The following is a 70,823-nucleotide window of genomic DNA, read 5'->3' as shown; positions in this document are numbered from 1 at the left end:
GGCTGTCATCTCCAGGAAAGAGCGAACCCCACTCCATATTGTGCAAGGAAGGGTCATTAGACAGTAGTAACGGATCATCATACAAACGCCCTTTGTTGGGTTGCATGGTTGTGTACACCGTTCCACAAAGGAATATCAGCAATGAGACGATGTAACTTCCGTACTTAAACATAGATTTAAGATTGCTTTGTGCAGCGGGCCCCTGGACAACAAAACCAATGCCCACGATGCACGAACCATGTGACCAACTCAACAATGTGGCCTCCTACAGGACACCGTGACTGCTCATCGTGAGGAACATATCTCCCGTGTGACCAACTCAACAATGATGGCCTCCTGCAGGACACCGTGACTGCTCATAGTGAGGAACATATCTCCCGTGTGACCAACTCAACAATGTGGCCTCCTCCAGGACACCGTGAGTGCTCATAGTGAGGAACATATCTCCCGTGTGACCAACTCAACAATGATGGCCTCCTGCAGGACACCGTGACTGCTCAAAGTGAGGAACATATCTCCCGTGTGACCAACTCCACAATGATGGCCTCCTACAGGACCCCGTGACTGCTCATAGTGAGGAACATATCTCCCGTGTGACCAACTCAACAATGTGGCCTCCTGCAGGACACCGTGACTGCTCATAGTGAGGAACATATCTCCCGTGTGACCAACTCAACAATGATGGCCTCCTGCAGGACACCGTGACTGCTCATAGTGAGGAACATATCTCCCGTGAGACCAACTCAACAATGATGGCCTCCTGCAGGACACCATGACTGCTCATAGTGACGAACATATCTCCCGTGTGACCACCTCAGCAATGATGGCCTCCTGCAGGACACCATGACTGCTCATAGTGAGGAACATATCTCCCGTGTGACCAACTCAACAATGATGGCCTCCTAAAGGACACCGTGACTATTCATAGTGAGGAACATATCTCCCGTGTGACCAACTCAACAATGATGGCCTCCTACAGGACACCGTGACTGCTCATAGTGAGGAACATATCCCCCGTGCGACACACTCAACAATGATGACCCACAACAGGACACCGTGACTGCTCATAGTGAGGAACATATCTCCCGTGTGACCAACTCAACAATGATGACCTCCTACAGGACACCGTGACTTCTCATAGTGAGGAACATATCTCCCGTGTGACCAACTCAACAATGATGGCCTCCTGCAGGACACCGTGACTGCTCATAGTGAGGAACATATCTCCCGTGTGACCAACTCAACAATGATTACCTCCTACAGGACACCGTGACTGCTCATAGTGAGGAACATATCTCCCGTGTGACCAACTCAACAATGATGACCTCCTACAGGACACCGTGACTGCTCATAGTGAGGAACATATCTCTTGTGTGACCAGCTCAACAATGATGATCTCCTGCAGGACACCGTGACTGCTCATAGTGAGGAACATATCTCCCGTGTGACCAAGTCAACAATGATGGCCTATTACAGGACACCATGACTGCTCATAGTGAGGAACATATCTCTCGTGTGACCAACTCAACAATGATGGCCTCCTGCAGGACACCGTGACTGCTCATAGTGAGGAACATATCTCCCGTGTGACCAACTCAACAATGATGAACCCCAGCAGGACACCGTGACTGCTCATAGTGAGGAACATATCTCCCGTGTGACCAGCTCAACAATGATGGCCTCCTACAGGACACCATGACTGCTCATAGTGAGGAACATATCTCCCGTGTGACCAACACAACAATGATGACCTCCTACAGGACACCATGACTGCTTATAGTGAGGAACATATCTCCCGTGTGACCAACTCAACAATGATGGCCTCCTACAGGACACCATGACTGCTCATAGTGAGGAACATATCTCCCGTGTGACCAACTCAACAATGATGGCCTCCAGCAGGACACCATGACTGCTCATAGTGAGGAACATATCTCCCATGTGACCAACTCAACAATGATGACCTCCTGCAGGACACCGTGACTGCTCATAGTGAGGAACATATATCCCGTGTGACCAGCTCAACAATGATGAACCCCAGCAGGACACTGTGACTGCTCATAGTGAGGAACATATCTCCCGTGTGGCCAACTCAACAATGATGACCCTTAGCAGGACACCGTGACTGCTCACAGTGAGGAACATATCTCCCGTGTGACCAACTCAACAAAGATGGCCTCCTACAGGACACCGTGTCTGCTCATAGTGAGGAACATATCTCCCGTGTGACCACCTCAACAATGATGGCCTCCTACAGGACACCATGACTGCTCATAGTGAGGAACATATCTCCCGTGTGACCAACTCAACAATGATGGCCTCCAGCAGGACACCATGACTGCTCATAGTGAGGAACATATCTCCCATGTGACCAACTCAACAATGATGACCTCCTGCAGGACACTGTGACTGCTCATAGTGAGGAACATATATCCCGTGTGACCAGCTCAACAATGATGAACCCCAGCAGGACACTGTGACTGCTCATAGTGAGGAACATATCTCCCGTGTGGCCAACTCAACAATGATGACCCTTAGCAGGACACCGTGACTGCTCACAGTGAGGAACATATCTCCCGTGTGACCAACTCAACAAAGATGGCCTCCTACAGGACACCGTGTCTGCTCATAGTGAGGAACATATCTCCCGTGTGACCACCTCAACAATGATGGCCTTCTACAGGACACCGTGACTGCTCATAGTGAGGAACATATCTCCCGTGTGACCAACTCAACAATGATGGCCTTCTATAGGACACCGTGACTGCTCATAGTGAGGAACATATCTCCCGTGTGACCAACTCAACAATGATGGCCTTCTACAGGACACCGTGACTGCTCATAGTGAGGAACATATCTCCCGTGTGACCACCTCAACAATGATGGCCTTCTACAGGACACCGTGACTGCTCATAGTGAGGAACATATCTCCCGTGTGACCACCTCAACAATGATGGCCTTCTACAGGACACCGTGACTGCTCATAGTGAGGAACATATCTCCCGTGTGACCAACTCAACAATGATGGCCTTCTACAGGACACCGTGACTGCTCATAGTGAGGAACATAACTCCCGTGTGACCACCTCAACAATGATGGCCTTCTACAGGACACCGTGACTGCTCATAGTGAGGAACATATCTCCCGTGTGACCACCTCAAAAATGATGGCCTTCTACAGGACACCGTGACTGCTCATAGTGAGGAACATATCTCCCGTGTGACCACCTCAACAAAGATGACCTCCTGCAGGACACCGTGACTGCTCATAGTGAGGAACGTATCTCCCGTGTGACCAACTCAACAATGATGGCCTCCTGCAGAACACCGTGACTGCTCATAGTGAGGAACATATCTCCCGTGTGACCACCTCAACAATGATGAACCCCAGCAGGACACCGTGACTGCTCATAGTGAGGAACATATCTCCCGTGTGACCAACTCAACAATGATGAACCCCAGCAGGACACCATGACTGCTCATAGTGAGGAACATATCTCCCGTGTGACCACCTCAACAATGATGGCCTTCTACAGGACACCGTGACTGCTCATAGTGAGGAACATATCTCCCGTGTGACCAACTCAACAATGATGGCCTTCTATAGGACACCGTGACTGCTCATGGTGAGGAACATATCTCCCGTGTGACCAACTCAACAATGATGGCCTTCTACAGGACACCGTGACTGCTCATAGTGACGAACATATCTCCCGTGTGACCACCTCAGCAATGATGGCCTTCTACAGGACACCGTGATGCTCATAGTGAGGAACATATCTCCCGTGTGACCACCTCAACAATGATGGCCTTCTACAGGACACCGTGACTGCTCATAGTGAGGAACATATCTCCCGTGTGACCAATTCAACAATGATGGCCTTCTACAGGACACCGTGACTGCTCATAGTGAGGAACATATCTCCCGTGTGACCAACTCAACAATGACGGCCTTCTACAGGACACCGTGACTGCTCATAGTGAGGAACATATCTCCCGTGTGACCACCTCAACAATGATGACCTCCTGCAGGACACCGTGACTGCTCATAGTGAGGAACATATCCCCCGTGTGACCAACTCAACAATGATGAACCCCAGCAGGACACCGTGACTGCTCATAGTGAGGAACGTATCCCCCGTGTGACCAACTCAACAATGATGAACCCCAGCAGGACACCGTGACTGCTCATAGTGAGGAACATATCCCCCGTGTGACCAACTCAACAATGATGGCCTCCTGCAGGACACAATGACTGCTCATCGTGAGGAACATATCTCCCGTGTGACCAACTCAACAATGATGGCCTCCTGCAGGACACAATGACTGCTCATAGTGAGGAACATATCTCCCGTGTGACCAACTCAACAATGATGACCTCCTGCAGGACACAATGACTGCTCATAGTGAGGAACATATCTCCCGTGTGACCAACTCAACAATGATGGCCTCCTGCAGGACACCGTCACTGCTCATAGTGAGGAACATATCTCCCGTGTGACCACCTCAACAATGATGGCCTCCTGCAGGACACCGTGACTGCTCATAGTGAGGAACGTATCCCCCGTGTGACCAACTCAACAATGATGACCTCCTGCAGGACACCGTGACTGCTCATAGTGAGGAACGTATCTCCCGTGTGACCAACTCAACAATGATGGCCTCCTGCAGAACACCGTGACTGCTCATAGTGAGGAACATATCTTCCGTGTGACCAACTCAACAATGATGAACCCCAGCAGGACACCGTGACTGCTCATAGTGAGGAACATATCTCCCGTGTGACCAACTCAACAATGATGAACCCCAGCAGGACACAATGACTGCTCATAGTGAGGAACATATCTCCCGTGTGACCAACTCAACAATGATGGCCTCCTGCAGGACATAATGACTGCTCATAGTGAGGAACATATCTCCCGTGTGACCACCTCAACAATGATGGCCTCTTACAGGACACCGTGACTGCTCATAGTGAGGAACATATCTCCCGTGTGACCAACTCAACAATGATGGCCTCCTACAGGATACCGTGACTGCTCATAGTGAGGAACATATCTCCCGTGTGACCAACTCAACAATGATGACCTCCTGCAGGACACCGTGACTGCTCATAGTGAGGAACATATCCCCCGTGTGACCACCTCAACAATGATGGCCTCCTACAGGACACCGTGACTGCTCATAGTGAGGAACATATCCCCCGTGTGACCACCTCAACAATGATGGCCTCCTACAGGACACCGTGACTGCTCATCGTGAGGAACATATCTCCCGTGTGACCAACTCAACAATGATGGCCTCCTGCAGGACACCGTGACTGCTCATCGTGAGGAACATATCTCCCGTGTGACCACCTCAACAATGATGGCCTCCTGCAGGACACCATGACTGCTCATAGTGAGGAACGTATCTCCCGTGTGACCAACTCAACAATGATGGCCTCCTACAGGACACCGTGACTGCTCATAGTGAGGAACATATCCCCCGTGTGACCAACTCAACAATGATGGCCTCCTGCAGGACACCGTGATGCTCATAGTGAGGAACATATCCCCCGTGTGACCAACTCAACAATGATGGCCTCCTGCAGGACACCGTGACTGCTCATAGTGAGGAACATATCTCCCCTGTGACCAACTCAACAATGATGACCTCCTGCAGGACACCGTGACTGCTCATAGTGAGGAACATATCTCCCGTGTGACCAACTCAACAATGATGACCTCCTGCAGGACACCGTGACTGCTCATAGTGAGGAACATATCTCCCGTGTGACCACCTCAACAATGATGGCCTCCTACAGGACACCGTGACTGCTCATAGTGAGGAACATATCTCCCGTGTGACCAACTCAACAATGATGGCCTCCTACAGGACACCGTGACTGCTCATAGTGAGGAACATATCTCCCGTGTGACCACCTCAACAATGATGGCCTCCTACAGGACACCGTGACTGCTCATAGTGAGGAACATATCTCCCGTGTGACCAACTCAACAATGATGACCTCCTACAGGACACCGTGACTGCTCATACACAGTGCAGTAGCGTCAAGGTTCTCACAGTCACAGACACCAATACAAAATAGCTGTACACGGAAGTAACACCTACGAAGTTGGAAAGCATTTGGAAAATGTTCATCTACATATTCCGAATCCTGCCATTATTTCGTGAAGGAGAGCAATCTCATTAAAATCAGATCTTAGTTCTCGCTGCCGCTAAACAAAGATCTGAGGACATCCTATTACGGGTCACGTCGGACCGACCTTTCGCAAACTCTGACGGCAGCTTTCTCGTGCTTTACGGCACTAATTTCAAATTGGCGACTACGTTTCGAAACATATTTGATAAATTCTCGATTAAATATTTGAAACCTGAGCAAAAGAACGTTCTAGAATGGTTAATATATGGTCTAGATTGTATAGAATCAGCCCGTAATATCGTTCGGAATACCCCGTTTTAACGTTTTCGAGACTGCGTGATTAGAAATCACATTCCGACTGTCACTTTCAGTATCTGGTAAGCGACGCTCTGATTGGTCGGATGAAAGGTCGTTCTGACGTGACCCCTAATGGGATGTCCTCAGATCTTTGTTTAGCGGTAGCAAGAACTAAGATCTGATTTTAATGAGATTGTGAAGGGGAGTTTATAAACAGAGCACAGAAAGTGGTATTGAGTAGTACCAATCCAAGATAACGTTCACATAACTGAGGCGACTACACCATCAGTCTTCTATATCACCATACAAAGTGTTATGAATGTGTGTGAAATATTTATTTGTAAAGCACTAGTGAATCATATTGCCTACCGTTTACCTATATAATCTGGCAGTTAAATATTCTCGCTTGGTGTTTCAGAGTTAAACATTGAACGAACCTCTCTACAGTGTCATTAATGTTGATGTAAAGGTATTAGGGGATCATTTTGAGAGAAACATCATGACACTTTAATCAAATATACATGGGTTTCCTATCTGTAAAATAGAATAGGGAAAGAATCTGTTAGAAAAGGACGTACTTCTGACGTAGGCGACTATACGCCAACTCCTCCATATCATTTGTACAGCACTGTTAACCACACTTTCTAACGGAAGCGTAGTGGGGCTACGGTGATTTCTTTTTGTCTAAGTATCTTAGTAGGACCTGAGATAGTAAGTCCTACGTGGGAGATAGTAAGTCCTACGTAGGAGATAGTAAGTCCTACGTAGGAGATAGTAAATCCTACGTAGGAGATAGTAAGTCCTACGTAGGAGATACTGAGACAAAAAAACATCCCCCGTAGCCCTACGACGCTTCCGTACTTTCTACCGCTTGCTTTTATCTCGCATTTAAAAATTCACGTTTGGTGCTTAAACTTTAATGAACTGTGGGCGTTAAGTACCACCAGCGAGGTATATGCGAGAACATATCGTGCTGAATAGGATTCTGCAAATGAAAATGTACAGATAAGCTTGTAGTTTATTAAGTATGTTCGATATTAAATACACGTTATAGCTTCAACAATCATTTATATTTTACATTACCCAAGAAGTAGTTTCATGACAAAACCTAAATGAATATTGACAACTTTTCTAAATTTGGAAAATTGGATAGGGACATAATCTGTTGACAAAGGACGAGTATGCTGAAACCTCAAGGAATGGTCACTGCGTTGAACACTAACAGCATTGAAGTGATATCACGTTGCCCAGGGAATTCCTAATATACAAACGTGGCTTCTGCTGGTAATATAGTGTTGTTGGAAAAATAGATGAGTGTTTGTCAAAACTGCGGAAAGGTATGAAGGCTCTTATGTCGTAGGTGTGGTATTGTTCCCGGGGCTGTCGCAGCAAATATTACATATATCTATTAAAATCGAATATGTGTACCTTCTCCCAAGGAAGTGTACGTCTGTATGTGTTTGTTTGTGTTTGTTTGTGTTTGTTTGTGTGCGTGCGTGCGTGCGTGCGTGCGTGCGTGTGTGCGTGTGTGCATATGTGTGTGTGTGTACGTCTGTGTGTGTGTACGTCTGTGTGTGTTTGTTTGCGTGCGTGCGTGCGTGCGTGCGTGCGTGCGTGCGTGCGTGCGTGCGTGCGTGCGTGTGTGTGTGTGTCTGCGTGTGTTTGTTTCTTTTTGTATCTTTGAATGCGCGCGAGCGTTCGTGTATGTTATTGAAGGTCGCACTAGTTCAGCTATATGTCGGCGCTTATAGAATACAGGTCGATAAGAAAACAATGGTAGTAAATTCTAACTGTCTTTATCGGTTACAACCTCTCGCACCTGCCTTCATTCTTCAGTGTGGCTGTGACCACTGTCTCCTTGAAGATTCATCTGGAGAATGTTTGTATGATTTGTTTGTCTGTTTGTTTTATATAGCCAAACCCAGCAATATTGAAACTATGTGACTGCGGTGTGAAATAATCGATTCTGGACCAGACAATCTAGTGATTGACCGCATCAGCGCCCATCCACACAATTAGTACCTCGTATGCTATGCAATCAAGCATGTCACCGAGCCTGTCCCGTTAAATGTAAGCTCTGAAGTCGCTGGTCACAGGTCGCGTCATCCATCGTATCATCACAAGGTTGACAACTGGCTTCTTTAACTGATAACTGACTGTTGATCTAATTATGTATGTGGCATATATCGCTTATCTTTTAAATTTCAAGTGGCAGGCGCGGTTGGATGGCAAGGGTTGTAATGAACATGCAGTTATTCATATGAACGTATCTGATATCTTTCATGACAAGTTCAAAATAAAACCGGGGCGGTCGGGTAGCCTAGTGGTTAAAGCGTTCGCTCGTCACGCCGAAGACACGGGTTCGATTCCCGACATGGGTACAATGTGTGAAGCCCATTTCTGGTGTCCCCCGCCGTGATATTACTGGAATATTGCTAAAAGTGGCGTAAAACCATACTCACTCACTCACTAAATAAAACCTGCAGTTGATAGTATAGTTCATAGTTGATTTGTTCAACCAATGTCTGCTTTTGGCAGAGATGATTAATGTGGAGAGGGACTTTGAACTTTGTAACTTTTGTAACTCAAACTCAAATGCCTGGCACAGATTTGCTGCGTTGGAATAACACTCTCTTGAAAAATCAAATGGAAACAACAAAACATATTCGCCCGCTTGTTCGATATGTTATTAATATTGATATTATTCACTCCGTTTCCATCGACAGGCAACAACTGCATTCAAATAATGAATAAAGAGTGGGTGAGTGAGTGAGGTTTTACGCCGCTTTTAGCAATATCCCAGCAATAGCAGGGCTGGGGACACCAGAATGGGCTTCACACATAATGCGCATGTGGGGAATCGAACCCATGTCTTCATCGTGACGAGCGAACGCTTCAACCAGTAGGCTACCCCACTGCCCCTCTTAATGAAGAACAAACAGACACGAATTCAACAAGGTTGACAGACTACATTTATTCCAGGTGTTATGAACATCAATAGCAAACAAATGTACGGATACGTTCTGGCAGTCAGACATAATCATGCTGTCATGCTTCGACTTTGTCATACAACTAGCACTGGATTGTTATTTGTTTCTTGGTTAACGCCACACATTCCAGCGGCCTGTAGATAATCGAGTCTTGATCCGACTATGCATTGACTACTAGTTTGCGTATTGATCCAAGCCGGGGACTCTGACACGCAATCTACCCAAAAAAACCAACATAGGGTAATGGGGATCAACTTAGACCTTGGCCTTCACAACTACATTGACATTGACATTTACGACATTGACCTGCAAAACAACCTTCACATTGACCTCCAAACAACCTTGACATTGACCTGCACAACAACCTCGACATTGACCTGCACGACAACCTTGACATTGACCTGCACAACAACCTTGACATTGACATCCACGACAACCTTGACACTGACATGCACGACAACCTTGACATTGACCTACACAACAACCTTGACATTGACCTGCACAACAACCTCGACATTAACCTCCAAACAATCGAGATTAACCTCCAAACAAACTTGACATAGACCTGCACGACAACCTTGACATTGATTTAAACAACATGTTGATAATAATTATTCCAAACAAGTATCACACTGTTTGTTAGTACAGACATGTACACATTATATTATGAACAACGACGTCAGGGTGCTGGGACATGTAAGGTCTGAGCCTGTTCAACCGATTCATAAGGTCACTCTTGCGACGTTAAGGGTTGCCGAGGGCTAGTCTTACCCGGGACCCCACGAGGTCATTCATTACAGTATCAGAAGGATAGAAGCTTCTTCAAATAGTCAAAGTTGTGTATAGCCAAAGCATATTCGGAAAGTAATTTATGCGATAGGATTTTATTTTTCGTCCATTCAATGAATAGAAGAAAAGCTCGGCATGCCCTCCATTCTGGCAATAAACAACAATATCATCACCTACTGTAATAGATGTAGAATAGCTTACAGTTTGGTGAGGACACTGAGCAAATGAATTTAAAACACCTGTCTCGTCTACTATGTCTACCACACCCTTAGTGGATTTAAGCACTTCGATTTGGTTTACACCTATTAAGCATGTGTCTATTATAGCATTCTGCCTGAAGTTTATATTAAGGTTTTTTTCAGTTCTGTTGGTGAAGAGAAATGTACCGTTATCGATCCTTATGGTGAACGATAGCAACTTGTACCGTTGAACGAAGAGTGAACTATGTTTAACAAACCACAGAAGCTTGTTTCCAAAACATGAAAAACTCACGGTCTCAGAGTTGTGCGCATATACATCTTTCACATGAAGTCCCGTCGTCGTCAATACCTTAATATGACTTCTCTGTTCGGGTGAAATCGTCATGCTAATGAAAACAAGATGTCTTTTCTCATCATGTTGAAAGATGCGAAAGTGGCCATGCAGAATAGTTATCTCCCCTGTACCATCAAAACAGGAGGAGGATAAGATACTGTTCACTGCTGATGTGAATGTCATATTGAGTAATCTACACCTGGAATGACTAAACTCTATTGTAGTATTGGATGCCACGCGGAAACCGGTGTCGAAACGTGTCTTGCGTGTCAGGTCAAACCCATATATTGTCTCTATTTCCGAATTTGCAAAATAAATGACATAGTTATTGTTTGTGATGTAGCCAGTCGGCAGTACACACCTACATGTTAAATTTCGATCATCTGCTGCGAACGGGATCCGCACAGCGGGAGTAGCTGTAGTGTGGTCACTCTGCCTACCTCCTGCCACATCATGAGAGGCTAACATAGTCACATGATACTCTTCCCTGATGGCTGCTGCACTGTCTTCTCTGATGGCTGCTGCACTGTCTTCTCTGGCCGTTGATGACATGACATAGGGCATAGGATCAAGATTTCCATTTGTAAGACCAGGATGTACTGCCAAGTTATCTCTGAGCATGCTGTGTATTAATATCATGGTCTTGGCATTTTTGCGGACAGTCATCACACTTTCTTGCTTTGTTGTGCCATCTGAGCATGCCATCTTCCTTATCACAGACACAAAACATTGAACTTTGTCTCGACCTTGTTCTCCTTGACAGGTATCACTCAACAAGCATGTCACATTGCATTTTAAACCCTGGCTTCCATCTTCCGTTGTCATGTGGACTGGGGGCTGTGGGCAGCACAGGTCGCCTAGCGCTGCGACAAAAAGGAGTAGGCTGGTTTTACCCATGAACATCGTTCAGAAAGTAGATAAGGACTTTTCCGCCGCTGATATGAGACTTGTTGATGAGGAGAGCTCTATACTGTCTGCAGTTTACGAGTATCCACCCATATGAATACATTGATGATACTCATTGCGGGTATAGAGGTAATCGATAGAGTGTACTCGTTCTCGATTCCACCACATTACTAAATTATATATACCGCATTAATTCAAAATTGATTGGAACTAAAGTTCAAAATAGATTCGAATAAAATGGATTTTGAGAACTAATTATAATGTACTTCCAGCATAATTATTCAAACGGAAATATTGATTTATTCAGAATATGGTGTTAAGAAACATGTAACGTGTTGGAATAGAACGTGTAAGATGATGGTAAAGGCGTGGAGGTTTCTAACGCTAAACTCCATATTTCTGAAATATAATTATTCCACCTCGACACAACCCTGACAACCTGATCTGTTAAGTCGCCTCCTACTACAAACCCAGTAAAGTTAGGATGTGTTCTGAGTCGCCTCCTACTACAAACCCAGTAAAGTTAGGGTGTGTTCTGAGTCGCCTCCTACTACAAACCCAGTAAAGTTAGGATGTGTTCTGAGTCGCCTCCTACAACAAACCCCGTAAAGTTAGGATGTGTTCTGAGTCGCCTCCTACTACAAACCCAGTAAAGTAAGGATGTGTTCTGAGTCGCCTCCTACTACAAACCCAGTAAAGTTAGGATGTGTTCTGAGTCGCCTCCTACTACAAACCCAGTAAAGTTAGGATGTGTTCTGAGTCGCCTCCTACTACAAACCCATTAAAGTTAGGAAGTGTTCTGAGTCGCCTCCTACTACAAACCCAGTAAAGTTAGGATGTGTTCTGAGTGCCTCCTACTACAAACCCAGTAAAGTTAGGATGTGTTCTGAGTCGCCTCCTACTACAAACCCTGTAGAGTTAGGATGTGTTCTGAGACGCCTCCTACAACAAACCCAGTAAAGTTAGGAAGTGGTCTGAGTCGCATCCTACTACAAACCCAGTAAAGTTAGGAAGTGTTCTGAGTCGCCTCCTACTACAAACCCAGTAAAGTTAGGATGTGTTCTGAGTCGCCTCCTACTACAAACCCTGTAAAGTTAGGAAGTGTTCTGAGTCGCCTCCTACTACAAACCCAATAAATGTTAGGAAGTGTTCTGAGTCGCCTCCTACTACAAACCCAGTAAAGTTAGGAAGTGTTCTGAGTCGCCTCCTACTACAAACCCAGTAAAGTTAGGATGTGTTCTGAGTCGCCTCCTACTACAAACCCAGTAAAGTTAGGATGCGTTCTGATCCGGGTTTCCTGTAGATTTCCTGGCGTATAACAACAAATTAAATAGGAGGATTTCTAATCATGATGAAAGTTTGAGCCTCTGTATCATTCTTTCTGGCGGTGTGGAGTTTAGGGCTGAACATTGAAGAATGTTCTGCTTTCACCCTGGTTCTTAGCAATATTCCAATAATCTGTTAGAAATTGATTTCTACTTTTATGATGGTGAATGCCAGATTGAGAACTCGTGCGAACCGATCGTTTAATATTTCTGATGGGGAGTGGGTGGGGGTAGAAAATGTACGAAAGGGTTAAAAGATGCTGTTGACAATGCTATTCTATTATTTCAAGTATAAAATATATCTGAAGAAGTGCATTTAAAACAACGTATCATTTCCACAATGTTTCTAAATTTACAAGAATGAATTCCTGAACAAACAGCAGCTGAATTTAGTTTCAAACTCCCAGGCTTGTATACCTTCTGAGAAGACATTTACTAAACTAATTATAACGACAAACCGACAAAGCCAATGTAAGAGGAAAGGAGCCAGAAATGCAATAGATGGGAGGAACATATATTGAGCAGAAATGGCCGGCCATCAATTACTTTTCCAATATAAAAGCGATGTAACTCTCTCCGTAATCATACGAAATATTTATTGAAATGTAAGTGTATATGATAAGCATGCGTTTATGGCACCCTATCAAATAATCACTTATCACCAGGTGTTCGGTAAAAAGGTGAGCGTATCTTGTCCTGTCGGTGGCACCCGTCACAAACACATGCAAAGACAAGTCAAGTGGGCACATATAAACACAATGTAACACGCAATGTAGTCTACAAATCAAATTAGAAATTGTATCGAAAAAAACAATAACCAACATAAAGGAACATAAATACTGCTTCATAAAACAGAATAACCCACAGATAGGAACTCAAAATGCAGTCACAGGCAAAGGTAAATTATAACAAGTTTTTAATGCGAGTTACTGGAAGGTAATAACTCTACAAATATATTTGTCTTTGGAATTAGTTTTGACTCGATTGACTTGTAATGAAATATTTTCAGAAGCAAAATGTAAACAAATTCCAAAATAATGAATTGCAATTCTCCCCAGCAATACTTGGGTTCTTTACACGTGAACTGTCTGGTTATTTTGCTCTCTTATCAAGAGGATGTTTCAAGCAGGCAGCTTCCTTTCTTTGGTTCGAATCCGACATTTCTCCAGTTTGTACACGTTGTTGATCAGCGCAACACCTGTGCCCATAGACTTCACTCAAATGGTAAGCGCATGACCTGTTGCTTGACGCTCCCCTAACACATGAAGCTGACATAACTAAAAATGCAGTTTATAGCAGCGTTTAACCCAAATTCAGTCACCCCCTAGCCATGGAATGACTCATCATTGACTGACATTGAACCAATTACTTTGTTCTACAAGAATGTGTCGACAAGAAGAGCTTTTTTATAATTTGTTTATTGTTCGAGAGCATTTACGCGGTTTTACAGGACAATTCACAGAAATATAGCATGGCAGCTTGACCAAAGCTAATTAAAGTAATATCTATTAAAATTAATGACGTAAGTATACTTTGTTAATTCATAAAATTCAGTGAGCTCCTTCTGTATAAATTGGACTGTTCGTGGATATTTATTATGTTTAATGTTGACACAATAATGATAAGGTTTAAAGGATTGTTATTTTTCGATAAATAATCAAAAACCAACATTTTGGGGGGATATTGTTACCGTATTTTGGGTAATATCCAAATTTCCATGTCTCGCCAGATGGAGCTCACTTTCTTACATTCCCAAAATATATGTATAACATCTTCTGTTTCATTAGAACAGTAGCTGTAACTTGTACTGTGTACGTATTCCATTTTATTAAGAAGACAGTTTGTTGGCAATATATGATTTAAAATTTGAAACCTGAACCAGTGTATACTCAACAACAAAAGTTTCTGTGACACCAATATTGACTTTTATGCAAGCCCCATGCATTTCACTACCAACGAATGGGTATTTAAACATGTGCGTTAACGGGGTTCCATATGCATTGTTTAGCATCGTGCTGACAACAACCACTCAAAAGAAAATTACGCAACTATTCAAAATTACGAAATGCCATGCCTGTCCGAAAATGAGCGTCTGCGAGCCATTGGTATGCTTGAAGCTTGATCGAGTCAACGTGATGTTACAAGACAATTTAACGTCCACAGAAACACCATTTGGTGTTTATGGCAACGTTTACCACAGACGAATGCAGTTAGGGACCATCCTCGAAGTGGCAGGCCACGCGTAACCAATAATCGACAAGACAACTGGATTCGAACAACACACCTACGAAATCGATTCCAGCCAGCAACAGTGACTGCAAGAAGCATCCCTGACCTTCGACGAATATCTTTACAAACCGTACGTCGTCGCCTCAGATGTGCAGGGATTGTCGACAGAAGACCCGCCAAAAGTCCCATTTTGACAGCAAACCACCGCCCATCATGTCTACAGTGGGGCAGACAGCGTCTACGCTGGACGGAAATGCAGTGGGGACAAGTTCTATTCAATGACGAGTCTCGTTTTCACCCCAGCCACAGCGATGGACGGATTCGAGTGTATCGACGTCGAGGTGAACGTTACGGCAATCATTGTGTCATGGAAGAAGATCGGTTCGGGGGCGGCGGCGTTATGGTATGTGGTGGGATTACAGCAAGACAGAGGACCCGTTTGATAGTGGTAGAGGGAAATCTCAATGGACAGAGCTACCGCGACAAGATCATCGGCCCTGTTGTTCTACCGTTTTTGCGTCGTCATGGCCCAGGCATTACCTTTCAACATGACAACGCCCGGCCTCATATGGCTCGACTTGTTCAACAAAACAACGTGAATGTCATCCCCTGGCCGACTCGCTCCCCTGATCACTCACCGATCGAGCACATGTTGGATGAGATGGATCGGAGCCTTCGACGTCAACCAAGTGTTCCACAGACACTCCAGGAACTTCGAAACATGCTCCAGCAGATATGGACAGATATCCCACAGGACTTTGTGCGACACCTGGTCCATTCCATGAGACGAAGATGTGTTGCTTGCATCGCAACCAGAGGTGGACACACATACTTTTAAATTGTAAATTGACAATTTGGCATGGTCATGTTCTTTTTATGAAATCACGCATTTTCTGAAGTAAGTATGGCAAATTAAACCATTTGAACATTTACAGGAGTCTTTTATCTGGTGCAAACCAAAATTGTTTCAGATTTGGTAAAAAACAGAACTTTGCCTTAAATCGTATTCAATGTCACAGGAACTTTTGTTGTTCAGTATAGTTAAGTCACGCTCGTGCACCTAAACGTGATAGAATTGACCCTGTCCCTGTCTTGCTCTTCAACATCGTGTCCAAGTCCGTACTCCCATTTAGCAAAATGACCATGTCTCTCACATATATTTGTCATAGGTTTTTGTAGAAGTACTGCGAACTTGAAGATGATATATATGAAAAGGTAAAAAGGGAGATTGTCAGGTAATTGCAAATTTTGATAATCATTGGCTTCGACAGTATTGTTTTACAGCGAGAAGAACATCTGTGTAGGGTAAAAAAATGGTTTTCAAATTGAAAACGGTTTTAAAGGTTCCGAATGACATAGATTGTCTGTTATTATCTAGAAGATTATTAACGAAACGTATCCCTTTTACAAACATTCTTTATAGAATATACTGGTATTTCCTATTTTTATGTTCTCCTTATGCCATGTATATTGTGCTAGGACACCCTTATCATTTATACGCTCAATGTGGGTGTTATCTATGAATTTCCAAAAGGCTTTATTAAGGTCCTCATAGTATATATTATTTATCTTGGTAATCATTTGTAATCTTAATTTCGAATGCAATAAAGGGTCTAGAACGAGGTGTATTTAAGATGAATAATCGACACCACTTTGATTTCGAATTTGATGCTGTACGTACCATATCTTTTGACAATGTATTAATTCAAGTACTGTTGAACATTTTATACCTCAATCTGATGTTTCACATATAATTTGACTTCTCTTTCCTTTGTTGGGTTTACCTACCCAAATCAATAAGAAACATCTTTTATGAAAACGTTTAAGCTTAGTATCTGGTGGAGCTGGTAGAGATGAAAATAAATGGTTATATTTTGGTAGAATTAGTGATTTTAGCACGGTTTTCCTTCCTAAGAGAGTAAGGTTTCTTGAAGATCAAATGCACACGAGTGTTTCACATATTCTAAATGCATTACCATAATTCAAGCTGATCATTTCGTCGAGATCAGTACTGAATTTATTACCAGGTAGATCGAACGGATCTTGCCTCCAATCCAGGTTGACATGTCAATCTTGACATAGTTTTAATCTAGAATGCTTTTTTGATCCTATCCAGAGTATCCTTGTTCTGTCTATGTGAACTTTTCAGCCAGAAATCCAGCACAGAGACTGAGATCCTGTAGTAGAGTCTAGAGAACAAGTTGTGCCATCTGCAAATCGTGAGAGTAAATATATAATATTACCAATCTTAATATCTTTTATGTCATTGTTGTTTATATTCATTATTGCTAGTATTTCAGCACATACTATAAAGACATAGGGAGACAAAGGATCACCTTGTCTGCAACCTCTATAAATTGTGAAAAATGGGGATCCAAAGCATTCAACTAGTACACATGATTTAATTTCGTTGTAAAATTGTTTTATCGATCTTCTTATTGAATTTCCAAAACCAAGAATAGCTGCCAACAAACTGAAAGACAATAACGCAAAGATACTCTGCTAAAACAATTTCTGTTTTAATAATTCAACACAGCAATAATACACCAGTACAAAAATACAGGGGTAGAGACACACAGGACTACACTAATACACTCCTTCAATAACGCTACAATAATACAACAAGTCAACAATACGGTAAAGGGAGCCTCAATTTAAAACTTCCTTCTGATTATCAATTCTGAATTAATTGATTATGCACCTTACCATGCCTTACCAAAATGGGTGTGTTCAGTAGAGGTAAAATGATATGACGTTTATCGTTGCATTCCAGATTAGAACACTTATATTGCGATGAGTGTGTTCAGCAAACACCAGTTCATATGTTCTTCCTATACCCGAGTACGTTTCATAGTGGATGTAATTCATGCTGAGGCACAGAGCAGAGGTTTTGGTAACCATCCCTCTCTGACAGTGGCCAAGATTCAGTTGCCAGAGACTATTCACCCGATTTTGCAACGCCATATCTCCTCCACAAAGAAATGTCGGGTCATGCTCTATGTAACTTAGCTTGCTTAATGGTAATTAGGTTAATAGTCATCACTAGAAAATATGTGTTACAATGGTCACACTATGTGACAACAGTAGTAAACAATATGATGACATAGGCCTTAATGATAAAGTCATCGCACTCACGAATGTACATTTAAACAGTTAGAAATCAAGCACGGGGTCAGACTTGAAGCAGTATGATGGAAACAGGTGGAAATGTCAGTGTTTTCCGATAGGTTTCCGGTGTGATGTGACTCGAAACGCCGTCGTCTCTCATACTATATAGATACAGTCTCCATAGGCTTCTACCGCCAACATTGTTTCTGTGTCTGAAATAATGTATCCATGTAACGCATCCAGATTGTTCCGACCTGTGAAGATCCCGGGTAGAATAGGTCTTCAGCTTACGTAAAAGGCGACTAGGCTTGTCGTAAAAGGCGACTAACGGGATCTGGTGGTCAGGCTCGCAGATTTGGTTGATGCATGTCATCGTATCCCATTTGCGTGGATCGATGCTCACGATATCAGTCACTGGATTAGTCCAGACTCCTCGATGTTTTACAGACCGACGTCACATAGCTGGAATATTGCTGATTGCAGCAACAAACAAATAAATTCTAGATTGTTCTATTGCCAACAATGATATAGAAAGTGACGAGATATATTTTATGACAGCTTCACTCGACAAACACTTTCTCTGTGGTAACAGTATTTGAGCTGCCGTGGCGTGGGGATGTCAACATTGATGCAACATTATTATCAGAAAAACACCCACAGTAGACACAGATCTATAACAATAAGAAACGTATATAAAGAGTTCTGTTTGGTTGTTATCTCTTCTAATTTGACTAATCGACCGAAATCTGCACGACAGTTTACGAACCGGATTTCGATTTCGGTGCGCGATTTTGATTGGACTATGCATAGTCCAGCCAAAATGTAACTCCATAATACCAGCCTAGTTCGACAAGGGTGGAAACTGGACTTTTATGAGTCAGAGTTGCTCCGGAGGATTGATTCAATACCCCAGATTTCACTGTCATGTAGGATTACAGGCTCGATTAATGTTTTGAATATTTTACAAGCAAGAGCTATAAGTAAACTGACGTCCAAAAGAAACTTTACCAACTGAAAATATAAATTTCAGACAAAGTATTTTTTTTTTCGATGAAGTCTATCTAAAACACATAACCTAAATACAACAATAGTGTATGCAGAAAATGTTACATGTTTGCGAGATAACACGCGAAAAAGTGAAAAACACGTGCACCAAATGCACGTGCGGGTAAGGGTATAAAACGATTGCAACGGCAAGTCAGATATCCACAGTGAATAATAAACACAAAAGAAAAGCCACGACTCACAGTCGAACAACGTGAACAAGCCTTGGGTGTGATACAGATTGGAGCCACCCACGCCCATATTGCACAAACCTTCGGTTGCTCCCGTGTTGCCGTTACCAACTTGATGCAACGTTACAGACAGACAGGGCGGACCGCTGACAGGCCAAGAACAGGCAGACCCAGGGTGACCACGCCCCATGATGACCGGTACTTGCGTACCTTGCACCTCCGAAATCGCTTCCTGACAGTGACGTCATCGGCGACAAATGCCTTACATGTAGGTCACAAGGTTAGTCGACAGACAGTGGCCAGGAGACTCAGGGCTCATGGAATCAGGGCTTTTAGACCATACAGAGGACAGCTATTGACAGCGCAACATCGTCGTCTGCGATTGAGATGGGCCCAGACTGTACGACTTTAGCAACGACGTGACTGGCAGAAGGTTGTCTTCACTGACGAAAGTCGATTCTGTATGTTTAGGGCTGATGGAAGACAACGTGTTTACCGCCGAAGGGGTGAACGAACGACGGCGTGTTGCGTGCAGGTCGTACCATATGATGGAGGGAGTGTCATGGTGTGGGGATGGATCTGTGGGCAGGAGAGGACACCGCTAGTCATCGTTGACGGAAACTTGACAGCTCAGCGTTACATGGATAACATTCTTCGTCCAGTTGTCCTACCATTTCTCCAACAGCAGCCTCGTGGTGTCATTTATCAGCATGACAACGCTAGAGCCGATACAGCCAGAATTGTCACTAACTTCCTCGCAGCCAACAACGTCAACGTCCTGCTGTGGCCTGCACGCTCACCCGACATGTGCCCCATAGAAAACCTCTGGGACTTGATGGATCGTCGTGTTCGACAACGACCACACTCTCCAGCCAACCGGCAAGAACTGATCTTGACTCTCCAAGAAGAATGGCGTCAGATCCCACGTGACCTCATCAGACGACTGACTTTTTCTGTGCGTCGAAGAGTTTTTGCGTGTATTGAGGCCTTTGGTGGTCACACACGCTACTAATGACTCGTTATTGAACGTAAGTGATTGTTTATGTACTCTGCCTATTGTCCATGATTCTGAAAGCTTGAGTTTTGTACCACACCCAACTTTGGGGGGGCTCTGACGTCATTCTCGGTCGCGGTATGATTGTCATTTTCAGTTTTGATTATGTTGATATATTGATCTTCTCAATAAACTTTACTTCATGCATGATTGTTTTGTTGTTTTTGAGCAAGAGTGATTTCAAACTCTGGTAGAGTTTCCTTTGGACGTCAGCTTATATCTTGGTTGAAATGGTAGGCTGAATTCGAAGCCTTTTTTCAGGAGAAGTTTAGCACAATTTTAAAGTTTAGCATTTGCTTCAAATGTAATTCCTAAGAAGTAATATCTGTCCCTCATTAGTTCTCTTGTATCACCCAAGGTCCAAATATTCTTTTCTTCAATTTTACTTGATTTGCCAAACACCAAAACATGTGTTTCGTCACCATTAATCTCTCAGTTATTTGTTGCACAAAATACACTCAGGCCATCAAGTAACACATGTAAGCATTTGGGGATCGGTCAATAGTCATTGGCAAGCAACAAATGACAAATGTTCAAACCATTAAGTGTTACATTATTACGAACAGATTTGACTAATATGTTAGATCATTGAAGAATAGAAATAATGTGGGAGACAACATGCATCCTTGTCATACCCCGATGCTGTATTTAAAGAATTGTAAAATGCACTCGTCAGTTTTACCCTTAATAAGATATATCATATAGCGATCCTATTATGTTTAATACATGTCCTGAGATTTTATTTGATAACAGCTGTGTTGAGAGTAGTGATCTATCAACTGAATCAAAGGCCTTTTGAAAGTCTACAAAGCAAGCGGATAGTATGTTCTAGTGTTATTAATGTTAAAATAACAAATACCTCATCTGATGTTCGTTAGCCGTTCTAAATCCAGACTGACAGTGGTCTTGTAAAAGAGCTTTTACCACGTGTTCCATTATTCTTTTACGTATAAACTTGCAAAATAGTTTACCCAAGCAGCTGCTTAGTGCATTACGCCCGTAGTGGTTTGGGTCAGTCGTATCATCCTTCTCATGTAATGCGGTGATAACCGAGGTTGCCCAGCTCTTTGGAAAGTGACCACTATGTAAGACATCATTAAACAGAAAAACCAACTGGTCTGTTCAATATATAGATTCTAAAAGTTCATTCATTACGTTATCTTCGCCTGGACTTCTGTTTGTTTTGAATTGTTTTATAAAAGTGAGAATTTCATGAGCTGTTATTGGTTTATTAGGACTGTCACACATATGCAAATCTCTTTGTTTTAGTGTCGAGAATATTCCTGAAGTGGTTTGTTAGCTCCTCAGGGTCAGGAAAAACAAATTCCTTTTGGGATAATTCATTTAATAGTTTTCAGGTTTTTTATTGTTTTTTTTTGTTTTTTATAGGGTTTCCAGTTGTGGCGGAATTTCTTAATGTACACGTTGTTTTCTTTTGACTAACGTTTTGGCTTTCTTTTTATAACAAATCACATGACATCACACTGCATTTATACAAGGTAGAATAGACTTAGGGCTCAGAGTCAGTATAATGTGTTGGAGAAGTGGGTATCAGTGTTAAACATGGTTTCTCAGCCGGCTAGAATGATTAAACCCACTTATGTCTGGACCATTACAAGATGTTGAGATCCGTGAAGATCCGGGGTAGAATAGATCTTCAGCAAACCATGCTTGCCGTACAAGTCGACTGTGTTTGTCGTAAAAGGTGAATGACGGTATCGTGTGGTCAGGCTCGCTAACTTATTTGATGAATGTCATCATATCCGAATTGCGTAGATGGATGCTCATGATGTCAATCACTGGATTGTCTGGTCCAGACTCGATTATTTACAGACCGCCATCTTATAGCTTAAATATTGCTAAACAGCAAACAAACATACAAAAAGACGTTAAAATATGGTACCCATTGTTACTCTGCCTAGCGCTGGGTAATAAGGGACTTAACAAGGACTGGTCGGCTCGGAGTCAGTATACTGTGTCTGAGTGGGGTATTCATGTCTAACTGCTGCATGGTGTCTCAGTGAGCTAGCACTATATATCGGCATTAGTCCGGACTAGTGCGTGCACGTCGCTACATAAGTGTAATAATCTTAGACGCGACGTAAAACCCCTTTTTACCTCACCACTAGACTAACATTTAGTCTCTGAAATCTTATATTACACAATACCCTTCTTGACTCTAAAAATAAAAAAAATTCCCTCTGCATGCTGATTTGTGGAATAGAGCTAGCTTGAGCTGGCTAGACTTGCTTTTGTATGCATATCTAGATTATTATTTTTTCATAAAATAAATATATTCCACGGTCATGGTGCAGGACTACCTCACCACATAATCTTTCTAGCATCACTGACATAATATTATACGTCCTCGTTATCCTCGTTATAACGCTACTGATGGGGTCGTCGCGTCCCCCATAGTTGACTATTCGTTAATTAGCACATCATATTGATATACGAACGTAATCCTGTTTTACCATACATTAATTGGATTGTCTCTTTTTCAAATGTTAACGAACGCCTTATGATGGGGACTAGCGCTCGTTTGTAGCGCGAGGAAATTCTGTATTGCACAGTTAAAGATGAAAACTGGCTTTTCCAGGAAAGCCATTTTTAGCGTACCGTCAGCCGGGCGGAATAATGGGGGCGACAGACGCCTGGCGGCTGCAGTATCATACACCCCATTTTCGCTTCATGACACTGCATCAAACAAAGCATCGAGTGACTGTTTAAAGATTTGGTGATTCCTACTCCAAAACACAAAGAATCGTCTCACTCAGATCAGCGGTTGACATTTACGCGGGTTCCTTGTCCCTCTTAATATGACTCAGGCGTTAGAAGTTGTGTCATACCATCACATGATCACAACAAAGGACAAATGATATCATTCGGAATGATCAAGGACCTGGGATAAAAGTCAAAGGGTAGAGTTGAGCTTACTTCGTGCCCTTGCTTCGGTAATGGGCAGTCACGTGGTTTAAACACACAGACGACATTTTGAGGGTTGCCAGCGTGACTGCGTTTGTGGTGAATGTATAACCTTCCTCGATGTAAGTATTGTCTGAATTCATATTGATGGCATGGGCATGTCTTTGGTGGTAATATATACAGAAATAATGATTACAGCCCCCTCTGTATCCGCCCATGGATGGCTATGATTATGTTCATAACTATATTAGTTAAAGACACGGTGGTGTTCAATATAATGGTCACACATCGAGGTGATTGTGTACCCGACTGTGTGGACAGTTGCCTTGTCATACGGCTAGTGTATTAAACGCTCTGACAGTTGCCTTGTCATACAGCTAGTGTATTAAACTCTCTGCCAGTTGAATGACATCATCTATGGCCAGGGAACAAAACACGCCTAATGACTATATAGAAAGTTCTTCATGAATTACCTTACTGTAATAGACCTGTGAAGATCCCGGTTAGAATTTGTTTTCAGAAACCCATAAGAGGCGACTTACGGGATCGGGCGGTCAGGCTCGCTGACTTGGTTGATGCATGCGTACATCGATGCACTTGTGAATCACTGGATTGTCTGGTCCAGACTCTATTCTTTTCAGACCGCAGTCATATAGCTGGAATATTGCAAATTGGGTCGCTAAACAACCTACAAACAATAAACCTACCTTATTAAGATACTTAAGGAAACATACTGTCTTGTGATATTGACCTTCACATTTCAACCAGAAACGCTTACTTAGCAAGCAAGGGTTTGGTTACAACAGTAATCTATCTATATTAGACTTTTAAAACAGTCCGAATCAACCTTGTGCGAACAACCTTGAGACACGGTATGTATTTTTGAAAGTCTTAAAAGTACATTACAAACGGGTCCACTTAAGAATGAAAATAAGTAATATAAATGCTGAATGTGTTGACATGTTTTACGATACGATATATGAGTGACCATGGAAATCGAGTTAGCGCAGCTGAATGACAGATGTGCTGTCGTGTAATATTAGTTTAGGTGAGATGAGGTTAAATGAGAGTGAATATCGCGTTTGAGATTATTTCACTTATGCGCATGTTTGCAGCATCTTGTTTGTTTGATTGAATGCTTTCTGTTTCACACCGCACTTTATGATCGACGCATTAACACAATTTTACTATGGCACTCAGAGCTTTACGGCATGTTGATAAGTTTGTTTGTTTGTTTGTTTGTGTGTTTGTTGTTTAACGCCACACTCAGCAATATTCCAGCTATGTGACGGCGGTCGCACATAATCGAGTCTGGATCAGACAATCCAGTGATTGACATAAGGAGCATCGATCCACGCAATTGGTATACGGTGACATGCATCAACCAAGTCAGCGAGCCTGACCACCCGATCCCGTTAGTCGCCTCTTGAGACAAGCATTGTCGCCTTTTCCAGCAAGCATGTGTTAATGAAGACCTATCCTACCCCGGATCTTCACGGGCCCAGTCGTTGCTGAAGCCACTTAATGCCGAGCGCCAGGAAGGATACGCCGGTAATTCAACTCTCAACTCAACTCAATTTATTACAAGGGTCTAAGCCAAATGAAAATCGTCATTGAGGTCAAGTGTTGTGTAATTATGTCTCGATGCACCAACCGTATACCACGAAGCTAAAGAGTCATCGAGATCTACAATTACACAGACGCCTGAATTCGAACATATCTCTACAGAAAAAAACGTTGTTAAGTTATCTTAATAAAAAATATAAGAAAAGGGAGCCCAGAGACTCTTCAATTCCTAATACTGCAGTAATCTAGACTTGCCAAACATGGGACTTGCATGGGCTGATTAGATATATTTGTATCAGGGTTTGTATGACAGACTATATGTATGTTAACTTATAATATAATATACATAATATGATGAGAAGTAACTAGCCGCTCTACGCTGTGATTGCCAGGATAAGTAATGAATTTAGACCCTGGGAGAAACCCCGTACTATAAATAGAACAGCCTCAAGCGGTGGCATGTGGTCCATTGCACACGGGCTTATGCTTCCATAAGCAGAATGTGAAGCCAGGCCGCGTAGTTGGAGTAGAGGTAAGGCAGGCTGTTGGTTCTCCTTTATAATTATTTGTTGAACAGACTTTGAAGTATGCTGATGGTATAACTACATGCATGTACAGTAAGAGATGATATGCTGTAACTATGGCAACTAATGGATGGAGTGGTATTTGTCCAAACACCCAGTCCCCTTTTCTGGACCCACTAAACCCTTTTTACATTGTCCAAAATAAGGAGAAATTTGACATTGCGCAAGACGCCAACGCGCTTCAGAGGCATTTGAGGTGTTGGCTCAAGCGTAACAGAGCTGTACATCATTTTACCTTGGCTGTCCGGACTACCTCCCATGAACAGACTTAAAAAACAATAGTTTGTCAAGTGAGGTGAGGTGAAATGGGGTTTAACGTCACGTCCAAGATTATTGCACTTATGTAGCGACGTTCATGTACGTGTGTGTGTGTGTGTGTGTGGCTGCTTGTACTAGTCCGGACTGATTCCGATTTTTAATGCTAGCTCACTGAGATACCATACCGCAGTTTAACATGAATACCCCACTCAGACACAGTATACTGACACCGAGCCGACCAGTCCTTGTTTTAGCCCCGTAATGCCGAGCGCCAGACATGGTAACAACAAGTACCATCTCTTAACGTCTTTTGGCATGACGCGGTCGGGCATCGAACCCCAGACCTTCCACTCTCCGGGCGGACGCTCTACCATTAGACCACGGAGGCGGTCATTTTGCCAAGTGACCACACTGGCCTAAGAACACGCAGATAAAGGCTTCTGATGTCGATTCATTGTAAATAAACGTATCGTCAAGGAGACATCGGCTTGGTCACCGACCCGTGGCTACACGTATTAAAGTAATTAAGTGTATACTCTTTTTTATTGTTTATTCCATTCAAACACATAATATCAACAAATACGAGTCAACTTATTCAAAATGATGCATTGTTGACCTAGTATGCTACTAATAGAGCCTGGTGGATTCCCGCTATGACAACATCATTCTTTATGGTGGCCAACTCCCAAGCGGCGACTTATATTTTCCCTCTGGATTAACATTGACCGGAAGTGTGCAAGAACGAACATTTAGACAACTTCTTGCGTGGATCGATGATGGCAAACATATTAGTCCAGATTATGTACAGGTCACTGTCATACGTGCAGCGTTAAACAACATGCATCACTGCACGTACCTGGTGCATACTGGTAGAACGGGTTTATGATCGACGCCTCGACGCCATTTTACTGTGTCACTCAGAGATTTACGGCATGTTCATAAGGTTTGTTTGTTTGTTTGTTGTTTAACGCCGCACTTAGCAGTATTCTAGCTATATGACGGCGGCCTTTACATAATCGAGCCTGGATCAGACAATCCAGTGATTGACATCATAAGCATCGATCCGCGCAATTCGGATACGATGACATGCATCAAGCAAGTCAGCGAGCCTGACCACCCGATCGTGTTAGTAGCCTTTTACGTCAAGCATTGTCGCCTTTTACGGCAAGCATGGGTTGCTGAAGACCTATTCTTCCCCGGATCTACACGGGTCATATTACGATTGGATGTCAAGCTGGTAGATTATGCCTGACACATGAAACATGAGACATTACAACTGGACATTACAACTGGATATTACAACTGGATATTACAACTGGACATTACAACTGGACATTACAACTGGATATTACAACTGGATATTACAACTGGACATTACAACTGGATATTACAACTGGACATTACAACTGGACATTACAACTGGACATTACAACTGGACATTACAACTGGATATTACAACTGGATATTACAACTGGACATTACAACTGGATATTACAACTGGACATTACAACTGGACATTACAACTGGACATTACAACTGGACATTACAACTGGACATTACAACTGGATATTACAACTGGACATTACAACTGGACATTACAACTGGACATTACAACTGGACATTACAACTGGATATTACAACTGGACATTACAACTGGACATTACAACTGGACATTACAGATGGATATTACAACTGGACATTACAACTGGATATTACAGCTGGATATTACAACTGGACATTACAACTGGACATTACAACTGGACATTACAACTGGACATTACAATTGGACATTACAGCTGGATATTACAACTGGACATTACAACTGGACATTACAGATGGACATTACAACTGGACATTACAACTGGACATTACAGATGGATATTACAACTGGACATTACAACTGGATATTACAACTGGACATTACAACTGGACATTACAACTGGACATTACAACTGGACATTACAACTGGACATTACAATTGGACATTACAGCTGGACATTACAACTGGACATTACATCTGGACATTACAATGTCTCTGGTATATGCGACAAACATATGTCAATTGAATGTCAATTGTACAAGTTTTAAGTTCAATTCACTGCTAACGAAACATGACTTGTTAGATATAATATCAAATGCCATTATCAGGAATAATCTGGAAAAGGGTCGGCAAATAATATCAAGGAGAAGAATTAACACAGTTCATAGATGATTTTCTTTTCAAATCCTTACATGCTACCAGGGTCTGGTGGTAGAGCGTCCGCCCGGAGAACGGAAAGTCGTGGGTTCGATCCCCGGCCGCGTCACACCAAAGGACGTTAAAAGATAGTACTTGTTGTTACCCTGTCAAGCGTATCACATTAAGGGGCTAAAACAAGAACTGGTCGAATCTAAGTCAGTATCGTGTGCCTGAGAGGGGTATTCATGTTAATCTGCGGCATAGTATCTCAGTAGGCTAGCACTATAAATCGGCATCAGTTCGGACTAGTACAAGCAGCCACAAACACACGTACATACACGTCGCTATATAAGTGCAATAATCTTGGACGCTACGTTAAACCCCATTTTACCTTTCACCTCACTTTACATGCTAGTAGGAACGTACATGTGCATGGTCTGTTTATAAACCTTTTTTGTCATAATGTTTACAGGATAAGCTTTCCAAGACACCAAATCTGTGGACCAGATTGAAAGTGATGACGTGATTTCGGATCAGGACTCTACAATGGATGTTACAAAGGACGAGAGCCCTCCCAGCGTGATAGCTGTTAGCCATCATGGTACTGATGATGTTCAGGGTGCTTCTGGAGGTAGTGAGACGGGGGAGACTCCCCAGGACTTACACAGAGATCCTTCTGGTGCTTCCAGGTTCAGTGTGTCACATTCCGGAGAATCGCGGGAGAATTCTGAGACTGGAAACAAAAGGGACCTGAGTGTCTGCAGCAAATGGAAAGTAACCGAAAGGCTTAATGAGAAAATTCTTGCCTCTCGCAAACCTTCATTACTGGCACCAATTGCTAAGTGGATTTGGACATTACTTCTTGGACTGTTGCTTCTCGCATGCTTGTCAGCCAGCAAGTTGTCTGTCGTGGGTCTAGCAGAGAGATTAAACAACTCTACAAGAGGAGCCATATCTGCGAGCACCAGAGACGGGAGAATAGAAGCTATTCGCGTATTTCTGATGATAGCCATGATTCTACTCGTGCCGTACTGTTTCAATCTTCTCAGAGCTTTGTTTCTGGCGTCATTCCGGAAGGACATGCCGTGGCCAAGCAGCAGGTCTTTAATAATAGTGAGTATATTCAGGAGTTTTTATTCCACAACGCCTCTTTTCTACTGCGTTTACAATAAAATGCGATTCAGAATTCAAAAGTGTTTTTATCGACCCTCAACTAGCAATTCTAAATGCACTATTGCAGGATTTAAACAAGAACAAGTGCCTCAATGGCACACTTACAAATCACATTTGTTAAAAAATACCTTGTAACATTTTCTGTTATGAGAGACCACTGATATACACAGTTTGGGACAGGGAAGGTAAACACAATTTGATGAAACTTATATCGAATTCTATCAATAATAAAATATAATATTCAACGTCAAACACAAGATGATCATCAGTCTCGATCATCTGCCGATTCCTTGGGGGGTAATACGTAAATATCGAGAAACATGTTTGCCCTGATAGTATTTGAATGTGGGTATTAATTCTCGAAGAAAGGGTTGTTCAATCATCAAAATGTTTCAGAAGTGGGTCCCAATCTTATTATCTTCCGTTCAAATGCCAGATCCGCCCTAGCATTTATTCTTGTTTGATATGCCGTAAACCAAGCTCACTCACTCACTCACTCAATCACTCAATCATACACTCACTCACTCACTCAAATGCTATATTTATGTTTTTTCAGGGCGTTGCTGTTGCCGTAATGGAGGCATTTGGACTGTGTCTGTTTGCATTGAAAGTGTTGGTCAAACACAAAGGCTACCTTGCCATACTTCTCATGAATGCTGTGTTTGTCGTACCATTCCTTGTCAACACAGTCTTCTACGCAGCCAATCGACGACAACATCGAAGAGGCAAATGGATCTTTGATCATGTGCTTGGGGGCATCTTTCAGATGACTGGTTTTGGCCTGGTTGTGTTCCTTGTTTCAGAACAAGACAGTGGTGATATATGGCACGTGTTGGTTGCCCTCGTCTGTCTCACTGTAGCCTGGGTCCCTCACATACAGCAACTGACCGTACATCCGACACGGAGACCTGACGAGACATCTGACGGGACTGCAAATGGTATAGAAGACACTGAAACCAGCGTTGCTGGAGGCGATGGACAATCAACCAACCCAACTCCCAAAGTCGTCATTGCTACATGGAAGATGGCAATCATTTCCAACTTTGTTAAAGTTGTCAGTGTGCTTATTTTCAGCTATATATTGTTTTATATTGATGGCAACGTCTACACTACTGATACTTCTAAAGAATTCCTTGAGGCATGGAGGTTTATCGTCAACAGTGATTTTAATTACTTTCTCACAAATATAATTACAGTACTGGTTGGATACTTTCTTTCGGTACTTGCCTGCCAGACTGGTTTGCAGAAATGGGCCTTTGCTGTCCCAATTTGTTTGACCGGTCCTCTCTTCCTGGTGGTGATGTTGGTGAAAGACTGGTGTACTTTTGTCATGCCATTCTCTCCGGGGGCGTGTGTAGACGACTACAGTAAGGTATTGGCAATGATAGCAGCCACAGCGTGTTTCTTCCTGGCTCATCTTCTGTCTGCAGCATTGCCGATTTTCAGAAGCAAGTCCACCATTCTCCAGAAGGAATCATCAGTAAGTATTCTGGTTTAATCTGATATAACCAATGAAGTTAAGTGATGTAATGTGGCATACAACGTACACTATTTCTTTCAAGTCTACGTTGTTTGTTTGTTTGTTGTTTATTGCCGAACTCAGCACTGTTCCAGCTATATGACGGCGGTCTGTAAATAATCGAGTCTTGACCAGATAATCCAGTGGTTGACATCATGAGCATCGACCAATGCAATTGGGATACTATGACATACATCAACCAAGTCAGCGAGCCTGACCACCCGATCACCCGACCCCCTTTGCTTGACAGAGTAAGCTTACTGTAGGTCCCGAACAGGATTTCTTGAATATTCATGTCCGGGAATGAGAAGGGTTGTATGACATTGTGGCTATATTGCACTTTACGGGTGAGTCAGACAGCTGTAGGACTTTGCTCATAATATGAATCATCGGTTTGTCTGGTACTCGATTATTTACAGTGAAGTCATGAAGATTGTTTGATCGGATGTGTGCATTTTCCCACATGATATTGTGATTGGGGCACCTTTAAGTTCTTGTTCTTTTCAAGTTTCCCTGCCAATGGCTTTCAGTTGGGTTTTAAGAGGTGTGGAGCTGGTGAAGTATGTTTCAATACCTTTTTAATTACTTACCAACCTCTAAAATGTCATTCAAACAGTGCGGAAATATAGAAAGGAATCTAGCTGTCTTCAATGTAAAACAACAAACGAAGATATAGGAAATGATAAAACCATCATTTGAGAACCTGTCCGCTGCTCATTATGACTGTAAATGGTATCCAGAAGCATGTTTTCAATGTTAACCTCTTATGACTTCCAGATAGTGTGGCAACCAAGCAATATTGTCAGTTTTATGATGAATGGTTGACACAAGCAAAAGCTATTATTACAAAAACCCGAGGCCATATTCACTTAAAGATTAAAGTTGTATTTGCTGACGTTCATCAGCTGATGAACGTCAACAATTACAACGTCAGTCCTTATATTGACAGATGCATAAATCATAACAAAACAATCCATTAAACATCAATTTTTAATTATGTAAAACGAACTATATCAGCGCGGACAGTCGTGACTTCATCTGTCCCAAACATTCCATTTGGTGTGACATCCCTTGGTTTTACAAACGGCAGAAAATGGCGGCTACGACAACGTCATTTGCTTAAAATAAAAGTTGCACCCAGTAAAGTTAGCGTTGGTAAGAAACCCAGACCCGGCTGATGCTAAAAATGGATTGATAATATTTTAAGGCAAGAATGCAGTATACCGGACACCTTCCGGCATTTGGGTAAGGGATGTGCACGAGTTTGTCGCCTCGCTAAAACAACAGGGGTCACTCAACGGCCTGAATTAAATGCTTTCGAAAGTAAATGAAATGTTTAATTACCAAAGTTGATACAAAATAATTTATTAGTCAAACAAACATGGCGGATTGGTGTCTGGTATAATGCATGTGTACCGTAACGTTCTGTGAACTTTGGGTGTGTGTTTGAGTAGTGATTTCTTTTGGTAAGTCGAGCATTCTCTGATAAAGCTTCGAATGGACGCTTCATTTCGGTGACCCGACATATACATGATCTGTCTGACTTCAGAGCCTGCATCATTCATAGCCTAAATCGCTGTTGGTCTCAGTTTTCCCTAAGGATGTTTTATGTTATTTTTAGACATTGAGGAATTCCCGCAAAGTAGTTCTGTATGTCTTCGCTCGATTGACAACGTAATCACGTGACACACTGACGTTCATCAGGATATGAACGACAGACAACTTTTTAGTGTTCGCCAAGGCGAGGTCACCCGCTACTGTCAATAGAACACTTTCAAATTGTATATGTTATAATGTGATCATATCCATTTTGATAATTTTATCATCATCAGATATTCTGGCTGCCGTCTTACAATGGAGTCTTGCTGGAACAGTGGTTGATGCTCAACATGCAGACAAGACCACCTGACCAGCTGAGACCAGGACCACACAGATCCCACACCAAGAGTCAAGTGTATATCTGCACCACCATGTATAGAGAGGTGACCTCGTGCATATATGTTGAATTCATTTTAATGTAAGGAAATCAGTTTCAAGTCAACACATTTTTTCCCGGAAGAGATAATATACAGATGTGTGGGTTTTGAGTCAAAGAGTGTGTCCACACTTCAATTCTAGTCATGTCAAGTTCTAATGGATTTAAATGAAAACGTTTACGTTTTTTAATATGGTCTAGATACTAGGTTGGTTGGTTTGTTGTTTTACGCCGCACTCAGCAATATTACAGCTATATGACGGCGTTGACCTACGTCAACCAAGTCAGCGAGCCTGGCCACCCGATCCCGTTAGTCGCCTTTTACGACAAGCATAGTCGACTTTTATGGCAAGCATGGGTTGCTGAAGATCTATTCTACCCCGGATCTTCATGGGTCTGGATACTAGGTATTATTTCAGTGACCTATTCATGTAAGTTGCGTAAAGATTTATCTTTTCTTCCCTATGGATCTGTTTTGGCATTAATGCGAGACTGATAAGTATCATGTACTAGCGTTTTGAGGCTGACCAACACATATCAGTGAATAACGATTCTATTTTCCCCTGTAAGAGATGTTCGTGCAGGTATGAGATAATACCTAATGCCTCTTTTGTTATCTTGTAGTAATGTTCGCTTTTGTATCACCAGAATGAAGTGGAGATGCGACAACTTCTCCAGTCCATCAATCAAATCAATTTGGCACGTGCTGATAATGACAAGTTCTTTGAGTCACACGTCCTCTTTGACAGTGGAATACAGAAGAAAACCATCTCGGAATTTCCGCTACAACTCCTGACTCTGATCGAGGAAATTTTAGGCACGTATTTACCTGCTGGAGGTTCCCTCTGATGTGAGGGTTGATCCACCTACGATCTGCCTTTCTATGTGGAACAGGAGTGGCAAAGTCGTTTTTGGCGCCGGAATTCGAGATGCTTGCGTTAGGCTTTCCAACAATCCTATAACTGTGGGTTAGAATCCCGGAGCTCTCATTGTATATTTATGTCTGTTCGGGCCTTTGTATCCCAGGAAGCTGACACGCCGTGATAACATTGAAAGTTTGTTTGTTTGTTGTTTAACGCTGCACTCAGCAATATTCCAGGTGTATGACGGCGCATCCGAACCAGACAATCCAGTGATTGACATCATGAACATCGATCTATGCAACTGGGATACAATTACGTGCATCAACCAAGTTAGCAAGCTTTGACCACCTTATCTCGTTAGTCGCCACTTACGACAATTATAGGTTGCTGACGACCATTTTCAACCCAGAATCTTCACAGAACGATAAGATTGAAAGCTTTTCAGAGGACATGTAACTCGTACAACTGTACTGAACTTGCACTTAGCAATTGTCGAACACATACGAGTACGATTGGGCCCTGGTAGTCGTCTGAGCGCTATTACTATCCCACACGTCGGCGAAGACAAAATCTAAGGCTCCAGGGGCCCTTTCAGCACTGACGTATTGGAGTCCCTTGGTGAGAGAGTGATGTTATACAATTCACAACAAATTAAGGGCGGTCGGGTAGCCTAGTGGTTAAAGCGTTCGCTCGTCACGCCGAAGACCCGGGTTCGATTCCCGACATGGGTACAATGCGTGAAGCCCATTTCTGGTGTCCCCCTCCGTGATATTACTGGAATATTGCTAATAACGGCGTAAAACTATACGCACTCACTCACTCACAACAAATGAATGTCTAACCTCACGCCTCCTCCCCTCCAGGAATCCTGACAGACAACTGCACGAAGGTGGAGACGCCATACGGAATGAAGTTGAGCTGGAACCTGCCGCAGCCTTCATCCAAAGTCAGACCAATGACGTTTAACATACATCTTAAGGATGGACGTAAAGTAAATCAATCACGTTACATCGCATATATATTGCCATTGAATGAAAAAAAGGAGAGTGCATTTATTATGGGTAAACAAACGAAATCACTTAGGACAGGAAACTGTCTTTAGATTTTACAACAATATTATTTTGAAATGTTACGGGTTTTCCCTCCGGAGCAGTTTGTGAAGCAGGTTTCTACAAATACACGTGCACGAGTGATGGGAACAGTTCCTGTTGTTTATTAATTCCATTTAACCGTGTGATTTGTCAACTTTTATCCTCGGGATGATCAAAGATAATAACATGAAGATAACTCCAGTGAAAAGGATGGTATTAATCATTGAGCAGTTTTGTGGTAAAAATATGTAAAGTGTTATTGCTTGTCCAATCATATTTTCGACATGTTTACGCAACATAACTTTTTTAAAGTTCAATTAGAATTCTTTATACTCAAAGGGAGATACATCGCTGTCGTTTTCTTCTCTTTGATGAAATTTTTATTTTGATGATTGACTTACGATTTTGTTTATATATATGAAGAGACTTGCAAATATCAAATGTGTGCGTCAACCTGTATGGTGTTGTTGATATCTTTTGTCAAATCAAATATCTCAGATCCACATATTGTGAATATGTCCTACGGTGTGGTTGCAGGTTCGAAATAAGAAACGATGGAGCCAGATCATGTACATGTCCTACGTTGTTGACTTCCTGATGACGTGTAAGTAGCTATCACTATGTGGGATTAGTTCACTGTTTAGGGACCGACCACTGGATATTCTTGGGGGATGAGATTTTGTATCGAGACTGGAGATTTATTCGGCTGCAGCCAGATAAATATTTTTAAAAACATACTACGCGTTCGGTTCCATATTCAATTTTGCGCGGTTAAATCTGTAGGTGACCTAGCTCTACATTGAAAACACAGTAGGTTTATCTCCTTAGTGTGCCACTTAGGTCTGATGGTGATATATCATGTTCTGTCAGACGGTCTGCCTCTTCAGATATTATTGTATGACCTCTGCGGTGTATTGTCCCATAATTTATTATTCATTAGTTTGTTTGTTGTTTAACGCCGCACTCAGCAATATTCAAGCTATATGATGGCGGTCTGTAAATAATCGAGTCTGGACTAGACAATCCGGTGATAGACATCATCAGCTGGATCCCCACAATTGGGATACGATGACATGCATCAACCAAGTCAGTGAGCCTGACAACCCGATCCCGTCGTTCGCCTCTTACGACAAGCATAGTCACCTCTTACGGCAGGCATGGGTTGCTGAAGACCTATTCTATATTATCTACAAGAAATTAACAGTTTATGAATTGATACTCTTTCAAAATATAATCTTAGTTCATGTTCCAAAGAATATAAGTACGCTCTCATCCCCGTTATATCATCAGCGAATGATGAAGACTGCTACATCCTGACCACCGATGCCGACGTCAAATTTACTCCAGACTCGGTTGAAGCTCTCCTTGACCTCATGACACGTGACCGCTCAGTTGGCGCAGTATGCGCACGCACCCACCCTATCGGAAGTGGCCCACTTGTATGGTATCAAGTGTTCGAGTACGCTATAGGACACTGGTTCCAAAAGGTTTGTGTTTTCCAGATCTCATTGCAATACAATCCAACCCGACATTTATCGTATCCGCATGTTTGTTTGTTTGTTGTTTAACGCCGCAATATTCCAGCCAATCCAGTGACTGACATCATGATCACCGATCAACGCAATTGGGATACGATGACATGCATCAATCATGACTTGTGCGTCATCGAATAGTCATGCATGAGTCTTTGTTCGCATATCAGACGCTGACTTGTCTGTTCCAGAGTGGAACATATGCAGATGATGATTGAAAACAAATGTTCATATTCTTTCTGTTTGTGAAAATAATTGCTTTTTCCTACATTTCTGTAAAACACAAATAGCACAGCCGCTATAATTAAGATTGATATCCATGCATAATATATGGCTTATTTGGAAGCAATTCCTTGTGACGAACTGATCCTGTTTTCAACCTGAAGAAGGCCTGTTTAATTTCAGTAAGTTTTGGGTGGCTCATTAATTGTGAAGGTTGGATTGTTGGTATGCGAGTTCGTTTTAACACCGCTATGATGAGTATTTCATTCACACCAGGGCGTGTTTGCTTGATGCGGGGTGAATTCCCGAAAACTATGCAGACCTTTAACTTTTTCTTGGTGCTGACAAACCCTAAACCTGAATCAGAAAGCAGATCATACAGATCTAGCGTCTTAGACTACTGGATCACCAGTGCCCCTAGTTCATTTTTTATGTTATTTTATCTAGCCTGTCATCACAAAAAAACGTTTCTCTGAAACTGTTTTGGTGATGAGAATTTGGATTTTTTAGGCTTGCTCAAACTAATGATAACATTATTGAAGTGGATTCATTTAAGTTTAGTTCATATGTATTGTGAATTGAAAAGTATCGAAATTCAATATTAGCACGGTGAATTATTATTTATAAAAATACTTTCTTTGAAAGTGAGGCAAAATATTTTTGATCCTGCCCAAAAAATAATATTTTATTAAAATTTGTGTTGGTAATAGTTGAAGAATTTATGTATTTTCCAGCATTTTCAAGAACAGATAATTTTCATTTCAAGAATCTCATCAATGAATTGTTATTGTTATACAGTAGACGGGAGGACAACCCATAAACTGCATTCATTGATCTCCGTGTATTTCCAGGCAGCAGAACATGTTCTGGGGTCGGTGCTCTGTGCTCCAGGGTGTTTCAGTGTGTACCGCTGTGTCGCCCTCAAGGAGATCCTCACAGTATACTCCACCAATGTGGAACATGCGTTTGACTTTCTGACAAAGGACATGGGAGAGGACCGCTGGCTGTGTACACTCATGGTGAGCAGTGCGTTGTGTTGAATGTAGGACAAGTGCATGACATGGGAGAGGACCGCTGGCTGTGTACACTCATGGTGAGCAGTGCGTTGTGTTGAATGTAGGACAAGTGCATGACATGGGAGAGGATCGCTGGCTGTGTACACTCATGGTGAGCAGTGCGTTGTGTTGAATGTAGGACCAAGTGCATGACATGGGAGAGGATCGCTGGCTGTGTACACTCATGGTGAGCTGTGCGTTGTGTTGAATGTAGGACAAGTGCAGGACATGGGAGAGGACCGCTGGCTGTGTACACTCATGGTGAGCAGTGCGTTGTGTTGAATGTAGGACAAGTGCAGGACATGGGAGAGGATCGCTGGCTGTGTACACTCATGGTGAGCAGTGCGTTGTGTTGAATGTAGGACAAGTGCAGGACATGGGAGAGGACCGCTGGCTGTGTACACTCATGGTGAGCAGTGCGTTGTGTTGAATGTAGGACAAGTGCAGGACATGGGAGAGGATCGCTGGCTGTGTACACTCATGGTGAGCAGTGCGTTGTGTTGAATGTAGGACAAGTGCAGGACATGGGAGAGGACCGCTGGCTGTGTACACTCATGGTGAGCAGTGCGTTGTGTTGAATGTAGGACAAGTGCAGGACATGGGAGAGGACCGCTGGCTGTGTACACTCATGGTGAGCAGTGCGTTGTGTTGAATGTAGGACAAGTGCATGACATGGGAGAGGATCGCTGGCTGTGTACACTTATGGTGAGCAGTGCGTTGTGTTGAATGTAGGACCAAGTGCATGACATGGGAGAGGATCGCTGGCTGTGTACACTCATGGTGAGCTGTGCGTTGTGTTGAATGTAGGACAAGTGCATGACATGGGAGAGGATCGCTGGCTGTGTACACTCATGGTGAGCAGTGTGTTGTGTTGAATGTAGGACAAGTGCATGACATGGGAGAGGATCGCTGGCTGTGTACACTCATGGTGAGCAGTGTGTTGTGTTGAATGTAGGACAAGTGCATGACATGGGAGAGGACCGCTGGCTGTGTACACTCATGGTGAGCAGTGCGTTGTGTTGAATGTAGGACAAGTGCAGGACATGGGAGAGGATCGCTGGCTGTGTACACTCATGGTGAGCAGTGCGTTGTGTTGAATGTAGGACAAGTGCATGACATGGGAGAGGATCGCTGGCTGTGTACACTCATGGTGAGCAGTGCGTTGTGTTGAATGTAGGACAAGTGCATGACATGGGAGAGGATCGTTGGCTGTGTACACTCATGGTGAGCAGTGCGTTGTGTTGAATGTAGGACAAGTGCAGGATATGGGAGAGGATCGCTGGCTGTGTACACTTATGGTGAGCAGTGCGTTGTGTTGAATGTAGGACAAGTGCATGACATGGGAGAGGATCGCTGGCTGTGTACACTCATGGTGAGCAGTGCGTTGTGTTGAATGTAGGACCAAGTGCATGACATGGGAGAGGATCGTTGGCTGTGTACACTCATGGTGAGCAGTGCGTTGTGTTGAATGTAGGACAAGTGCATGACATGGGAGAGGATCGCTGGCTGTGTACACTCATGGTGAGCAGTGCGTTGTGTTGAATGTAGGACAAGTGCATGACATGGGAGAGGACCGCTGGCTGTGTACACTCATGGTGAGCAGTGCGTTGTGTTGAATGTAGGACAAGTGCATGACATGGGAGAGGATCGTTGGCTGTGTACACTCATGGTGAGCAGTGCGTTGTGTTGAATGTAGGACCAAGTGCAGGACATGGGAGAGGATCGCTGGCTGTGTACACTCATGGTTAGCAGTGCGTTGTGTTGAATGTAGGACAAGTGCATGACATGGGAGAGAATCGCTGGCTGTGTACACTCATGGTGAGCAGTGCGTTGTGTTGAATGTAGGACAAGTGCATGACATGGGAGAGGATCGCTGGCTGTGTACACTCATGGTTAGCAGTGCGTTGTGTTGAATGTAGGACCAAGTGCATGACATGGGAGAGGATCGCTGGCTGTGTACACTCATGGTGAGCAGTGCGTTGTGTTGAATGTAGGACCAAGTGCATGACATGGGAGAGGATCGCTGTCTGTGTACACTCATGGTGAGCAGTGCGTTGTGTTGAATGTAGGACCAAGTGCATGACATGGGAGAGGATCGCTGGTTGTGCACACTTATGGTGAGCAGTGCGTTGTGTTGAATGAAGGACCAAGTGCATGACATGGGAGAGGATCGCTGTCTGTGTACACTCATGGTTAGCAGTGCGTTGTGTTGAATGTAGGACCAAGTGCAGGATATGCAGTAAGGGACGTTTTTTTCTGAATGAAGGAAGCAAAAGATTTTAGGTGCAATCACAATACACTTCTTTGGGGATATCAAGCAAGTCATGGGATATTTCTGTATTTTTGTAAATTCAATGAACATGGGTTTTGTAGAGGCAATTATCAATAACTTCAATTAACATCTGGGTTTCTGAAATCTAAGGGACACAACCCTGTACAGTGATTTGTGTGGTGACCATTGACACATAGGCGTTCACGTGTTTCTATTGGCTACTTTAATATGGAATGATACATGATGTCGTGGCTGTTTCATGGGAGTGTGGGTTGTCGAGGTTGGGAGTGGGGCAATTGACAATAAATGAGAGAATCAATTTTTCAGTGTCATATTTATTTTTGATTTATTTGAAAAGTTGTGTCTTTGGCGCAGAAACGTGAGTCATTCAACACCCTGGCCCACACCCAAAACAACCACTGGAACCTCCACAGATTTATTTACTTCATGTAAAAGTTATCTAATTGTGCATATTCCCAAACATAATCTTTCAGGTTCAGAGCGGATGGAGAATTGAGTACTGCGCAGCCGCTGAGAACTCCACACACTGCCCCAGTGAGTTTGAGGAGTTCTACAAACAGAGGCGACGTTGGATCGCCTCAACTATTGGCAACCTCATGCTGCTGATCAAACAGTGTCGGATCATCCGACTGTTTAACTACCGAGTGTCACTGCTGTACATTGCCTACCAGATTGTGCTGCTCTTCTCCACTCTGATTGGTCCCAGCACGGTCATCTTGATTGTTTCAGGTAACACATGTTTATCAATGCCTCCTTTCTGAGGCATTCATACACGTGTGTGCACATGGTGCAGACTGGAACACATAATAATTTATGGAATTAGACCTTTATCTTTCTCTCCGATTCACATAAATATGAAATTATTGTCACAATAATGTGGTTTTAATGACAAGACTGTTTAACGTGAATTGCAGGTGAGAAGTATATTAGAAATAATCCTTAAAGTTAGAGAGATTTAAACAGATTTTTACCACAAAAAACTATTGCTAATTTCACTTGCGTTTGGGTTTAAATACACAGTATACATATTGCAAAAAAAACCAAATCACTCAAAAGGAAACATCCCGTGTTCTTTTATAGGTAATTACCTGTTTTGTTATAGAGATGATTATCGTGTTTTATTCTAAAGATGATTGTTCTGCTTTATTATGACGTAGATTGTCTTGTTCACTTGTGGTGATTAAACTTTTTTTATTTTAAAGGTTATTATCATGTTTTATTATAAAGGCGATAATCGTGTTTGATTATAAGGTAGTTATCTTGTTTTTATTACAAGGTGTGTATCTTGTTGTATTATTGACGTGACTATCTTGTTTACAAAGGTGGTGATCTTGTTTTATTATAAATGTGATTTTCCTGTTGAGTTATAAAGATAATTATCCTGTTTTATTATAAATATGGTTATCTGGTTTTATTATAAAGGTGATTATCGTGTTCTATTTTAAAGGTGATTATCTTGTTTCATTATAAAGGTGATTATCGTGTTCTATTTTAAAGGTGATTATCTTGTTTCATTAAAAAGGTGATTATCGTGTTCTATTTTAAAGATGATTATCTTATTTTATTATAAAGGTGGTTTGTGGTTCGCCTGGGGCGTTGGCACTTGGGTGTCGGGGTTCCTGCAGCTCAGTCTCTGTGCCAGCTTCATCTTCATCTGTCTTTACACATCAGACAAGACGCAGATTCTGGTACCTAGTCATAATTTCCACATTCTCATGAGCAAATGCGTCATAGGGAAATAACAGCCTATCTCACGTCAGCCCATTGTTTATTGACTAACCAATCACTACACTGTGTCGGCATGTACAAGTCACGGGTGTGACTGTACATTAATGAGGTGAGGTCGAATGGGATATGATTTAACTTTGTCAAGACTTAATAATGGAGTCTGGACCAGACAATCCAGTGATTTACATGAGCATGAGCATGACCACGGAGGTCGTCGGTACATTAATGATAACTAGAACACTAATAGCGTAATGTCATAGACACGATACGTCAAAGGGAAGATAAAGAAAACAACATTGGGCGATACAATTCCCAAAATGTGTCGACTGCCTCTGTAGTCTAGTGGTAGAGCTTCTACCTGGAGAGCGAAATGTCCGGAGTTCGATCCCCGGCCGCGTTATGCCAAAAGACGTTAAAAGATGGTACTTGTTGTTAACCTGCCATTGAGCTCGGCATTAAGGGGGTAAAACAAGGACTGGTCGGCTCGGAGTCAGTATACTTTGTCTGAGTGGAGTATTCATGTTAAACTTCGGCATCATATCTCAGTTGGCTAGCACTATAAATCGGCATCAGTCCGGACTAGTACAAGCAGCCACACACACACACACACGCATGTACGTCGCTATATAATTGCAATAATCTTGGACGCGACGTTAAACCCCATTTCACCTCATCTCACCTCACCTCACCTCAACTCACCTCACCTCATCTCACCGAAATGTGTTATTGTTGTTTTGCAGACTGCGAAGCTGCTGACAGTCATGTATGCCATGGTGATGACGGCACTTGTCGTGGGCGCGACCATTCAGATAGCGGACAACTTTAACCAACTAAAGTTGGGTAGGTTTCCTAGTTTCACTAAGGGGATTTCGGGCTGGTGAAAGTTTTAGCGTTTAGTCACTCGTCACAGTAGAATGTATCAGAATTAAGAAATCATTTGTAGAACTTGTGTGAATCATTCAACTGAATAATGGTTATTCAGAGATTCAAATTTTAAGATGCCAGAATGTGTTGTAAGGATATTATATTCCTGCAATTCCTCTTTACTGCCACTCTTAGAGAATCACAGTCGTGCTCACGGTTGCATATCATCATCTTCAGTTCACGTGAAGATCCGGGGAAGAGTAGGTCTTCAGCAACCTTTGTTTGCCCTAAAAAGCGACTATGCTTCTCGTAAGAGGCGACTACGTCCTTGGTTAATTAGTCATAACTACTTCTTAAATTACTCACAGACAATATCATCAGAATAGTTTGGTTGGCAGATGGTCGTTGGATATGTACCTCTATAAACTAGCACACCATCTTCATAGGGCACCAACCATTTAATATCCTGGAGGTTGGAATATATGTTTGTTTTCTAGCGTCAGTGCTTCAAGAGGTGGCGTTTAACGTCGCGTCCAAGATTATTGCACTTATATATAGCGACGTGCATGTGTGTGTGGCTGATTGTACATGTCCGGACTGATGCCGATTTATAGTGCTAGCACACTGTTTAACATGAATACCCCACTCAGCCACAGTATACTGACTCCGAGCCGATCAGTCCTTGTTTTAGCCCCTTAATGCCGAGCGCCAGACAGTGTAACAACAAGTACCATCTTTTAACGTATTTTGGTTTGACGCGGCCGGGGATCGAACCCCAGGCCTTCCGCTCTCCGGGCGGACGCTCTACCACTTGATCACGGAGGCGGTCCTGTTTTGTTTGTAAAATCTGGCGATACATTACTAAATTACTCTAAAAAAAATATAAAAGAAAATGTATACACATTATGACCAACATTATTAATCCACAGCTCCGCTGGCGATACTGTCAAGTATTGTAAACTTTATTCTTCAGATGATGGAACTGGATTTCAAGTATCAACGGAGAACCTTTTTGCTTCGGATAATGGATCGGGTATCCCACATTCAGTGAAATCCTTTCTTGGAAGCAGTCCGTCCGTGTCACCAACGACAATCTACCTGTCGTCAATCGCGTCTGTGTTCATCATCGCTGCTCTGCTTCACCCGAGGGAGTTTTTATGTCTCTTATACGGCATATGCTATCTTCTGTGTCTTCCCTCCAGCTACCTGTTACTGATGATCTACAGCATGTGCAACATCACAGACAGAAGCTGGGGTATACATTGTACATGTTAGCAGTGAGTGAGGTCGATTTTACGCCGCTTTGAGCGTTAATTGGGTTACATCACGGCGTGTAAGCTTGGTGTTAGGGTGAGTAAATGAGTTTGATTTTACGCCGCTTTTAACAATATTCCAGCAATATCACGGCGGGGGACACCACAAATGGGCTTCACACATTGTACGCATGTCGGAAATCGAACCCGGGTCTTCGGCGTAGCTAGCGAACGCGTTAACCACTAGGCTACCCGACCATCCCCTGGGTGTTAGAGAACATATTAACCACGTTGGTGAAATGAACCAGAACAAGGATCTAAACATAGAAACACGAACATATGATGCCGACCAACGATTCTCTCACACTTAAGGTACGCGGCGCCTTATAGCCTTATAGCCCCTGACCCAAATGTTGATATGAGTAGAGTAGAGTCACATGATTCTTTGTGTGTCAGCGTCGAGGGGAGATTGCCTTAAGAATGGACTACCATGGGGACCGGGAGGTTATACTCGGCGACCTCACTGAATGTGTATCATATCGCTCGATGACGTGTAATATAGCAAGAATGTTGAGCTAAACAACAGTTATACCTTAAATTCAGAAAATGATTTCGTTTGGTCAATCAAATCACGACTTAAACAGCAGAATTGGCAGCCGCGTTACCGCAAACAATACGTCTTATCAATGACTGTCGGTATACTTTCAAACCATGTACATGTACAGGGTTACTACACTTGTCAAAGAATGGGTGACAACATATATAAGGCGGACTATGTATTCCAAGCCCTGAGGACAACAGAGAGGTTAAATTCGGGGCGTCCACTTCGGGGCGCACACTTTCGATGCCTTAAATATAGTGAGTTAAGTATATTCGTGGGAAAAAATATCTGTGAGAATATATAGCGCTACACATTGTTTGTAGGCTCCTTTCGTGATGTCCTTAGTTTCGATCTACAATTCAAAGTATACATTAAAAACACAAGCAGCCCTGCTTATTATTCTCGCTAACACCAGAAAGTCTACGTTGAAGATGGTCAAGGCTGCGCGTTCGTTTGCACATTCAATCAAGCACATAAACATTAACAGACAACCAAGTGGTATCCGTGAAGGTCCGGGGTAGAATAGGTCTTTAGAGACCAACGGAAACAGAAACATGATTAACTTGTAAATGTGAAAATACGCCCCTCCCTCGCTTTTTGTTTACTTTGAGAATGTCTACATATTCAGATGACGTAGACTTGAAAGACATACTTCACCAATTCCATACTATTTAACCATGTAGTTTACCCGTGAAGATCCGGGGTAAAATAGGTCTTCAGCAACCCATCCTTGCCGTAAAAGGCGACTATGCTTGTCGTAAGAGGCGACTGACGAGTTCGGGTGGTCAGGCTCGCTGACTTGGTTGATGCATGTCATCGATCCGAATTGCTCATAATGTCAATCACTGGATTGTCTTGTCCAGACTCGATTATTTACTGACCACCGTATAGCTGGAATATTACTGAGTGCGGCGTTAAACAAACAACAAACAAACAAACAAAACATTGCAGACACAGAATGCTGATGTCCTATACAAACACAACAACAGGTAGACGAGGCTGTTCACTGACACTTGGTGTTTCCAGGTACTCGAGAGAAGAAAACGTATGGAGAAGACCAGGGGAAACCAGGATACAAACGACTACAGAAGATAATGGAGATCATATGTTTGTGAGACATTTAATTTGTACCATTTATATTTCTCCTAGAATGGCTTTGACTATCATATTGTGTTTTCGGAAATATCTTTTCAATATCCTTCATACAAATCTAGAAATTCATACTTCATGTTAATTTATTGAAATGTGAAACCTAATGACTGAACCGCAATGCATGATGTCTTGCACGACAGTCAGCAAGAGTCAAACTGTTTCACGGCGTCCTGCAAATACCCGAGTCGGGATTAAACAAACAAGACTAATCAGTCACGCCAAAGATCCATTCCACGGAACCTTCATACAGCCTGCATTGAAATTTGGGGTCTTATTCGTACAAATGCCACGATCGGTTGATTTCTGTTACGCCGGGTGAGTGACTGAGTATGGTTTTACGCCGCTTTTAGTTATATTCCAGCAATATCACGGCGGGGGCAACAGAAATGGGTAGGTCGGGATTCGAACCCGGGTCTTCGGCGTGACGAGCGAACGCTTGAACCACTAGGCTACCCGACCGCCCCCTGGCACCCCGAAGTGCATCAACTCAAATAAGTATTCATACCAATTCAATCATCTGTTTCTTTACTGCAGTTGCTGTGTGAAACGGCCAACTCCCGCTGACAAGTCCCTCGTAATTGAAGTGCCCCCTTTTGATAAATGGGCGTCAAGCGAGGATCTAAGTAAGTCACCTAGCAACGTACTTCAACTTCTAACTTTACCACGTATTTCAGCATGTGCAATATGCAGCCTCAAAACAATGTATTTTAGCCCACCTCACTGACCGTGTTATTCCGTGATCCATGGGGTATTTATCGCAGATGTCTATTTTTATCTCCATCTGTAACGTTTCAGGACAATTTGTCAAAAATGATAATATAGCATCAGAAGTTTCCCCAGAAAACAATATGTGGAATGCTGGACTTCCTCATAGATCATATCAATATGAAATGTTTGGATATATCCTCTGCTTCCTGCTGATGTGTTTCCTTTTATATAAAACAGTTTATATGTTCAGATTGACAAAATCAAAACAACGGAATTTGTCCAAGAAGTTAAACTTTAGTTTCAGGTAAATCGTAGAAAATTTTTCAAGAATTGTCAAGTAGACAATAACCTTCCACTGATCGGCACACCTCAACTATAACAACCAGAGCCCAGTGAAACAGCACCTTTGTTTCAAATAACGATGCATGCAATAAAGCTTTAGAGTGACACACACTGTATGACAAAAGGGGGGACTTTCAAATAGCAGACTTCCTCTTTATATCGAGCAATACTGCAGCATTTCACTTCTGAGGTGCAAGCGATCTTGCTCTTTCAGATTTCAAACAGCGTCATTCAACTCTTGCTCAGAGGTTGTTTGATTGGGTTACGCCATCCAGTGCCTTAAATCACTGAAGATTTTACGACCTGTTACCTTGGACACGTGGTGAACATTTCCAACTTTGACGCATCGGTGACAACAAGTGTGCAATATGCCTACATTGACTTGTATCATATTTCCCGGTGTCATTTTCAGTTGAACGATTTAGTAATTTGCTGGGGCAGGCATATTTTGGTTGTTGGGGAGTTATCCCTGACAGTTTTTGCTCCCAGTTTTAACAAACATTGAAGGTAAGCCCGTGAAGATCCGGGGTAGAATAGGTCTTCAGCAACCTATGCTTGCCGTCAAAGGCGACTATGCTTGTCGTAAAAGGCGACTAACGGGATCAAGTGGTCAGGCTCGCTAACTTGTTTGATGTATCCCAATGGCGCGGATCGATGCTCATGACATCAATCACTGTATTGTCTGGTCCAGAACAAATCACTTACAGACCGCCGTCATCTAGCTGGAATAATGTTGAGTGCAGCGTTAAAGAACAAACAAACAAATTTTTCAACCTCAGAATGTCAAACATTGTTCGTTCATCATCTTTCAACTTCAACCTGATATTTCATTTAGAGCCTGGCTCTAGCAGTGAACGGCGTTCGGTGGATGATGATGATGATGATGACGATGGTGATGTGTACATACCTATCCCCGTGGAGGAGTGGCTTCCCCCGGAACTCAGAGTAAGAACAAACACACACAAGTGTCTCTCCACAGATACACACGTATCTTCATAGGAGGCGAACAGAAACAGATCAGATACTTAAACATGTGTCTCCATAGAGTGTGGACAGGGTAAGGACGGAGACTATAACATGTCTGTCTCATTCATCGACTGTGGACATGAAAAGATCAGTTTCTATAACATGTATCTCTATTGGGTGTTGACGGGGTAAGAGGAGAATCTTTAACATGTATCTCTATTGGGTGTTGACGGGGTAAGAGGAGAATCTTTAACATGTATCTCTATTGGGTGTTGACGGGGTAAGAGGAGAATCTTTAACATGTATCTCTATTGAGTGTTGACAGGATAAAAGAGAAACTTTAACATGTATCTCCATTGGGTGTTGACGGGGTAAGAGGAGAATCTTTAACATGTATCTCTATTGGGTGTTGACGGGGTAAGAGGAGAATCTTTAACATGTATCTCTATTGGGTGTTGACGGGGTAAAAGAGAAACTTTAACATGTATCTCTTTTGGGTGTTGACGGGGTAAACAGAGAAACTTTAACATGTATCTCTATTGGGTGTTGACGGGGTAAAAAGAGAAACTTTAACATGTATCTCTATTGGGTGTTGACGGGGTAAGAGGAGAATCTTTAACATGTATCTCTATTGGGTGTTGACGGGGTAAGAGGAGAATCTTTAACATGTATCTCTATTGGGTGTTGACGGGGTAAGAGGAGAATCTTTAACATGTATCTCTATTGAGTGTTGACAGGATAAAAGAAAAACTTTAACATGTATCTCTATTGGGTGTTGACGGGGTAAGAGGAGAATCTTTAACATGTATCTCCATTGGGTGTTGACGGGGTAAAAGAGAAACTTTAACATGTATCTCTTTTGGGTGTTGACGGGGTAAACAGAGAAACTTTAACATGTATCTCTATTGGGTGTTGACGGGGTAAAAAGAGAAACTTTAACATGTATCTCTTTTGGGTGTTGACGGGGTATAAGAGAAACTTTAACATGTATCTCTATTGAGTGTTGACGGGGTAAAAAGAGAAACTTTAACATATATCTCTATTGGGTGTTGACGGGGTAAAAGAGAAACTTTAACATGTATCTCTATTGGGTGTTGACGGGGTAAACAGAGAAACTTTAACATGTATCTCCATTGGGTGTTGACGGGGTAAACAGAGAAACTTTAACATGTATCTCTATTGGGTGTTGACGGGGTAAAAAGAGAATCTTTAACATGTATCTCCATTGGGTGTTGACGGGGTAAAAAGAGAAACTATAACATATATCTCTATTGGATGTTGACGGGGTAAAAGAGAAACTTTAACATGTATCTCTTTTGGGTGTTGACGGGGTAAACAGAGAAACTTTAACATGTATCTCCATTGGGTGTTGACGGGGTAAACAGAGAAACTTTAACATGTATCTCCATTGGGTGTTGACGGGGTAAAAAGAGAAACTTTAACATGTATCTCTATTGGGTGTTGACGGGGTAAAAAGACAAACTTCAACATGTATCTCTATTGGGTGTTGGCAGGGTAAAAAGACAAACTTTAACATATATCTCTATTGGGTGTTGACGGGGTAAAAGAGAAACTTTAACATGTATCTCTTTTGGGTGTTGACGGGGTAAACAGAGAAACTTTAACATGTATCTCCATTGGGTGTTGACGGGGTAAAAAGAGAAACTTTAACATGTATCTCTATTGGGTGTTGACGGGGTAGAAGAGAAACTTTAACATGTATCTCTATTGGGTGTTGACGGGGTAAAAAGAGAAACTTTAACATGTATCTCTATTAGGAGGCGAACAGAGTCAGATCAGATACTTTAAAATGTGTCTCCACAGATACACACGTATCTTCATAGAAGGCGAACAGAGTCAGATCAGATACTTTAACATGTGTCTCCACAGATACACACGTATCTTCATAGAAGGCGAACAGAGTCAGATCAGATGCTTTAACATGTGTCTCCACAGATAAACACGTATCTTCATAGAAGGCGAACAGAGTCAGATCAGATACTTTAATATGTGTCTCCACAGATACACACGTATCTTCATAGAAGGCGAACAGAATCAGATCAGATACTTTAACATGTATCTCTATTTGGATTTTGATGGGATAAAAAAGAAACTTTAACATATATCTCTATTGGGATTTTGATGGGATAAAAAGAGAAACTTTAACATGTATCTCTATTGGATGTTGACAGGGTAAAAAGACAAACTTTAACATGTATCTCCATTGGGTGTTGACGGGGTAAAAAGACAAACTTCAACATGTATCTCCATTGGGTGTTGGCAGGGTAAAAAGACAAACTTTAACATGTATCTCTATTTGGTGTTGGCAGGGTAAAAAGACAAACTTTAACATGTATCTGTATTGGGTGTTGACAGGGTAAAAAGAGAAACTTTAACATGTATCTCTATTGGGTGTTGACGGGGTAAAAGAGAAACTTTAACATGTATCTCCATTGGGTGTTGACAGGGTAAAAAGAGAAACTTTAACATGTATCTCCATTGGGTGTTGACGGGGTAAGAAGACAAACTTTAACATGTATCTCTATTGAGTGTTGACAGGGTAAAAAGACAAACTTTAACATGTATCTCCATTGGGTGTTGACGGGGTAAGAAGACAAACTTTAACATGTATCTCCATTGGGTGTTGACGGGGTAAAAGAGAGACTTTAACATGTATCTCTATTGGGTGTTGACGGGGTAAAAAGAGAAACTTTAACATATATCTCTATTGGGTGTTGACGGGGTAAAAAGACAAAGTTCAACGTGTATCTCCATTGGGTGTTGGCAGGGTAAAAAGACAAACTTTAACATGTATCTTTATTTGGTGTTGGCAGGGTAAAAAGAGAAATTTTAACATGTATCTCTATTGGGTGTTGACGTGGTAAAAAGAGAAACTTTAACATGTATCTCTATTTGGTGTTGACGGGGTAAAAAGAGAAACTTTAACATGTATCTCCATTGGGTGTTGGCAGGGTAAAAAGAGAAACTTTAATATGTATCTCTATTTGGTGTTGACGGAGTTAGAAGAGAAACTTTAAAATGTATCTCTATTGGGTGTTGACTGGGTAAAAAGAGAAACTTTAACATGTATCTCTATTGGGTGTTGACAGGGTAAAAAGGGAAACTTTAACATGTATCTCCATTGGGTGTTGACGGGGTAAGAAGACAAACTTTAACATGTATCTCTATTGGGTGTTGACAGGGTAAAAAGAGAAACTTTAACATGTATCTCCATTGGGTGTTGGCGGGGTAAAAGAGAAACTTTGACATGTATCTCTATTGGGTGTTGAAAGGGTAAAAAGAGAAACTTTAACATGTATCTCTATTGGGTGTTGACGGGGTAACAAGAGAAACTTTAACATGTATCTCCTTTGGGTGTTGACCGGGTAAAAAGAGAAACTTTAACATGTATCTCTATTGAGTGTTGACGGGGTAAAAAGAGAAAATTTAACATGTATCTCTATTGGGTGTTGACGGGGTAAGAAGACAAACTTTAACATGTATCTCTATTGAGTGTTGACGGGGTAAAAAGACAAACTGTAACATGTATCTCCATTGGGTGTTGACGGGGTAAGAAGACAAACTTTAACATGTATCTCCATTGGGTGTTGGCGGGGTAAAAGAGAAACTGTAACATGTATCTCTATTGGGTGTTGACGGGGTAAGAAGAGAAACTTTAACATGTATCTCTATTGGGTGTTGACCGGGTAAAAAGAGAAACTTTAACATGTATCTCTATTGGGTGTTGACTGGGTAAAAAGAGAAACTTTAACATGTATCTCTATTGAGTGTTGGCAGGGTAAAAAGAGAAAATTTAACATGTATCTCTATTGGGTGTTGACGGGGTAAGAAGACAAACTTTAACATGTATCTCTATTGAGTGTTGACAGGGTAAAAAGACAAACTTTAACATGTATCTCCATTGGGTGTTGACGGGGTAAGAGGAGAATCTTTAACATGTATCTCTATTGGGTGTTGACGGGGTAAAAAGAGAAACTTCAACATGTATCTTTATTGGGTGTTGACGGGGTAAAAAGAGAAACTTCAACATGTATCTCTATTGGGTGTTGACGGGGTAAGAGGAGAATCTTTAACATGTATCTCTATTGGGTGTTGACCGTGTAAGAGGAGAATCTTTAACATGTATCTCTATTGAGTGTTGACCGTGTAAGAGGAGAATCTTTAACATGTATCTCTATTGGGTGTTGACGGGGTAACAAGGGAAACTTTAACATGTATCTCTATTGGGTGTTGACGGGGTAAAAAGAGAAACTTTAACATGTATCTCCATTGGGTGTTGACGGGGTAAAAAGAGAAACTTTAACATGTATCTCCATTGGGTGTTGACGGGGTAAAAAGAGAAACTTCAACATGTATCTTTATTGGGTGTTGACGGGGTAAAAAGAGAAACTTTAACATGTATCTCTATTGAGTGTTGACGTGGTAAGAAGAGAAACTTGAGCACGTATCTCTTTTGGGTGTTGAAGGGAAGAAACGGAGATCTGTATAAATGTGAACAGTGTGACTTAGAGTCATCATTGTAAGATTACGGGTTTCATTTTACCCATCATATCCCGCATCCATGAATGAGGACGCCCGTAATACATCTTTGGTTTGGGTACCTTTTAGGTGGACATAATTTGACCATGACTTTGAAATAGCAGTGTCTTTGTTTTCAAAGTTAATTCTGTCATAATGTCAAGAGAGAGATTCCCGAGGAAGCTTCACAAACAACAAACAATATCTGAGTGTAGTCTCTATGTTCTTCATAAGGAACACGGCTCACTATTCAGACAGCATGGGTTTCACACGACTCTCTTCATATCTGGCATGACCGAGAGTGAGCTGGACGACATCGGCATCAAGGGCAAAGGGCCCCGCCAGAACCTGCTGCAGATGATTGAGTCACTGCCTGCCTTTGAGATAGACTACAAAGTACCGGTAAGATGAGTGAGTGAGTAGGGTTTAACGCTGCTTTGAGCAGTTTTTCAGTTATATCACAGGGTGTAAGCGTGATGTGGGAGGAAAGCCCCACATGAAGACTTAGAAGCTTACCACTTAGGTGAAGCCCACAAACATGAGTATGGTGATTACAACAGTAGAAACATACATGTAACCATGGCGCACCGGGATTCGAATCAACGTTCGAAGGAACGTTTCCTCCGAGAAACCTACAAAGAGGTAATTCGCTGAGTTTGTGAAATATCTTCAGACAAACCAGCGATGGATATAATTGTGAGCAACTATCAAATCAAAACAAGAGAATTTGGTCAAGAAGTGTAACGTTTGCTTCAGGAAGTCGGTGAGCAACGATCAAAGCCGTCCAGAGTGAGTGAGTGAGTTGGGTTTAACGCCGATTTTAACAGTATTCCAGTTATATCGCAGCTTAATGTGGGAGGAAAGCCCGAAGTGATGCAGGTCTCAGACGTTTACCACTTCGGTGAAACCCGCGAGCACGGGTATGGTGCTGACAATCCTAGAAACATAACCGTCCAGATTGAAGACCCGCAATAAGCAAAATCACTAAACTTCTATTACCAAATGATGTAGATTGTTCGAGACCTATTCTAACCCGAACATTGATCATTTGAGAAAATCGACATCTTGGTTTTCCGAGTGACGATGACGACATGTTTCTTTCAGAGCAGTGTTATAGAATGGCTGGAGACTATCGGCCTGTCTGAGTATGAGCAGAACTTCAAGAGGAACAACATCAAGAAGACCAAGGATCTCAGTCTACTGAAGTCATTCAGGAGGAAGGAGATAGAGAAGGAACTCAAGATCACAATGACCGGTGAGGGTCGGACCGCTTTATACTAATTATTGGATGGCAAAACTTTGTGTTCTTTCTACCATCATGTAAAAGATTTATAAATGAAGTCAGTTATGAATGGGTACATACCAAGTGAAGACAAGATTGAAGCTGGTATACAATCAAGGGGAAGCTGATAGACAGAACAGCTGTTATAGAAGGCTGGGTAAAATGTCATGTAATAAACAAGGGATCAAAACTATGCTTTTACAATAGACTAAGAGAGTCGCTAGCTTGATTGTAAAGTGGATGAAAGGATTACATTATATTCCCATGCATTGCGGAGGAAAACACCTTGGTCACGATTGAATGATGGCTTGGCTTTTTTTATGTCATAGGCTCGCACGTGGAGCTTACGCTTTCTCCAGTTACCTTAAATGGCATTTATCAGTTACTGTCCTTACACTGGAAATAATCAGTAAACTCCGAAAGTCCAAACGATTCCTCCTATGCTGTGTGAGTGAGACAGGGACTATGACTGTAGGCACATCTGATACGTTATCCCCCAAGCCACCGAGTCTCAGCAGCCAAGCCACCACTTCTCTTCTCACGACATAGATTACTAGGGACAAAACCTAACCCATATTAGCCACAGGATGCTGCCGATGTTAATAATCCCATGGCAGTATTTTATTGCAGGTCACATCAAACGGCTGATTTACGCTATACAGAAGCTGCGGCAACCAACTAAAGGTAACACATCTTCCTCAGACCCTCCCTACGCTCACTCACTCACTTGCTTGATAAAGATTGGAACTTTTAGAGAGTTCTAGGTTGCGTGAAGAACAACGTTCCTGTGGCTATATTCATGCGGGTTGGTCAGGTAAATGTCGAATAGATGCATCACTTCGGGTTTCCTCCCATATAAAGGGCAGTCGGGTAGCCTAGTGGTTAAAGCGTTCGCTGTGCAGTGGAAGTGTACATAGGTATGTCAGGTGCAGTGACATGTGTTTGTCAGGTATAGGGTATATTCAAAATGTGAATTCCAGAGCATAATCATCCTGGATTATCTGCCCCAAAGGTTGTGACTAAAATTATATCGATAGATCAGTTTAAATCACTGATGACACCAGGTGTTCTCCAAAAGGGTTCGACCCGTGAAGATTCAGGGGTAGAATAGGTCTTTAGTAAGCCATGCTTGCCGTAAAAGGCGACTATGCTTGTCGTAAATGGCGACTAACGGGATCGGGTGGTCAGGCTCGCTGACTTGGTTGATGCATGTCATCGATCCGAATTGCATGGATCGATGCTCATGATATTAATCAGTGGATTGTCTTGTCCAGACTCGATTATTTACAGACCGCCGTCATACAGCTTGAATATTGCTGAGTGCGGCGTAAAACAACTAACCAGTCGATGAAGTATTGATGTACGTCTTCATACTGCCAGCTGAGAAGAAGGCGGCCGAGATGAAAGCTCTCGTGGACAGGTCACCAACATGTCTCCTCAGAAATTCAAACATTGCCGAGTATGATTTCTGGCAACGGCTGATTGACGAGTGCCTGGAACCTGATAGCAAGGCCTTCGGCATTGAGGCAGAGCTGAAAGGTACAGTATTAATACTACACACACTGACACGATGCGTCACTGGTGTGTCTAGACTTTGGCTGGTGTATTGCCGAGTGACATTATCGACAGAAGATCCCCCGATTATAAATCATAGTTTAGCGGAATCCTGGATTTTTTTGCCAAAGTTGTAGACGTGTAGTAATTCTCCATTTAGACTTTCCTCCACAATTAGTCTGGGAACTGGCAACTAATTGAAACAGTCAGGATCAACAGGGATAATTCACCATGTAGTTCACTGTTTAAATAGCTCAAGGGTCCTTTGTCCAAAGTCTGTAATCTAAAAGGTCTAATATTTAAATGATCAATTGTTCAATGACGTAAACATTCCGTCTGCCATGTTCCAGTCCTCCTATCAGGTCAAATATTTTATTTTCATTTATTGCCTTTTGTACTCCCCACAGCTAGACTAGGCGAGCTGAGGAATACGTGGCTCATGATTCTGGTTGTCAGCAACTTACTGTGGCTCATTCTCATCATTACTTTGGCCACTAAACCCCAGCTCACCGTCCTGGGAACAAGCCCATTAGGTGTGTACCCCGTAATGTCTGATGAATGGTCCACTGCAACATATTCAGGTCGTAAGAGAAGATTTGATCGATCCAGTTGTCAGGCTCAGGGACTTGGTACATTGTAGCATGGTACTTTGATGGCGTTAATCGCTGCTCATGCTATCATCCTCTGGTTTTGTATGGTCCAGATTCGAATGCTTAATGGCCACCATGATATGGCTTGAATTGGCGAGTTTGGCTGCAGCTGCTTGTGTCAAACAGCACTCACCTGTTGAATGTTATGTCATGCCTAGATTATGATTTGAATGAGTATTTGTATATTGTTGTCCTCATTTCGAATCCAAGACATTTCTGGAATTTATACAAAAGTCATCATATTGTGCAATTCATCATATTATGTGTTTTTTAAAATTTCAATCCAATGTCATTTATTGTTTCTGTACTTTAAAGTCACATAAACTCCACATGCTCTCTGTTACTCAAATGGGGTTGTTTGTAAACGGGGACGGTGGGGTAGCCTAGTGGTTTAAGCGTTCGCTCGTTACGCCGAAAACCGTTCGATTCCCCACGTGGGTACAATATGTGAAGCCCATTTCAGGCGTCCCCTGCTGTGATATTGCTGGAATATTGCTAAAAGCGGCATAACACCATACTCAATCACTCACTCACTGTTTGTAAACGTGTGTCACCTCTGATGTTGTTTAAGCTGTATATTGATGTGATTTCCAGTTCTGAGTTTGCTGCTTATCTTCGGCACCCTGCTGGGGATCCAGTTCCTGGCGATGCTGGTCCACCGTCTCTCAACCCTCGTCCACTTCATGGCCAGGGCCCCCTTCAAGTGTGGCGCACCGATGAACATCTCCTGGTCCTTCGAGGGCCAGCGATGCTGTCATGATCATGAGACCCAAGATGATGTGGAGGCCATCAGAACAATAAGGAATGATGAGGCAAACATTCACGAGTCACGGAGAAGACAGCTGATCAGAAACAGTTCTTCTTCTGGAAGTATTTCTGAGACAGCTCCCTTGATAAGTCATTCACAAGAGAGGGAGCTCAAAACACCACCATTCTTGTAGCTAAGCTTCGATGATTTACTGCTTTTCTGTCCCCAGTTAATTAGCATATGGCGTGCTGTACTTTGTTTATGTTTACATTTCCGTTACATAGTGTCACAGTAGTTAAACGTCTCTGTGTAGACACATATTGAATATCCATGCATCATTTACCTTATCAAACGTATTACATAAAAGCGTTATTTAGTAAGGACAAAATCATTGAAGCAGGTGGACCAAACTTCGACAAAATATTGTATTTGCATTCCGTACAGATATGACTTTCATTCTGTAAAATTGTTGGGTAAGTACAACTTTCACAACTTCAAAACGTGGAGAAGTGGTTTGCCATACATATGACTTGAAGTCATGTTTAATGCTTTAATCTATTTCGAAAGCTTTGCAAAGAATATATATGACGTTTTTTTAAGCACTTTCAGTGTAACGCTCTCTTTGTTGAAAATACATCCTTGTTCAACTCAGTTATGTAATATTATGATATAATTGCAATCTACAATGGACTTTGTTTTTTAACATTATATTCATGACTTTTGTTGCTTTTATTGTGAAGATGGAAATGGATTTGTGGCTTTTATCAACATAGAGTTTCTAAATATAATATTCATTCATAGAATACAGCTTCTATCGATTAGTTTTAGCAAGGCATATTTTATCTCCAAAAGTGTGTTTGCTTAAAATATTTCCTTCAACACAGTTGAGTTTCTACCAAAAAAATTCATTTACAGAATAAAGCTTGATTATATTTTGATTGCGTTTGTTTTGGGGCACAATTAGCTTTAGCAGGGCACATATTATCTCCAAAAGCTACAATATTTCCTTCAACCCTGTTGGGATTCCGCGTTATAACATTCCTCAAACACATTGTGCTGGTCGTGCGATGTGACTAAATGGACAAATTGAACTGGAGTGTCTGGCCCAGACTCAATTATGAAAAGGTCACCAGGCATTTCGCTGGAATATTGCTGACTGTGGCGTTAAACAACACAACGCACACACAGACACGCACCTATGCACACACACCCTTTAACTCTGCTTGTACCATACTTGTACTTCAGTCACACTTTGTCCCACCCAACTTGGTTATTTGAACATGTAATCTGTCAAGGGGAGATATGACAGAAACTATTACACCACAGCCAAGAGCAGTTAGAACTACAGTAGAACATGGATATAACAAACACGGATAGAGCGAACAAACGGATACAACGAACTGTTACATAATCACCGATGTATCTCCTATATATGACTTCTTGGGTTTTTTGCAAGCCCGAAAATGTCTCCACTCATGTATTTTATCTTCATTGTCAAAAGACGAAAACATTCAGGTACGACGTCGTCTGTTAGCCAAACAGGTTCAGACTGGTTTCAGTGTTGTGTTAACCTATGCTCTCATAGGTTGATATTAGTGGAGGATTGATCGATCTTAATATAAGTTTGGTATGTTGAGTTCCTGACAGCAATTGTCGAATTTTACCTCGTTCAGTCTTTTTGTAGTCGAAAGTATATATTTCCTTTTCGTAAGTGTTTTATGTGCACTGCAGTAATCTACGATGAAAGGGTTTGGGTCTCATTTGAATATGTCACGAAGTAGCAGTAACCCTGTCATGTCAGCGCTCACCTGGGTCAACTTTGTATAGTTTAGGAACCTTCGCCACACAACCGTTAGATATGTATGTTTGATTATCCGGTATAGTTGGATATAAACTCACGATCTGCTCGAAACAATTTACAATAATGACCTTGTAAAATGTCGAGTGTAAAGGTTGTTTTACCTCAACCAATTTGTCGACAGATGAGAGTGCAATGAGAGTATTTCAGTAAAATCTAAATGGCCCTTCAAAAGACTTCCGTTAACTATGTTGAGTTCATAATCACAGACATATATGAGTTATATTTAGATTATTCCTCTGCCTTCTTAATCTATCTGCGTGGTTACTCCCTGGCTCGCACTCGGTGGTCTTCATCCACTAGCATGTATTTGATCATCATATGTTGGAATGACGTTTTATGGCATGGAGCGGTATCCATCTGTTGCTATGCCTTCATGTCTTTACTGTAACACTGGTTGGGCACACCCTAAATTGTCACTGCCCCCTGGTAATATGGATGTAGAATACTAGTACCGGAAAGTCTCTAGAATATGTTGGACCAGCATGCGAAGAATGAGAAGCAATCTTTGAAACGCACTAAGATACCCTCCATCGATCTGGAGGCCACATTTAGATTAATGTTTCACTGTGTGTCACCGTTATCCAGTTTACTGACTTGTTTGTCACCATTCTAGCTCTACCTGTTGTAGTCAGTGAACGTGAGTTCATATTCTAGTATATCACCAATGGCTGCCTGGTGGTGTGACACGTGAGTCTCTAGTATCTCAAAGCCGATTGGAATTTAGAGACGGTTACCAAATGCATCCAGTGAGGGCACGTCTTTTAACATGGGGAAACATTCATGCATCTTGTCTATGGCATTACAATTCTTGGTACGCGAAATGTCTGATCTGATCCGGTAGGAACAACATTTCCATCAAACAAAGCTAGATTGGTTTTAAATCTTAGCTTTTTGTTTCGCATCAAAATAGATATGATGGCTTTTAAAGCTGGACTGGGAAGTGTTGTACATGCTGTTGACCAATTTAACCTTGACTGAAAACATTATCACAAGATATTTATATTACAAGTACTGTTTTTCAATAACCTTATTCATATAAGTCCACTTTTCACACCTCTTAACGATACCACCATTTCTGCACACCACTATCTTTCTTTTATCCATATTTACCTCTAGACCCAATTTATTACAGAATGCCTCTAAAATATTTATTTCTTTTTGTAAGAAGGATATCGTGTATGAGAAAAGTATTACATCACAGCAAATAACAGTGACGTTATATCTTTTATATAATCTGTAATAAATATATTCCATGATCACAATTTTCACACATGACACCTGCTCATTCATTTATAAAGAAAGTAAACAGTACAGGCTCGGAATACATCCTTGGCGTACACCAAATGATGAAACGAACAAGTTACAGTTTTTTACACACGACTTTAAAGCAAAATATATATTTCTTAAACCATTAAACTTTTTGTCTTTGTTACCCTTAGCATGTAGCAATTGCAATAGTTTTTTTTATGTGCACACAATCAAAAGCTTTGCTCATGTCAATAAAAGGAACAATCTAATCTTCCAGATTTGTAGAGAGGGATAAGCATGCCAATATTCCAGGCATCAGGGAATTTACCTTTGTCAAGTATTTTAATGAACAGTATATTAAGTGTAAATGTATCAAAAGTTCAGTAGGGATGCCATCTTCCTATACTGCCTTCCAAGCTTCCAATGGCTCAATAGCTTTGATAATTACATATTCGGGTATTACACCAGATAGAAGATCTTCGGTAAAACGTAAATTTAGACAAGCTAAAAAATCACTTCAGTTTATCCTCACAACAGTAAAAGTCAAAGTGTTATGTTCACTGCAGTGAAATATCTAGTTTTATGTTCACTGCAGTGAAATATCAAGTGTTATGTTCACTGCAATGGCAATATCACTTTTCTCAACTTCAGAAAACTCAGTCTTTCTCACTGAGGTATATAACAAATCGCTACAATAATTGAGCCAAACATCAGCAGAAATGATATTTCTAGACATTGTTTAACTGAGGACTATTTGCACTGTCATACGATCATTGTTATTTCTTCAGTAGCCTGTCTTTCGCAGATTTCTTTCATTTCAGTACAGCATCACTAGAACTCAGATTTATCATTAATACACTTCTTGAAATTTTCCACCCATTTAAAATGTTTGAAAGGGTTTATACATGATTACCTTTTGAGTCTGCTCACACACTATCAATCCATATAACTGGAATACTCACTCACTCACTCAATCATTCACTATCAATCCATGCTGGCTGAGATTTGCAATTCTCTAATACCTGGATGCAATTAGTGAGTGAGTATGGTTTTATGCTGCATTTAGGAATATGTCAGCAATATCACGGCGGGGGATACGAGAAATGGGCTGCACGCTGTGTACTCATGTGGCGAATCGAACCTGGGTTTAGCTTACGTTAGTAACTAGGCTACCCTACAGTCCCTGATGAGTGGGTGAGTGAGTTGGGTTTAACGCCGCTTTTAACAGTATTCCAGTTATATCACAGCGTGTCAGCTTAATGTGGGAGGAAAGCCCGAAGTGATGCAGGTCTCAGACGTTTACCTCTTCGGTGAAACCCACGAACACGGGTATGTTGCTGACAAACCTAGAAACATAATCGGGGTGAACCGGGATTCGAACCCATAATCATAGGTGTCTGGCGTGCCCAAGGGACGCAAATCTGCACAGCGAATCGCTGCGCCTTAGACGACTGGGCCACATGTGCCCTGTTCCTAATGAGACGAACATTAGAACGAATATATACAAATAGGTCGGTCAAATTGTAAGTTGCTCGATCTATATGAGCTTTCATTAAATGGGTCAACTCGCTAAACATTTCATTGATAATTTGACAAGGAATTAATTCCTGCTTTTACATACATTCCTCCTAAGTACTCTGTCGATATCGTGTGAAGGAAATAGAGGTACTTGCATTGTAGAGTTTTCTTCACATTTGAGGTGTTATGGTGAGGTAGGTAGCTGTGTGACTTGGACAAGAGCTGGGGCACATTCCCCCACGTATCCTCCTTACTTGGTTTGGTTGTTGTTTAACGCCACACTCAGGAATATTCTAGCTTTATGACGGCGGTGTGTAAATAATCAAGTCTGTATAGACTTGTATTACCCAGCACTTGTTGAGTATAGACTTGTATTACTCAGCCTTGTTGAGTATAGACTTGTATTACCCAGCACTTGTTGAGTATAGACTTGTATTACCCAGCACTTGTTGAGTATAGACTTGTATTACCCAGCACTTGTTGAGTATAGACTTGTATTACCCAGCACTTGTTGAGTATAGACTTGTATTACCCAGCACTTGTTGAGTATAGACTTGTATTACCCAGCACTTGTTGAGTATAGACTTGTATTACCCAGCACTTGTTGAGTATAGACTTGTATTACCCAGCACTTGTTGAGTATAGACTTGTATTACCAAGCACTTGTTGAGTATAGACTTGTATTACCCAGCACTTGTTGAGTATAGACTTGTATTACCAAGCACTTGTTGAGTATAGACTTGTATTACCCAGCACTTGTTGAGTATAGACTTGTATTACCCAGCACTTGTTGAGTATAGACTTGTATTACCCAGCACTTGTTGAGTATAGACTTGTATTACCCAGCACTTGTTGAGTATAGACTTGTATTACCCAGCACTTGTTGAGTATAGACTTGTATTACCCAGCACTTGTTGAGTATAGACTTGTATTACCAAGCACTTGTTGAGTATAGACTTGTATTACCCAGCACTTGTTGAGTATAGACTTGTATTACCCAGCACTTGTTGAGTATAGACTTGTATTACCCAGCACTTGTTGAGTATAGACTTGTATTACCCAGCACTTGTTGAGTATAGACTTGTATTACCCAGCACTTGTTGAGTATAGACTTGTATTACCCAGCACTTGTTGAGTATAGACTTGTATTACCCAGCACTTGTTGAGTATAGACTTGTATTACCCAGCACTTGTTGAGTATAGACTTGTATTACCCAGCACTTGTTGAGTATAGACTTGTATTACCCAGCACTTGTTGAGTATAGACTTGTATTACCCAGCACTTGTTGAGTATAGACTTGTATTATCCAGCACTGGTTGAGTATAGACTTGTATTACCCAGCACTTGTTGAGTATAGACTTGTATTACCCAGCACTTGTTGAGTATAGACTTGTATTACCCAGCACTTGTTGAGTATAGACTTGTATTACCCAGCACTTGTTGAGTATAGACTTGTATTATCCAGCACTTGTTGAGTATAGACTTGTATTACCCAGCACTTGTTGAGTATAGACTTGTATTACCCAGCACTTGTTGAGTATAGACTTGTATTATCCAGCACTGGTTGAGTATAGACTTGTATTACCCAGCACTTGTTGAGTATAGACTTGTATTACCCAGCACTTGTTGAGTATAGACTTGTATTATCCAGCACTGGTTGAGTATAGACTTGTATTACCCAGCACTTGTTGAGTATAGACTTGTATTTCCCGCTGTGTAAGTAACAACACGAACAATACGCTGGTTGTGCGGGATCAGACAGGATCAGTTGTTGCACGAAGACAGTTCTCTGGGGTAAGATGAAGTTCATTGTCGTAAGCCTTACTTGTGAACCAGAGATACATGAGGTTATTACTGACGTAACACCAAGCTTATAGATTATGACTCATGCAGTTTTAACAGAATTTTGTTTACGCGCAAATGGTACCTATTTACTTTCAATATCCCACCATACACTTAGAAATCACTGCCTAACTGTGTCAGAAGGTTATTTTGTATGTCATTAAAGTAAGATCCACTTGTAGCTCCGAAATCTAAACAAATTAATTACTATGTCACTTGTTCATGTTGAAGTCACACCAACCTAACGCTGTTTTGACGACATATTTAAGCGCAAAAATCATAATACCAATATACTGTGAGAGCATACTCTTCAAAACGCTGACATAAAGCTATGAAAGGAATTATTACTCTTTTGAAATTTCAAGCTCATGGCTACTTGTTGACAGATTATTCGCACACAACAATATTGTTCAGCCATTGAAAATTCGGTGACAACTCATTTGTTGACTGCTTAATAAAACGCCTGTTTGGAGTCACGAGTGAATGGATGTGAAGGCGTTGTTGGCAATCGCTCAGGTATGTTGTGACGGGTCGTTACGTTGTTATGCCAAGGTTAAGGTCAGTGTTGTAGAGTACCCCTACGTAGTGGCGTGGCCAGGCGGCTGGCTTGTTCACTTCCTGGTCCTTCTACAACCAGGTGCCACGTGGCCGGCCACCTGATTATAGGCTACTCAGTCAACCTAAAGTCAGTTCCAACAAAACAAAATAAGAAGACAAGGATGGAAGCGACAACGCACTCTCTACTCAAGGCAAAGAACACGCGCACGCGCACGCACTCTCGAACGAACAGAAGCGCACACACTTGCACACACATACACAAGCACGCATGCAGACACACGCACACATGCACACATACCCTCACCATGCCTATACATTCATTAATATATTCATTTCAAAGTCTGTGTTTTATTCTTCAAATGTTTAATCTATGCTTAAATATCTCCAGGATCTTGCACGGAAACAATGAGTCTACAGACGTTAGGTGAGTCCACGAACTATCAATTATTTATCAATGGATTACCAAAGAGCACTTGTATGTATCAATGTATCAATCAATGCACAGTCAATGCACAATCTATGAACACACATTATAATTTCAAATCCCTTTATATTAGAAGGCATTACGCAGTTTACACTGAGAATTGGAATCGTCACATGTTTCACATTTACATAATTTAAATGTTGTAACGCAAAGGAACTTTACGTATATGTACGTGTTGAATGATCTACATGTATGTTTGACATCAGTCAGAGGAATAATATTTAGGTTCAAAAGGAAATTCGTTTGTTTTCATAACGCAGCACTCTATTAATATGACGACAGCCAGTAAATACACGCTTTTGGACAAGACAGACGTGTGGTTGATATTAAGAGCAACGCTCCACGCCATCAAGGTGAGGTGCTGCGCTACCAACAAAATGACCCAGTCTGACCACCCGATCTATTTTAGTCGGCTCTAAGGAGTGATTGAGTGAGTTTGGTTTAACGCCGCTTGTAACAGTATTCCATTTATATCGCGGCGTGTCAGCTTAATGTGGGAGGAAAGACAGAAGTGATGCAGGTCTCGGAAGTTTACCACTTCGGTGAAACCCACGAGCACGGCTATGGTGCTGACAAACCTAGAAACATAATCGGGGCGAACCGGGATTCGAACCCACAATCATAGGTTTCTGGCGTGCCCAAGGGACGCAACTCTGCACAGCGAATCGCTGAACAATGTGCCCCCTCGACTCTAAGGACAAGCACTGTTTCCGGGACCTGGTCTTACCCGGAACCTCCACGAGGGAGGTGAGGGCTACGTGGGGTTTAGCCACTTCATGCACGTGTTAACTCAATATTCTGTTCAAAGGATGCGAACGATCTGAGCGGTTCGACACTGGACCGCCAGTCCACACCATACGTCTATACCTTCAGACAGGTAAGTAATTATTAGCAATACAATATCGTTATGTCATTAACTACTTGTATAATACTGATATTCCAATATGTGCTGATGAATATGTCCGGATAATTCTGTGTCGTGAATACTGGTACCGTGATAATTCAGGAAGAGTGTAGAATTGTGTATTCGAAAGTAAAAGTATGCGGACACTTTATAGTATACAAATACACGATGAAGAAATACAAAATATTTGAAATGAAGATCATTACTATTACCTTTTGAAATCATTATTACTTAAATACCAGTGTATATTCAGGTTAACAAGGGTGACGAATGACGATTTAACAACTTGTAACAATTCAGGAACGTTCTCTGCAAACTTGGAGGGAGCACGAGAACCTATTCTTTCGCCATGGACATGGTGATGAAACAGTTATGGTTGTAAATAAACCACGTTGGTAAATCAGTATATCACAACCCCTATTAGTCCTCTATCAACAGGGTCACGGGTGGCCACCGTAATTCATTGTGCAGGAACCTGGGTTCAAATCCCGGTTCACCCTGATTATGATTCTAGGTTTGTGGGTTTCACGTGGGTTGTAAACGTCTGACGTCAATTCAAGTTATCCTTCATACCACGCTGACACACCATGATAAAAGATCCTAACTCACTAACTCTATCGTCAGGACGAGGGACAGGTGCTCCCCGCAAGGCGTGGTCAGACAGGGCGCCCCCCGGGATGGTGGTTGCTGATGGTGGCAGTGGACACGCGTGGACAGGTGAAGTTCCTGGGATTTTGTATGGAGACCAGGTGCCGTTGTACAAAACAACCTTAGCGCTACGACTGTCCTAAGTCTGTTAATAGGTAATGGAGTTACGATCACCTCAGCGCTAAGATCGCTTTGTACAACGGCACCAAGATATCTTTTTCGGCTACAACTGCCAAACCAGCTATTTCATTTATTAAAACAATGAGCCAAAATCTTCTCTTTTTTTAAAACAACAACAAAAAAACACATTGCAACAATGCAGTTTTTGTGACAGATAGTTTCTCTTTGTCAAACAATATGAAGCAAAATTATTTTCTTTCAAAATCTCGGAGTTTATTTTTATTAAAATCCCAGCGCCCCTCCCCCCTCCCTACAGGAATATAAAATAGATATTTGTGTTATTTTGCCCCACAGGAGGGAGAATCATCCCGGTTTCAGGATGTTCGATTTCCACAAATTTGACTAGCACATATTTTTGAAGTTGCATTTATGTTGCAGTTGGTTTGAAAATGTCTCAACAACAGTAACTGAAATTACAATACAGTAAACTACGGTTATAACGAACACGCTTATAACGAACTGACGGATATAACGAACTTACTTTTTGGTCCCGACTATTTGCTGTAGTTATGCTGTATATATGCTTATAACGAACTACGGTTATAACGAACTAAAATTAGTAGTCCCTTTGAGTTCGTTATAACCGTACTTTACTGTAACTATGTCCACTCTGAACCCTGAATGCCGCTGTTTCGACGACACCGGAGAGATTGCTCTTTTGTGTGACGATGAATTTGTGACCCAGACACAGAGACTTAGCCTGTGTTTCACTAATTTGTGTGCGTTCTGAAATAGATTTCATCATCTTTGAAGAGCTTTTGTTCCGATATTGAAGGCATACAATTCTATCGGGCTATCGACAGTCACTTCTATATGCATAGATCGCTAGGCTGTCAACAGATCGATGTTAATTTAAAGAAGGTATCAGTCGGAAAAGGATACCTCTTTTTAACCAATCAGAATCATGCATTCTTCAATGTCATATTAGAATGATCCATCAGCTCCAGCAGAAGTCAGCAATACCTGAACTACTGTGGGTCTCTATTTTCAGTTTGTGAACGATTTGAACGGTTTGAAGTTCAACCTGAGCATGGCGCGATATATCATCGAAATACAAGTGAGACTTCGTAGATAAAGGGACACGTGTAATACGTGAACTGTAACTGACACCTATATTACACACTGCTGCACATACTCTGTAACTGATCATATGGTAGAACATGACTTCATTGACCAGGAGGCGATCGGGTAGCCCAGTGGTTAAAGCGTTGGCTCGTCACGCCGATGACCCAGGTTCGATTCAATGTGTAAAGCCCATTTCTGGTGTTCCCCGCCGTGATATTGCTGGAATATTGCTAAAAACGGCGTAAAACCATAAAACTCATTCATTGATAGATTCAGGGTGTCTCAGTGGTCTGTCTGAGAGGGATTCAGGGTGTCTCAGTGGTCTGTGTGAGAGGGATTCAGTGTGTCTCAGTGGTCTGTGTGAGAGGGATTCAGGGGTGTCTCAGTGGTCTGTGTGAGAGGGATTCAGGGTGTCTCAGTGGTCTGTGTGAGATGGATTCAGGGTATCTCAGTGGTCTGTGTGAGAGGGATTCAGGGGGTGTCTCAGTGGTGTGTGTGAGAGGGATTCAGTGTGTCTCAGTGGTCTGTGTGAGAGGGATTCAGGGGTGTCACAGTGGTCTGTGTGAGAGGGATTCAGGGGTGTCTCAGTGGTCTGTGTGTGAGGGATTCAGGGGTGTCTCAGTGGTGTCAGAGGGATCCAGGGGTGTCTCAGTGGTCTGTGTGAGAGGGATTCAGGGGTGTCTCAGTGGTCTGTGTGTGAGGGATTCAGGGGTGTCTCAGTGGTCTGTGTGTGAGGGATTCAGGGGTGTCTCAGTGGTCTGTGTGTGAGGGATTCAGGGGTGTCTCAGTGGTCTGTGTGAGATGGATTCAGGGTGTCTCAGTGGTCTGTGTGTGAGGGATTCAGGGGTGTCTCAGTGGTGTCAGAGGGATCCAGGGGTGTCTCAGTGGTCTGTGTGAGAGGGATTCAGGGGTGTCTCAGTGGTCTGTGTGACAGAGGGATTCAGGGGTGTCTCAGTGGTCTGTGTGAGAGGGATTCAGGGTGTCTCAGTGGTCTGTGTGAGAGGGATTCAGGGGTGTCTCAGTGGTCTGTGTGAGATGGATTCAGGGTGTCTCAGTGGTCTGTGTGAGAGGGATTCAGGGGTGTCTCAGTGGTCTGTGTGAGATGGATTCAGGGTGTCTCAGTGGTCTGTGTGTGAGGGATTCAGGGGTGTCTCAGTGGTGTCAGAGGGATCCAGGGGTGTCTCAGTGGTCTGTGTGAGAGGGATTCAGGGGTGTCTCAGTGGTCTGTGTGACAGAGGGATTCAGGGGTGTCTCAGTGGTCTGTGTGTGAGGGATTCAGGGGTGTCTCAGTGGTCTGTGTGACAGAGGGATTCAGGGGTGTCACAGTGGTCTGAGTGCGATGGATTCAGGGTGTCTCAGTGGTCTGTGTGAGAGGGATCCAGGGGTGTCTCAGCGGTCTGGTACAGGGATTCTGGTTTTCTTAATGGTCTGGTGCATGGATTCAGGGGTGTCTCAGTGGTCTGGTAGAGTGATACAGGGGTCTGTGTTAGAGTTATGTTAGAGGCGTGTCTGTGGTCTGTGGATCCAGGGTTGTCTCAAAGTGTGTCAGAGGGATCCAGGGTTGTCTCAGTGGTCTGTGTGAGAGAGATCCAGGGGTGTCTCGGTGGTCTGGTAGAGGGATGCAGGGGTCTGTGTTAGAGGGGTGTTAGAGGGGTGTCTCAGTTGTCTGGTAGAGGGATGCAGGGGTCTGTGTTAGAGGGGTGTTAGAGGGGTGTCTCGGTGGTCTGGTAGAGGGATGCAGGGGTCTGTGTTAGAGGGGTGTTAGAGGGGTGTCTCAGTTGTCTGGTAGAGGGATGCAGGGGTCTGTGTTAGAGGGGTGTTAGAGGGGTGTCTCGGTGGTCTGGTAGAGGGATGCAGGGGTCTGTGTAAGAGGGGTGTTAGAGGGGTGTCTCAGTAATCTGTGTAAGAATGATCTAGGGGAATCTGGGCGATGTGACACAGGGATCCAGGTGTGCAAGATGGGTCCCGGGATGGCTGAATGATTTCTATCACTGACATTCAGCGGTATCTCAATGACTTAAAAGGGCAAAACAAGCTGATGTGTATATATTATGTCTGAAATGTGATAGTCCTATGTTCGAATCCCATATTCGCCCTGGTTATTACTCTAGGTTCAATACCAATGGTCAATAAATGTTACACGTCTACAACATGGCACGCCCTCCCCCATGCATGAAGATGCGTCCACCCTGTTGGGCGTTACATGCCTGGCATCGTGGTGGCATACTGTTGATTAACTTGCAACGGTATTGAAAATGTACACAACAACGACAGCTACATTCAGGTCAATATCATTGTTTTGTCGGACGTATATATGTATCAAAATACATTTGTGTCCAGATTTCCTGTATTGGTTCATTTGAAAACGGAGTATAACTGCATGTGCAAATTGACTGACATCATTCTGAGAACAACGATCCATGATATCCAGTGTACGTGACAGCAGGAGGAGGTCATGCGTGACCTATGGTTGTGCTTGTTTTCAGGGTGTGAGCGATCTGAACGGTTTTATGTTCTGCCTAAGCGCAGTAGGATACAGCACCAGACGAGGGGTGAGTCGTAGCAGATTAAGAGACAAATCTATTATTCGAAATGTAAATGGGTGATGTGTTACATGCTAGTTAAATATATAACATAGTGATAGTTGTACAATATCTAGTACTGTTTGGGTGGGGACCGAATCGGGACACTAATGGCCAGCACACAAAACCAGCGACATACCCCACTCTGACACCGAGGCCTCCACAAAATGGAATCCGACAACTGGTAGTCTAAATCACTACTTTCTGTACACCTCTGTGACGTCACAGTACTTCCGGAATGGGGGTCATCTTCAAGGCTCATCGTGCCACACGCTCACACGACTTACACAAAATGGAAAACCTCTGACAAGTGTAAATGCCTGAAGCTAAATAGGTTAGAAGTAGTCAAATGTAATTGTTGTAAGCGTGGCAGGGTGAGCCTTGAAGATGACCCCCATCCTTGAGGTACTGTGACGTCAGCAACAGCAGCCATGGTCCAGAGACTCCACGACGACTGAGCGGCGTCCGACTGAGCGGCACGTTGCTGCTTAAGAATGCATTTCCCAGGAGAGGGCATATTCCATCATCACAGAAACTTTGGCAATGAAGAAGGTATCAACTCGTTGGATTACAAAGCTTCTGACATCTAATCAAAAACGCAGCATGCACAACCTGACTCGTGATAATCTAGCTCTGTTTGAAGCTAACCAGAATGGTTATTGCAGCGATTTGTGATCATGAATAAAACGTGGGTCCAAAACACAACCAGTGGAAGCAGTTGACGTATATCGCCACCAGCAAATTCAGCAAAGACTGTCACATCAGAAGGAAAGGTTGTGGCCTCCGTGTTTTGTGAGGCCGAGGGTGTCCTCAAAGTAGACTATCTTCGAAAAGGTCAAACAATAAACGGCGCATATTTTGTTGCACTTCTGAGGCAATTATGGAATGAGCTTAAGACCACGAGACGTGTGAAGTTGAAAACAGGTGTGCTCTTCCACAAGTACAATCCGCTCAATTCAGTCATAGCTACAACCCACAAGCTTGGCTTTGAACTCCTTCAGCACCTTCCTTATTCTCCTGATCTGGCTCTGTCATTCTTCCAACCTTTCCCAAACATGAAGAAAGCTCCAGCAGAAGCCAATTTCAACTCGAGCGATGACGTCAGAGCAGCTGTGGAGGAGTTTTGGGACAGCCAAGGGAATGACTTCTACGAAACTGGGATATAATCCCACCAACACATTTAACCAAATGACTTCAATCTGGGGGGTTTGTTTTGAAAAATAGATCATTCCAATGTCTTTATGTCAAGTCTTTTTATGTAAAACTAAGAACTTACCTATCAACCCTCGTAAACTCTAAATGGCGGTGGGGTAGCCTAGTGGTTAAAGCGGTCGCTCGTCTCGCCGAAGACCCGGGATCGATTCCCGACATGGGTACAATGTGTGAAGCCCATTTCAGGAGTCCCCGCCGTTATATTGCTGGAATATTGCTAAAAGCGGAAAAATACAAACTCACTGAGTATTAATACGTTTATATCCATCGCGAGGATTAGTCTGTTTAATCTTTCTTTAGCAGGCAAATGGGTCCAGATATCCTTCAGAGACGTCATGTGTTCTCTGTTGTCTGTACCGGTAGGAACTGCACTTACTGCAGATGGAAGGTGAGATATATTGCGTTTGTAACGGTTTGGATGTACCGATACAGTGGGAGGCTGGTTTAGACCCGCATTGATTTAAGCATGTGTCAGATGACGTGGACG

The 70,823-nt window shown here is 42.4% G+C and overlaps 2 protein-coding genes across 2 annotated transcripts in view; both read left to right on the top strand.

The window, feature by feature from the left end:
- Positions 1 to 23,439: 23,439 nt before the first annotated feature.
- On the top strand, positions 23,440 to 57,130 carry LOC139461229 (chitin synthase chs-2-like). The gene is made up of 22 exons (XM_071242863.1): positions 23,440 to 23,658; positions 28,596 to 29,236; positions 29,853 to 30,776; positions 32,648 to 32,797; positions 33,439 to 33,607; positions 34,517 to 34,644; positions 35,282 to 35,348; positions 36,035 to 36,231; positions 37,350 to 37,517; positions 40,320 to 40,575; positions 41,419 to 41,534; positions 42,315 to 42,414; positions 43,412 to 43,693; positions 45,319 to 45,403; positions 45,979 to 46,067; positions 47,330 to 47,439; positions 52,234 to 52,401; positions 53,104 to 53,254; positions 53,912 to 53,965; positions 54,662 to 54,820; positions 55,243 to 55,368; positions 56,080 to 57,130. The coding sequence occupies exons 2-22, from the start codon at positions 28,670 to 28,672 to the stop codon at positions 56,424 to 56,426; spliced, it is 4,413 nt and encodes a 1,470-aa protein (XP_071098964.1). The 5' UTR covers positions 23,440 to 23,658; positions 28,596 to 28,669; the 3' UTR covers positions 56,427 to 57,130.
- A 5,455-nt stretch (positions 57,131 to 62,585) lies between these two features.
- The window catches only part of LOC139460814 (uncharacterized), an 8,541-nt gene continuing 303 nt past the window's right edge, over positions 62,586 to 70,823 (top strand). The window contains exons 1-7 of the mRNA XM_071242292.1: positions 62,586 to 62,655; positions 63,650 to 63,685; positions 64,554 to 64,622; positions 65,274 to 65,366; positions 66,469 to 66,534; positions 69,029 to 69,094; positions 70,637 to 70,724. Of these exons, the coding sequence (XP_071098393.1) occupies positions 63,667 to 63,685; positions 64,554 to 64,622; positions 65,274 to 65,366; positions 66,469 to 66,534; positions 69,029 to 69,094; positions 70,637 to 70,724 (401 nt within the window). The 5' untranslated portion in view covers positions 62,586 to 62,655; positions 63,650 to 63,666. The remainder of the gene's footprint in view (positions 62,656 to 63,649; positions 63,686 to 64,553; positions 64,623 to 65,273; positions 65,367 to 66,468; positions 66,535 to 69,028; positions 69,095 to 70,636; positions 70,725 to 70,823) is intronic.

This window comes from Haliotis cracherodii, unplaced genomic scaffold (genome assembly GCF_022045235.1).
Source record: "Haliotis cracherodii isolate W230 unplaced genomic scaffold, xgHalCrac1.p SCAF_14, whole genome shotgun sequence".
Taxonomy (NCBI): domain Eukaryota; kingdom Metazoa; phylum Mollusca; class Gastropoda; order Lepetellida; family Haliotidae; genus Haliotis; species Haliotis cracherodii.
This window is presented reverse-complemented; position numbering and strand designations above follow the sequence as displayed.

Coding starts and splice junctions, on each gene's coding strand:
- LOC139461229 (XM_071242863.1), top strand. CDS start 28,670: ATGGATGTTACAAAGGACGAGAGCCCTCCCAGCGTGATAGCTGTTAGC. Junction 29,237..29,852: donor GCAGCAGGTCTTTAATAATA/GTGAGTATATTC, acceptor ATGTTTTTTCAG/GGCGTTGCTGTTGCCGTAAT. Junction 41,535..42,314: donor CAGACAAGACGCAGATTCTG/GTACCTAGTCAT, acceptor GTTGTTTTGCAG/ACTGCGAAGCTGCTGACAGT.